Source organism: Mizuhopecten yessoensis, unplaced genomic scaffold, assembly GCF_002113885.1.
Source record: "Mizuhopecten yessoensis strain PY_sf001 unplaced genomic scaffold, ASM211388v2 scaffold10797, whole genome shotgun sequence".
In the NCBI taxonomy this organism is placed as follows: domain Eukaryota; kingdom Metazoa; phylum Mollusca; class Bivalvia; order Pectinida; family Pectinidae; genus Mizuhopecten; species Mizuhopecten yessoensis.
This window is the reverse complement of record NW_018408726.1, coordinates 657299-729387: the sequence shown is the minus strand read 5'-3', so window position 1 is coordinate 729387 and position 72089 is coordinate 657299. Positions and strand designations below refer to the sequence as shown.

The 72089-nt window shown below is 36.2% G+C and overlaps 3 protein-coding genes across 9 annotated transcripts in view; 2 read left to right on the top strand and 1 right to left on the bottom strand.

Annotated features, from left to right (window-relative positions):
• The window catches only part of LOC110462440 (sodium-coupled monocarboxylate transporter 1-like), a 13232-nt gene extending 11329 nt beyond the window's left edge, over window positions 1-1903 (top strand). For both annotated transcript variants that reach the window (XM_021516395.1, XM_021516394.1), the window contains exons 14-17: window positions 94-320; window positions 781-881; window positions 1194-1312; window positions 1685-1903. In XM_021516395.1, the coding sequence (XP_021372070.1) occupies window positions 94-320; window positions 781-881; window positions 1194-1312; window positions 1685-1819 (582 nt within the window). In that variant the 3' untranslated portion in view covers window positions 1820-1903. The remainder of the gene's footprint in view (window positions 1-93; window positions 321-780; window positions 882-1193; window positions 1313-1684) is intronic.
• Window positions 1904-1977: 74 nt separating this feature from the next.
• On the bottom strand, window positions 1978-22199 carry LOC110462441. 2 transcript variants are annotated; one of them, XM_021516397.1, is made up of 3 exons: window positions 22140-22199; window positions 9458-9613; window positions 1978-3201 (listed from the first exon to the last, which is right to left on the bottom strand). In XM_021516397.1, the coding sequence occupies exons 1-3, from the start codon at window positions 22171-22173 to the stop codon at window positions 2981-2983; spliced, it is 411 nt and encodes a 136-aa protein (XP_021372072.1). In that variant the 5' UTR covers window positions 22174-22199; the 3' UTR covers window positions 1978-2980. The 2 variants fall into 2 exon arrangements, with proteins under 2 accessions (XP_021372072.1, XP_021372071.1); XM_021516396.1 differs by lacking the exon at window positions 22140-22199 and adding an exon at window positions 16234-16602 and having other exon boundaries at window positions 1988-3201.
• A 3399-nt stretch (window positions 22200-25598) lies between these two features.
• Window positions 25599-65169, top strand: LOC110462475 (neutral cholesterol ester hydrolase 1-like). 5 transcript variants are annotated; one of them, XM_021516438.1, is made up of 7 exons: window positions 25599-25989; window positions 60990-61204; window positions 61757-61876; window positions 62578-62695; window positions 63089-63152; window positions 63579-63700; window positions 63956-65169. In XM_021516438.1, exons 2-7 carry the CDS (start codon window positions 61055-61057, stop codon window positions 64615-64617), a joined length of 1236 nt encoding a protein of 411 aa, XP_021372113.1. In that variant the 5' UTR covers window positions 25599-25989; window positions 60990-61054; the 3' UTR covers window positions 64618-65169. The 5 variants fall into 5 exon arrangements, with proteins under 5 accessions (XP_021372113.1, XP_021372109.1, XP_021372111.1 ...); XM_021516434.1 differs by lacking the exon at window positions 25599-25989 and adding an exon at window positions 34445-34675; XM_021516436.1 differs by lacking the exon at window positions 25599-25989 and adding an exon at window positions 47883-47913.
• The last annotated feature ends 6920 nt before the right edge of the window (window positions 65170-72089 follow it).

Below are 72089 nucleotides of genomic sequence, written 5' to 3'. Positions count from 1 at the left end.
TGGCATAAATGAACGATTTTATGACATGATGAAATGATGATTTAGTAAGTTAAACACGTTGATTACACCTAAATATGATTGTTTGTCCTACAGGGTGCTGTGGCCGGAGTTGTCAGTAGTATGACGTTTATATTCTGGATATCGATGGGTCAGAGTTTCTCAACGACTCTGAAGAAGACACCGTATCTGCCCGCGGGTCCGACAGATCAGTGTGCAGCTTTTGGAGAGAATAGCACAAGCTTACTAAACACCACATACCTTTACTCGTCGACCGAACCAACAATTACTCCGACATCAGTTTTCTCAGGATTCCGTGAAAAGTATTCTATTGTTGATTTAGTATTAAGTTTCTTACAAAAAAGATGTTGTCTGTAGATTGTTTACTGTTTTAATATCGAATCTGAAAATACAAACGGTTACTTTATACCTTGATACCGGTACCGATACGGTGAATACACATCATTGGGTATATTTTACATGCTTTATGCTTTCAAATTCTATGCCATTATCTGTATATCTTTTTGGTAAAACGTAAACTCGAATGCTATGTTTGCTGAGGTTTCATATTACAAAAGTCGTTTATGACTGCAGAAAAAACTCTTTTAAATTACGCAAAATGCATTTACTGCTTACGTTTGCTAATGTTTAAAATGATAGAGCTGCTTGCTTGATCAAAAGGATCAAAATTATTACCGCGGATTTACTGTCTTATGCTGCAGAATACCTGATATCGTTTTATATAATGCTTACTTCCATCAATACACACACTTTCTATTTCAGTGAAGGACTTGATAGGCTGTATGCTATTTCCTACCAATGGTTAAGTACCTTGGGTATATTCCTCTTCCTTGTCATTGGATCGCTCGTCAGTTACGTCACAGGTTTACAGATTGACATTATTTGCTTACATGAACATTGCAACATTGACAATTGAATAAACCTTTCCAAAAATAGTTTGGTTTCGTTTTCCTGTGAAACACTAACGCTTTGAGTATTTTTTTTATTTTTTTTTGAAAGCCTTTAATGACTTGGTACTTTGCGTAACTTAGCAGTGTCGCTAGCAGTGACAGCTTCAGAAACATCACATGATAAAGACTGTAGTAACAACAAATTCCTCTATCCAGTTGTTTTTAATATGTTTTCAATGATGTTTCTATTATCTCTCTCATATTAATACTTGTATTATCCCAAAGGTCGCCCAAACCCAGCAGAAGTGGATGTTCGATTTATTCTACCAATAATAGATCACCTATTTCCCTTCCTCCCAAAACGTTTCAGGAAATGGTGCTATGGCGGTGCACCATTTGAAAAGGTAAAATACCTTAACGTTTGCTTTGAGGTATGTTTTTTAGCAATTTCACAATATGTACTATGTTTGATCGTATTGCAAAAATATTGTCAAAAAGATAAATATAATTTATTTGAAATAAATAAGATAAGTTACATGTACTTGTTGGATATGTGCGTATACTCTAGTAGTTAGCGTCTGATAAGGCAGCTCCTGCGAATTCCTCGAAATTGTATTGATTAATGTATATGCTAATTGAATTGATTGTATCAACTGTATATCTATGTAATGTAAAGCCCTTTAGAGTGGCTTATTCTAGCTAGATAGTGCGTGATATCAAATGTTGTATGTTATTATTATTATAAACGTGTTGTTGTTTTTTTTGGGGTTTTTTAGCGACAACAACTCCTAGATAACATGGACAAAGGTATCATGGACCAGGAGGTAGATTTTATCAGTATCGTAGACACAGAGAAGGAAACCAATGTTAAGGCATTCAAAGAGGATGATATAAACACGGCTCACCTATAACTTGACAATTTGCGTCAAAACATTATCTTTTGACATCCCTTTCTTTGAAGAGAAGTACACGTCCTCTGATGACCTTAAGTATAATAAACGGACTTTCATTTGAAAAAAAATTTGAAATGTGTTTCCCATTTATTGACAATGTTCGGACAAAATCGGTATTATATCATCTCAAATTGGATGTCAATACAGATACTGGCATTTCTGTGGCTCTTTACATATGTATGAGTGGTTTGAAAAACTGAATTCGACAAATGAAAAAAGCAAAGAACAACAACACCATATTTGACGATAAAATGACCTGTATTTGTTGATGGATTGTGACGAATAATGATTAAGCATAATGTGCATATTCAGAAGCGCAGTGGATGTGTTGTAAAAATCAAAGCTGTTCGTTGTGGGTGTAAATAACAAAATAGAATACACTGGATATTTTTGTAGCTTAGCACTGATGAATGTTGTGTAGTTTGGACAAAGGGAGATAATTTAGATAATAGCACCAAAGTGTCGTGTGATTGAAATTTGCAAAGGCTTTTGTCATAGACATATATGGCCTGTAAGCACTTTGTCTTGTTAAGTATACATTAATAATCAATAGATTACTCAACCACGTGGTATATACAAAATGTTATTGTTGCCGTACAACATCCCGTCCAAATGATATTTTGATTTATGTATCTTTAGGTACATACATTGAGCTAATAGAAAAAAGCTTAAACAGGCTTCCATCTCGAAGTTGGTTGTCGTTTCCCTGAAGTGAAACTCTCTGATTTTCTTCAAATAATAAATACTTCTTTTTATACCATATTCTGATATTCGACGCGATAAACGTTACAAACTCAATGTAAAATTGACTTTCATATTATCACTCTGGTTGTAACGTCCATAAAAATTCGCAAACGTGTATCTTCGGCAGAACGCACTGCATTTTTTTTCTAGACATGTATTGAGAATACCATTCTTATGAAAGTTGTAAGATCTGAATTTTTGTTGTTCAACTCCACTGCCTGTGTAGACATTTTTGAAGTTGGTGAGTTATTAAAATTCCCATGTAACTCGGGGACCAAATAAAAAAAGTCTTAACTGCAATCCCTTTATCTACCCTCAAAAAATCTCGTCCTTATCCCACCGCTATGCCTGTAAATTGCATCGATGCTATACACATTAAAATTGTTGATATTTTTCCATTGGAATTCGCATAAGATATTGCACGGAAGATATCAGATAAGCAATGGCCACGCATACTGTCAAAGAGGAACCAAAACCACACAGCACCATTGAGTACGGGGTCAGCTGATGCTCCGGGCTCACCTCCAGAAAGTGAATGCGATTCTTTGCACTCATAGCAGCAGACTCCTGACCAATATGTGTCCATATAAGGGCGGCTGCGAAGACAAAGATAGTAGATTTAATAAGATAAAATAGTTCTTGTTACATCCTACCTGAAAGGTTTAAAAAGTATTATACAAAAAATTGGTTTTATCAATTGACGTACCCATCTTAAACTCGAATATCTTTATGCACGGTATTGACACATGTCCAATGTTCGGGCTTTTGTTCATTTATCAATAACGGACGTCTGGTTACTCATGTACGTATCAGGTTTTTTGCGTTTTGAAACCAGAATGGGATTAGATTTATGATTTAACAGTGTTCTATGAACATTATTATGACGCCAATTTACTGTATCTGTGCTTACTTGTGCTTTCCGGTTTTTTCCAAATTAGCCAATATATCTATAACTACATTCAACCTGGATCCTTTGAAAAATGGACATGTTAACCAAGTGCAAAACAGTCTCCTTGTTATTCTAAACAAATCAAATATGTTTCCGATGAAATAGGATGATTCCGTTTAATAAATCAGGCATAAAATACCTAAATGACTTATAAGAATTTCCTGAACAGGTAGTAGTCAGTACAATCACGAGGTAATTTCGTTATCTCTCTTATGGTATGCAGTTATGTGAATGTCGGCAGGTAATTGTCTTCGTTCGAGGATGGCTTGTCGGGATTTTGACTACGTATAATTAGCAAATTACAGGTTATTAATCACGGTTTTATATATTAATTCGCAATATTGCTAAACTGTACATGTATGTTTTTTCACTTCAATTTGATATTTTCTAAACTTTTTTAGCCTGCATTGATATTTTCTTTTTTAAATCATTTAGTTATTCCTTTCACTTTCGTAACAATTGATAAATCATTAATACAGATATTATACGGGACAAAATGTGGATGTGAACTGTTGCTACTGTTTCAAGGGTAAATCATAACGGTTCTGCATATTCCGTCTTTGCGTATTGCAGAGTTATCTTCTCTTGGGAACAGGTATTGATTGTTACTTCATTGGTTTGTGTGAGAAAATTACGTCGTTTTTTCAAAAATTGATGACGTTACTCTCACAAACAAATGACGTAACAATCAATACCTGTTCTCAAGAGAAGATAACTCTGCAATACGCAAAGACGGAATAGTAGGTTTTGAAATATTTAAGCTGTAGTCAGATCTCATGTTAACAAATTTAACGCAGACTACCTAGGAATCCATGTATCGCTACTTTGAACATATACAAAATCTGATGTGTGAACGAACACCTATTCCGTCTTTGCGTATTGCGTTATCTTCTCTTGTGAACAGGTATCGATTGTTACGTCATTGGTTTGTGTGAAAACATTACGTCGTTTTCTCAAAAATTGACGACGTTACACTCACAAACCAATGACGAAACAATCAATACCTGCTCACAATACGCAAAACCGGAATACAACGAATTGAATTAGACAACATTGGCATGTAAAAATAAATTCGTGCTCAATCTTGAGACAGGATTGTTTATTGGTGTACATATGCTTATACCGTACATACATTTGTAAACAATCTACAACTGTCGCCAGTTTGTCTTATAGGAATATATGATGGAAATTCCACATTTCTACATGTCACATTTATGGTATGTTTTGTCTAAATGTAAAGGTAAATACCGGTGAGTAAATAAAGTTAACAATGTACATCGTTGACCGCTGTCCAACTTGTCTGAAGTGTCAGTATAGCGTCTCTGTATAGTCATCACATGCCGAATGTACAGACTGGTTCGACGACGTATACGACATGAGTTGCAATGTCAAACTCTGGCATTTATGTGACATTTAATCTCGGGATAAAAAACAGGAAATAATTAATTTTGTCGTCTGGTAAACAGGAAATGCATTTAGTTCATCATCAGCTTTGCTTATACATGCACCGGCATTCCTAACTTAACATTATGAGAAAACGATAAACTGTGAATAAATTAAACATACTGGGTACGATGTATTAGTCCATAACTTTATATTGCAATATTGCGAAGAAAATTATTGGAGACTTGGCAAAGGCAACATCCTTAGAATAGAATTCAGTTAAAGAAGTACTCCCAAATTGTAATGGTCGATTGATATTATGTTTAGGCTTTGCTTTATAATACCGTCACAGTTTTTAGTTAATCCTGATAGTGTGTGACCATTATTGTTGCTCAGATCTGCTGGTATAGACTTTACCTCGATTTTATGTAAATTACATTACTGGTATTTCTCGCACACTTTATTCCTTAATTATACATTTTCCAGATAAGATTGTTTATATAAGTTGAAATATGTTTCATAATTGCTATAAACAAAGATATAAAGTTTATATATTACATTCTATATAAATAAGTGTTATTGTGATGATTTCCGAGTAGCTCCTAACTTGAATTTAAGAAAATACTATATGAGTTTGACGCATAATATAAATGATAGCAGTTTGTTTAATAATTATGTTTAAAGCTTTGCGTATTTGCAGTTCAAAACACATATCGATATATGTGGCATATATACTGAATGTTCTGTTAGCAGACACGAACTAGCATATACCGCTGTACACGAAAATGTAATTTATCACATAGTGTACTGTGTTGTCTAGTGGATATACCCATTTTTTGCGTATTAATCCATTGTAATACGACCTATCAGCCCTCTGATTGGTTGTAATTTTTAATTGTTTCAAATTGTTAAAAGTACATGACGTCACAGGCTTACGGACTGGAGTCAAAATGTCGTCTTTTTACATTTCAAGGTTGCATGAAAACAGTCGTTTTACACGAATAAACGCAACAAATATTGATTATGTGATTAAAAAGATCTTTCACTCGATCCATTTGAAACTCGTCACAAATTGTTCATGTTAGCCCGGCATAGGCTCGTTTTATAAATCTCATATGAAACGGAAACTCATGTAAGTTCCTATATATATACATGACGTCAGCATTCATTGAATAGGTTTAACGCACTGATCTACACAATATCAGACATACTTCATTTACATCAATCTTAACCAGATGACATATGATATTAATTTCGTATATGTCAGTGTGTATCTGCTTTGTATATTTCTGTATTTAGATTCCCATATCCCATTGCATCAGCTGTTATAGTGATGAGGTGTATAGAGAGGATTAAAGCCAACATTTAATATAGGGAGGCACCAACAACAGGAGACAGCAAAAACAAATGGACTAAATTAGCTCTTTTTATATCATTATATAAATAAATTAATCTGACAATTGTTTACTTGAATGCAGGCAGTGTTTGCGTGATAGCAAGGCATGCCGGAATTTATCTCTTAAAGCAACATAGTTACTAAGATAATTTACCTATCTAACATTGAAATTCAATTCTCAAACGAATACGACTATAAGTATGCATACATCTTCGATCTATAAGATAAATAGGTACTTACAAATCATATGTAAAAACAATATTACTTTAAGTTTTAAAATGGTCTTTTTATGTCTGTCCTAACTAGACATTTAAGTGGGCGTGACGTCTTATGTAGTCAACCATGTTTTGCATTTACGAATTAGTTTTATGATATTTCAAAATGTAAACACTTACATATTTGTAGCGGAACTCCATGTTAGCAGTATATTTGTGTAAATTTTAAGGCTCAAATTATGAAATGTATTATCTCAACGGTGGCATTGGTAACATTGTATTTGCGTCGGACAACAATGGCGTCGAATTCTTCTGATGACACCTCAACAACAGAATGTTAACACTTCTGTATTATCACTTCTATCACTAAGATATCAACACATGCATCACGTATAATACTAGAAAATATCAACATTATAGCAGTATTACGTCTCGAACTGGAAATTACCAACAATATAATATCATGTCTAATACTTAATATATCATTAAAATTATTGTATCATTTTTTATTCTGAAAGAATAGGCATAAAACAATAACTGCCTCTAGTGTTAATACTGGAAAATATCCAAGTCTGTTAAATACAGTGGATATATAACAGAAACTATTAACAACATAGAGCAATAAAGTCGTTGAAATGTTTATTTTTATTTTTCACATTCACGCGCATTCAGGTTGTTGTAAGTTGATTCATTGTCACTATATCTGTTAAACTGTTAAACTAAGCTTGGTTGCCTTTAAAGTGAGATAAATTAAAGCATAAATACATCATTTAGGTCCTTTGTCAATGCCTCAAGATATACATAAATTAAACGCTCGCTTGATTTGCGAAACAGACTCCAGGAAATAACTGTTAAGTTAAGTGAGAGTTAACAGATAGGTGATGTTAAAGGCCGTGTAGGTTTAACGTATGTTCAGTGACAGGTGTCGATATAGAATATACTCCTTGTTGGTTCGTATTTAAAAAGACAACACGTTTCTATAGACAGTAAGTGTCAGTAACTACACTGCTCGTTTAATTAAGAAGGAATCGGAATAAGTTTAAGACCAGACATACCTAATTAGGTTAATAGACTATCGATATGACAGATAACCCACATCACGTATGTATCGTGTTGTGCTACCATGGTAGTCACATTGAAGTGTATCGTAAGGCAACAGTGACAGCAAAGGAGGTTAACAGAATTAAGTAAAGTTTGGCTTCATTAAAGGGGAACATTGACAAAGTCTGTTGTTGACGATATGTCAATGCCTTGCTTTGAGTTTACAAAGTCAATTTTGTTTAACATAGCACTCATATTCAGTTTGGAATACAAGTCACCAGATCCCATGTTTTACACCCACGCAGTAGTGTATATTGTAATCTAAAAAACTGAGATATGAGAAATAAGTCAATGTACATGTATTGTATTTAATGTGTTTAATCTCCGCTAATAATATAATGTTGTTCTTAAAGGTTTGGTTTGGTTTCGTTTAGTATTGTTTAACGTCCTATCAACAACTATGGTCATTTAATGACCGTCTCCCCTGTGTGCTAGATGCATGCATGAAGTGTATGCGTGTGTGTTTTGGGAGGCTGCAATATGTTCGTGTTTGTCTCCTTGTGATAGCGCGGAACTGATGCCGACTTCATATTGCTACCTCACTCAAACATACTGCCGAAGACACCCAGCAGGACAGCCCACCCGGTCACATTGTACTGACAACGGGCGAACCAGTCGTCCCACTCTTAAATTGCTGAGAGTTAAGCAGGAGTAGAAACTACAAGTTTTACAGACTCGGGTATGTCTCGGCCACGGAACAGAACCCAAAGCCTTCCTCACAGGGGCGAACGCTCAACTAAAGGCAAAAAGTGAGGCATTGTCAAAGGAGACATTAAGAAGAGGAAAGTTGTTTAGAAAGAAGAGAAAAGATAATATCCCAAATAGGTCGCCTCTTACGTTCGTGTAATGATGGCAGCAGGTACAATTCCTACGCCCTACCTGCAGGGACTTTGTTCTTAAAGAATGTGTTGCATGTCAAACATAAAAGGTAACATTAAGTACCAGGAAACGGCTAAAGTAAAAAACAATGTAGTTTTCAATGTTGCTGGTATCTTCTTAAGTAATAACATGTGTTTATATAAAGAACAAAGAAACATGATTGTTAAGCGGGGAAATATTCAGGATATAGGATAATATCTCTATTCTAATGTATACAAAAAGCTACGGAATCAGGTTATACAAAGCTACCGATGAAATATGTTCAGTATATCAAATGGATGAAATCTTCTGTGTTTCTTATTTTTTTACCGTGCAATTCTTATGTCTTTCTAATAACAAGTTTAAACTATACATGTACCATATGAAACTCAATTTATTACAAATAATTTGTCATATAGGTATACTGAAAACACGCCATAACCCTATACTTCGTATAACATACATGTATTTACCGTTTAATATTTTGTATTTTTATAGTGATCAGCATATGAAGCATGTTTGTAAGTAATATTATATGTCTATAACCATAACGTAAAGAACTCCATGTATATATCAGTAAACTGTTGATATTAGTCATTAAAACGTTTGCCTGTTAGTGCAAGATTTAGGTTAGTAAGGAACAGTATTTTGATATCAATACTGGTGCATCAGTTATAAGTATGATATATCTTAAATCAGTTGTCATTGATTACATTTACATTACATGATTACTGTAATTATTTGAAATCATGACATGGTGTTATCTGAACTAGGGTATATAGGCGTTCAATGTAATTACTAATCAATCACATACCTAGAACAGTGTGTCCATACTAACCTCTCAAGTAAAGTTATTCAAACAATAAAGAACGAGAGATAATTATTTATATTTCATAGCAAGATTGGTGAACTCAGTATATATTAATTTAATTGCTAAAACTGATTCGTACCTGATGTAAAGTAGCAGGGAGCTGCTAGAAATGCTGCTATATTTGCCAGACGTTGGACTCCTGTAACGACGAGAGACATGAATAGCCCGAGGTACAGTGACAGGAGGGCGATGATGGCGAGCACCTGGTTACCTACCGCTGTACTATACTCGTACTCTGTAACAGGCAAAAACAACTGAACGTTTAACTATGTAAGGATATAGAACTTCGTTAGCCCAGCCATTAATAATTACAGTGATTACACTATACAGCACGAGACAATTTCAAGTTTTCCACTGGTAATTCACTAACATATTAATGTTGTATAATATCAAATCAAACACATTCAGCTTAAAAGTGGGTGATTATTTGGGATACATTGAATACACCAAAAGATATAATACTGGTCCGTACTTAGAGGTTCACGTGTTTCTATTGAATGTGGCCTACCGGTCAAGCTATACTCATATATTACATAATATAAAAGCATGAGTACTAAATGTAACAAAACTACTTGGCAAATCACACATATATATAGCTGACGATTTATCTGTAACAAACCTACAGTGTTACATGAAAACAAGTTAATACATTTATAAACAATCTTTCAAGATTAGAATTCACAAACATGTGGTACAATGTAGTAAAGCTACAGAATACCAAACACAAAAATATGTGATATGTAACAAAACTTCCCATTAACATGTAATACATAGGTGTATCACAAATCTGCAAGATAATGTCATAATCACGTGATACGATGTCATCAAACTACATAATTATACGCCAGGGTCGATTAGCACATGAACCTCACTCGAGGATTGAATCTTTGTTTTCTTTCACAATCATGTACTTGCTTAGTTTGTTCTACAATGTAAGATTATCCGCTCGCTAACGCATCACTAGAGCAATGCATTCATTTAAACTTTCCTAGTTCAGATAAGGTATCAATCAGTACTGGTATGGTATACGTCATAGGTTTCCTAGCTAAATTAACGCTTGCATCGATACTTCCTTGACTAGTGCATTGACAGGGTATATGTTATTAGGCAATTCTTCCAGGCCAGGATTTTTGTTTCAAAGTCATGCATTATTTTTTTAATACAAATTGTCTTTACTGAATAATCTTTCAGGCCAAGTACTGCTTTTTAGAATCTTTTGCCATGTTTTGAAAAAAACGGGTTGGTTTAGTTTTATGAAGTTTTATCCTCTTCCCCCAGCTTATACCTTTTGGAAAATCAGGAATATTGTGAGAATGAACACGGTTGCCTAGGCAACTAATAAGGTAGGGAAGTGAGACCTAGTAATTTTCATTGGGAAACAGCTGACTTTTCTTTCCTGTGTAACCCGCTGATATATCGGGGCATCGAACTACGAAACGACAATCATTTGAGTGTATGCCACCAAATATATGTCATTCCGGTGCTGGCTCCATACATTGACTTTGAATCAGTATCTTGTCATCGCAAGCAACGCAAGGCAGTGTCAGCACCGTATAACACTGTACACAGTACGATTCTGTTCAGCCGATTATAAGCGCATCATTCATCCTCCAGCTTTTGTTGCAATTTTATGGGAACATTTTAACAGCTGCAATGGAAATCTGTTTTGCCTTTAAATATGTCTGACTTGTGTATATTTATCAATATAGCTGTTATTTTTGTCTCAGTAAAATTGTTCAAATGGGCTTTGTGGTAGCTGGTATGTTTTATTCCATGTGTATTATGTCTATTGTAGTTTACTTATGTTTCGCTTCAACTGAAGTTCAGCGTTGAGCCCCGATCACAAAAAAAGGAGAATCACGAAAGCAATAATAAGTTTATAATGTGAAACATTTCAAGATAAGTTAAACGCCAGTTAAATCCCTTTACGTTTAACGACGCAATAAGTAATACCTGCCAATGGGTATAGTCTTTACAAGTCAAGCAACATAATAATACAACATACAGCTTCACGGTCGTCGGAACGGTCAAATGATATGTTAAGCCCTGTATATTCACACAGTGGTAATATTGGTCCATTAACCAATATCATCGAGAGTCATACTATGAACTTAACGGTCCATCAACACAACATCATATAGAGCCACAATGTGGTCTTAACAGCTCAATAAAACACAATGAAAGCAAACAGGCTATAAGGTAGCTTTATTGACGCATACAAACTATAAGTTCATACCGGGACAAACGGTAGAAAAAGATCACCACCAGGTGTTCCAAGGGAGACTGACCTCTCAGACAAATACGACATATATCTGTGCTATGTTGTTTTAGTAGTAGTGTTTAACATTCAAGTGATTTGTCTTGTACTTTAAGATGGATGAAGCAATACGTATAAGTGGAGCTAGCTAATTTTGTATATTACATATTGTATCCGAGGGTTATGTTAAAAACAGTATTGCCTTTTGTCCATGCTGATTCGGATTGATTTCAATGTACTGTTGCATTGATGTAAATAGTTATTTGTATCAAACTTCGTTATGTTGTCCAGCATTTTCCCCGTGCAGGTTTGCGGAAATAATACACATGCTATACACGACTGTACGTAGCAAAAACGGCTTATATGTATACAAGGCCCCTTGTAGAATCGATCATTTTCTTCAGTATCTTCCTCTGAAAGAGCACCCCTTTGATATTTCAGTGAGGTAGCACTATAAAGTCAGCATCAGAACCGCGCCATTGCATGGAGGCAGACATACCGCTTCCAGTACACATATATATACATGTAACAACACATACACAATGCAAGGAGGCACGTCATTAAATGCCCTTAGCTATTATAAGGACGGTAAATTCAATAAAACTAAAACCAAACCTTATTATTGTTTTCAACGATATTTCGTAAACTTTTTTTTAAAGTGTTGATATATGTGGTATCCCAATGGTATTTTGACTTCTATCTTTGACGTAATATAAAGATGAGAGGAAGGCACGATGAGAAATGGATTCACAGAGACAACTTGAATCTCTGATGATTAATTATGTGGTTTTACGAGCAAATAAACATGACACCAGTGTCATTAGACACTAATGACCAGTAACTGTAATCACGTCATTAGTTTAATTAACCACAACTTTAATAGCATCTTATGTGGAAATAGGAGTACTGCTGTATGCGAGCTACATATTACTTTGAATACCAAAACATACCGTCTGTGATTTCAGTTAGGCGATTGAGAGGAAGCCGGTCGTGCGCCAAGTATTTTGCCTTTTTTAACTTACCTAGACGTTGAATAGTATTGTTCACGACTTCAACATGTGTCCAACATAATCTAAATGAGACACTGAAACACTAATCTAGTCAAGTTGAATTGCTTTAACTTAAGGCCAATGGGGTAATTATCCCACAATCCGTCCCGAATTACAGGTGATTTATCAGGTGTTGACCAATCCTGAAATACACATTTAGATATACTGATGCCGATGTCAGTTAATTGTCTAGTGTCTTGCTTGGCAACACCTCGGTTTTGGGCGTTCGCCCAGGTGAGGAAGGCAATGGGTTCTGTCCATAGGCCGGGACATACCAAAGTCCTTAAAAATAGTAGTTGTTATTTCCTGCTCAACGTTCAGCATTTAAATGACTTTAGCTGTTAATAGCATGTGTCTTACGAAGGGTGGGAAGTCCTTAAGGAGTTTCCACCCTTCGTAATACACATGTTTTTCTTATCGTATTTTCGTGTCGTCATTTCCGTATTGCGTATCGGGCATTCCATTACCGTAGTGTAAATTATAGTAACACCGGGTAAACAATAGTACACGTGCGTGACGTGATATGTCAACACCCGATATCTAGACTTAACTTGGAAATGTGTAATCACACGTACTTCAGAAATAAAGCTTATGATACAAAGACATTAATTAACTCACGGGAAAACACTGACATACGATCAGACGACTTCAAGAAGGTCGTATATGAGGCGCCTGGAATGCAGACTGATGTGTTTTGTTTACCGACCTCACCTGTACGTATCACGTGCTAACAGTAGTTCACAAGCTCTTGGTCGCTACGACTTTTGTTGTCGAGCGAGTTACGCTCTGTCAGATAAATCGGTTCACAAATGCAATTACAATAACTCTGTGAAAATAGTGGTTTGTAAAATATCAAGATCCCTATAAAATGCAAGTGCATGTGCGTGCACGTAATAACGGCATACCATGCGATAGCCTATGGTTACATATGTACCTGACATGTTAATATACCATGCGTAAGCAGGCTATGGAATGATGTCCAAAGTGTACATGATTGAGAGTAATTTTGTTCCATAAAAGAACAGTAAATTGACAAATAAATATAGTAATTTAATTTATTTCCGTCGTTTATGGTATATTAAATAAAATAAGTGTCATTGTATAAATTCTATCCCTCTGCAAAAAGTTCCGATTATTTTCAAGGTAGACAACTCTCATCAGGATCAAAATAATTGTAAAATGTAAAATAAATTAATTATAAAGACTTTGTGTGTATTTGGTTCAATTTTTCACTCTTTTTGTATGTAACTATGTGTCCTGTTTGATTTTGGCTTGCATTTAATAACTTTTATCCATATAGTTTCAATAAAAAAAACGCTTTTTGTAACATGTTGTAGATATTTTATGATAAATAAAATATTTGTAGGGTTGATTAGCGATGTTTCTTTTCATTATTTTATTGTTGTAATAGTTTTGAACAATGCCACACGCTTAAAAAATGTGAAAGTGTTGAATTTGACAAAAATTTTCGGTATTTTTTACAAATAAATCCCCAGTTTATCGGAATGCTTAGATTTTCATAAAATCATCTCTACATAGTGACATAACCATCATGTGAAAATTTTATTGAATTCTGATGGCTAATTGCGAAAGGGTGGAGCCTCCTTAAACAAAATTAAACCAAACCAAAGCAAACTTACAATAACTATGTGCATCTCACTTACACTTGAATTGGAACATTTGTAGCTTCCTTGTCTGGAAAAAAAAACTAATGGTACATACGATGCGCATATTTTATTTTCAATACAGAAAATCCTGATATTTTATACAAGCTTTAGATTAATTTCTTCACTTTGGCTGAAAATCCCAAGAGGTGGAGGCTGGAGTGTTACTACAGGGCCCAGTTGATCAGACAGTGGTAAGCATAATCACTGTCTAACGGTATTTTCAGCCTTTAATAATTTCGTCAATATACAAGGTACAATCTCACAATTTTGCATGTAAATTTACACTACTAAATATTTGATAGGCTTGAAATATTCAAAAGTTGTAGCTAATTCAATGGTTGTATTTTAAAGATACACCATCAACCAAACGTTGAGCTATCTCTGATTAAGCTTATCATCTTTTGAACTACTGGGCCCCTGGTGTTAAGTTAACGGTTATAACGCAACTATGTTCACATCGTCGAAATGTTAATGAAGTCACGTGATGTGTCTTTGGTATTTCCGATAATGTGTCCCGTGTCATCTAGGTTATATGTATGAATATGCAATAGTATTAATTGTGACCTTTTATTCCGGTGTCGCTTTAATCTTTCTGTAGGTCAAACAAGTATGACCCATGTGATTCTACAAGCCAAGCCTATACATGAATGTTTTACTCTGATGAAATTTTTTAATTATCATATTCCAGCAGAAATATTTATATTTTTTCCCTATTGTGAATAATTTGTTATTCAAATTCACCGCTAGTTAAAACTCGAGAAATCACTTATGCCTATTTAGCGGAACTTCGTAATTGTTGTCTGTTCCAATATACTGCTGCTAGTTTAAGGGACTAACAGGCCTGCTTCGTATCACAGAATGTTACCGTAAGCTGCGACTAGCATGGTGCCTCTGCAGAATCGGATATAGTGGTGTGCACATAAAGGTTAAAATGCGCACAACAAACGGAGCTTGCGGTTGTCGGCGATAGATGCAGTTACTTTTATACATGGTACATGTATATATATACTATCAATGTATAAAGTTAAGAACAGTGGGGTGTCACGTGTGCTGGCAACACATATACCAGACCACGACGATGACCAGCTGTTAGGTCGTTTCGAATATTGCTTTATGAGTTTTGAAAGCGTTTTATATTAAACTTATGCAAAACACATCTTAAAATGGTTCGAGGTTTATGTGTTTTAACATGGGAGTGTTCGTAAAGTTATTGTAATGCGATGTCACTTAGATTGTAACAGATTGTTTAAGTGTGTGCAAAGACAATTGCTTAATTAAAATATTGCGAACACTAACAGGAAATGGGACGATTTTTAATTGCGATCGCTTTTAGAATACAAGTACAAGCAACGGGTGCACTGTTAGCTTTTTTAGTCATGTATCTATCAACATGTGCAGATATTTCAAAGTACGTAATAGATAACGATTCGGTATTGATATACCGTGACGTAAATAAAGTGATGGTGCACTAAGTATAAACCATATATATATATATATCACTTGGTGTTAACCACGGGTCACAATGCGGCCGACCTGGGTAAGTGATGTTAATAGTGCCACGTACCTTCTGTATATCATTAATACACGATATATGTACGATCACGTATAACTTCATATAAAATGAACTCAAATAAAGAAAACCTGTTTTCAAAATGACTGCCAGGTTAAAAACGTATACACTAGTTTACCCTTCATGCACGTGCATTCGAATATTATCAAGGTTTCATGAAGAATGTATTAAAGGGAATTCACACAATGCATCACACAACTAATGACGACACAAATTTATAAATACACACTGGTTAATTTAAATAATAACTCTGTGAATTTCTGCAATAAAAGATGAACAAGGTGAATTGTAAACGAAATAAACACTACTTACCATTTACCCAGGAGAAATGTGCACTACTTTTGTCTTGATTGTATTTTTCTAAATACGTTTGATATTCACAACTTTTAGACTGTTTCCCACATGATAGTATAAACCAAATTCCTTTTAGGGTCATCCCCTGATGTGTTATTTCCCATCCGGGTGCGAAAATTCCAATAGTAAAGAATAGTCCTCCAAGTGCTGCCGTAATGAAGAGAGCGATTCGAATCCAGGGGGTGAACATGTTTGTATAGTGTGTGGGAAAGCCCGCGTTGTATTGACGACGTCGATAGCGACTTGTATCAGTTTATAACTTTCATGTTACAGTTTTGATGTATGGCCCGTTTGGTAGGTGTACCGTAAATACTGTACATTTCATTGTTTTACCTATATAATGTATACACAAAAAAGCAGCGTCACGCATCAGGGAGCGCAGGGTTGTTTCAGGTTACGTAGACATTTAGCTCTCTCTCTCTCTCTCTCTGGCATTGTCAGCTTGAACGAATTAAAGAAAAAAATATAACCTTATCTATAATTATCAGACATCTTGCAAAAATTTGGTGTAAGAAATGAAAGGCAGTATAGAGTGTCATTATACAAAAATAGAGCGGTTTAATGGCTTAAACCCATGTAAAGTGGCTATCGTTCCTTTATGACAACACTGTGTATTCAGTTCCTAAATAAAGCTACACTGTCACACAGTGCGTAATTAGTTTAACCAGGTAAATACATTGTTTAGTTAATGGGAGTCTATTACAAAAACGATGGGCTTTTTTAATACTGAGATAAACAAAATACATGATTCGGAATTAATTTTATTTACGAAGGAAAGAAAGATCATGGCTTTTATGGCTTTTATCAGGCGCTATCTTTTACGTTTGTGTTTATAACTAGATTGGGAGCGAAGGGCGTTACACAATTATCCATGATGTATAACATGTTTGGTTTTAATTAACTTCTATACATCACTAACAAGACAACTATTTTATCTTTTATGATTTTTCATGATCAGGGAAAAAACGAGGAAATGCCTCAAGTACAATGTATGAGCGATATGCCGATTTTTAACCAGCCAACAATTGCTCTGAATTCAAACAGTGGATATGTAACTCAACAATACAAATCATTTTTCAAATATAACAAAGTAGTTTACCTGTAAGTGTACTTATCTCCTAAAGAAACGAGTATTCGTCTTTGCATATTGCAGAGTTATCCTCTCTTGGGAGCAGGTATTGTTTGTTACGTCATTGGTTTGTGTGAGAAAATTACGTCGTTTTCTCAAAAATTGATGACGTTACTCTCACAAACAAGTGACGTAACAATCAATACCTGCTCCCAATAGAAGATAACTCTGCAATACGCAAAGACGGAATTGTCTTAGGCTAAAAATAGAAATGACTTACATATGACGTGTTTGATAATCTTATATTCCCTTTTATTCATTTGTTTATTTTTCGTTCTGGCAATGTACGTTTTGACGGACATTGCTGTTTCTGTATGTTTCTGGCACATTGGACATTATAAGGACACGCAGCCTCTGTTATGACACATCAAGCTAGTGTCGTCGTCAGCTCAGACAAAATACAGTCGATACAACAGAATTTAAAAAAAAAAGATTAAAAAAAAATGCAATTGATGTAATGGAATCCAAAACGAGTATTATAAATCTAATATGAAGGGAAACGAATGACTGGTTAACTGTATAATTGTGATCTGAAGAGAAATTGCACTTGACCTTTTCTGAAACGATGACAATTGCGTCCGCTTCACAATGACGTGACGTCATATTGATTGCTCTTATAAGATTGTGACGTCATTTCCGGAGTGATATTACACGTTACATAAACAAAATCCATGATTCCTGATCAGCAGTTTCCAACCTAAAGATGGCGCCTTCATAAAACGGGGAAGAGTGTGGTGAATTTTGGGAAGAGTTATCACCCTTAGACCGTTAACCGCGCCAACAACCTCGCTGTGACGTATTGGCGCGGTCTCTTTACATCCTGACAATCAACTGAACGCACGTAAGTGATTTTCCTTCGCATATTCTGATAGATTTTGGGAGAGCAGTTCCCAACTACATGCTGTGACGGGTATGTAACCACACACCAAATGTACGACATTTGATGTCGAAGTGCGTTCGAAGTCCCCTCTCGCTCGCCACGTGCGCTGACCTACGTGAGAATTTGGGACAGTTGTATTAGTGTATTGTTATTTATTTAATTATTTTTTAGGGGTTATTCAGAGTCGGCGGTTCGCTGCCGTTCTCATATTTATATTTAATTTAATTCAGTTAGCTTTTACGGAGCTCCATTCGCCTGTACAGTGGGCCGCCCGTAATGGCGGAATACGTATGACAGGCGAGACTTCGTTAGGTTTGAATTATTAGTTTTATATTGTAGGATAATTATTATATGTATAGCTAGGTTTATATTACATCAGGTTAGGAATTAGTTATTTTAGGAATTAGAAATTATTTTGTAAACTGTTAATTGTTATATGTTTGTAGTCGTTTAAATTTTGTACGGGACAGATACATACTAATAGCAACGGTGATATACCGTCCTTGTTCATCATTTTGTAATTGTTTAATTAAGTGTAGGCCTATTGACTTGTTTCTTTATTAGAACACAGACATTTGTCCATATTTTGTAAAGGCTGCGATAAATTTAGGCCCTGCAACGACGAACAAAATCATTGAGATAAGAGGTGAGGGCGACCTCACCCTACAACAACGCATGTCTAATTCCAGGACAGGCATTGCAAAGTGGCAGAAATGGCTATGTGATGGGGTCATCGCGGGCTTAATGGTCACTGCTCCTGTAGCGGTGCAGGCACCACCCTGTCGACTTCATCACAGGCAGATAGGCTTAATAGACAAGAGGACGCAGTGATGGACATGCATCATCAATTTAAGGAGCTGCAGGTCCAGGTAAGGGACTTGGTGGTTACATTGGAGGCAGAGGCTCTGAAAAAATCAGAAGAGAGCATGGCGGCTTGTGCTGCCTCGCCTCCAAAGAAGACCTCTAATCCAGCCACTATGCTACTGACTTCACCTAAGGGTGGTCAGTATGTCAGTAGCCAAGGACAACAAACAAATAGCTGGTCACTCTGGGGGGATAGATGTGCAACTCAGTCTACCTCTATGCTACTTGAGGGTATACCATATACTGACCCTCGGGCAATGGTTCCTAAACAGAAAGAGTCCTGTTTTGACCCTATCCTACAGGCTATCCCGAAGGATGGGAGGTATGTAAGGGGTCAGGGTCAGGGGTCACATGTGTCAACATGGACTACTGGAGGTACCAGTGCTCCCATTGCACCAAATGCTTCTAAGTGGGGGTTTAAGTTAGAATCTTCCCCACATGTGGAGGAGGAAATAAATCTGCCTTTGGGACACATCAGGACATGCCTATCATCGCCCAATAAAAGGGAGACTGACTTCCTGTTGGAAGATGTCAAGCCTAGTTTGACGCTTCCCAAGCAGGGAGGGGGGAATTATCCTCGGGGATATGACCCTTCGCAGCTGTCTTTCCAACATGGGGAAGGTAACTTACCCCTAAGCCATACGCTGCCATACGCCAATGGCGGGTTAAATAATTATCCCCTATCGGGGTACATAGACGCTCAGTTAGGGCAAAAGCAGGTTAAATTAGAGCACCATACTACTCCTGTTCGTGATCTGCCTTCGGCCGTTGCGGGTGCTCACGCAAAAGAACCCTTAGCAAGCGCAGTAAATCTTGGCGTAGCTACAACAGCGCGTGCTACCCGCGATGAAGGAAGAAATAGACGGACTTGTGACAGGTCGGACAACAAACGTCCTGTACGGCGCACGCATCGCATAATACGCGCCAATCACAGGGAACGCGCCGTGCTCCTGTAAGGCGTAGACGTAATGATTCGCCGGAGAGTGACAAATCTGACCCCAACTTCTCCAGTGAGGAAGAGGGGGACAGCGATACGTATTCAGAGGACTCATCCGATGACTAACAGAGGCATCGCTAAAAGAGTAGGAGTCCTCCGCGACACAATATGACCACTTATTCAAGGAGCGGTGGGAGCCCTTTGCTCTTAAATTCGAGAGAATTATAAAAGACAATAGATGGTCGGACTGTAAGACTGTAAATCAATCTTTAAATTATTTTCCATGAAACCGCAGTTATTCCATGCCAACAATTCGTTTGTTTACATTAAAAGTAGACACCATTAAGCAGAAGCGGCAAAATCCGGAAATTTGGGAGGGGGTGTGATATCACTTTTCTAGGGGGTGTGATATCACTCCAAGGGGGTGTGATCAACTTGTGGAAATTTTAGACTTATTACACATACAAAAAGGGTGTTATTATTAGTAAACATATGATAAACAAGTGGATATGTTCTGAATAATATTTTCTAAAATTACACTTGTTTGCAGTTTCATTTGGGTTTACTGCAAACGGGTCCAAATTTCAGAGTTTCTTTTTGACTCCTTTGGGTCTACACTTTTGCAGACCCATCATTGAATATAACAACATTCATTTCCTATCCCATGCACAACGAGGCCATAAATAATTTCACAGATTACCAACAGCTTCACGAGTTGTTTCCCTTTGGACAGTTCGCCCCAGAACGTGCATATGTACCTTTCCTTAGTTAGTTGCGTGAAGTATGCCCAACACTCGATATCACGATTTTTCAAATTTTCGACATACTGTACAATATTCAGCTTCTGAATCTTATGAGGCTCGACATAAGGCATCGTTGAATTTTGAATGTTTTAGCGGCACGACATCTGACATTCAGAAATACCTGTGGAAATGGTGGGGGAGTTTTTCGAGAGTGTTGGGGGAGTGTGTTTGAAGGACGAATCGGTTTTCTTCCTTCTCAGTGCTATGGTTTAGCCATTTGAATGCCGCGTGGCTCGACATACGACATTTTTATTTTATTTTCCTTTCTATTGATGACCACTACTTGATCAATGGTTAACCACAACTGACCTGTACTGACCACTATACTCAATTACTACTGACCACTTCTAAACCACCATTTGACCACTATATAATTTTATACGGACTCTTATATACTACTGCAGACAACCACATGAGGAAACGACATTTTGATGTAGCAACTACATGTATCTCACTATCTTCATTAAGATTCATCAGCAAATATATAATATCAAACTTTTGCTGTATACAAAGGCACCAGTCGGCCCACAAACCAGGTACTGACCGTAGGTTGGTGGTTTTTCTTCCGGGAACTCCGGCTTTCCTCTACCGCCAAAACCTGGCACGTCCTTAAAATGACCATAGCTGTTAATAGGACGTAAAACACACACACACAAACGTTGAGACAAGTCTAACACGTAGATTGTTAGTGCATGAAGTAAAAGGTTGTTATAACTACCTCATTCATTTTGAAGTGATCGATAATTTCACAGAATGTATGAATGTATGGTTAACTTTTTTGTTTCTTAGATGATACATTTACAATGATCACCGTTTCACTCGATAACGTTTTTATTGAATTGTCGGCTTATTTGTCGATAACTTAAGTAGAAAATGTGACAAAATTCGTTGAAGAAAAATACTTTTTTCACAAATGTTGTAAAAAGTAGATAAAGTGCAATATCTTTGTTTACGTTTTAAGAAGCTCGTTAATATATGGCCTCATAAAATAATTATTTTCCCTTATGTTCCCTATATAGCTAAAGTATGCTCCTTCCATTTAACTTTAGAATCGAAAAGTACCTCATAAATCTTCATCTATGGTAAAATTTAACATTCCGCCGAAAAACTAGTTCTCTCGAATAAGAGATAAAAAAAACCTGAAATCAACTATACCAATTTAACGTCCACTTGTTAAGGGAGAAAAAGAAATTGTTTCAATAATGATTCGATTTTATTAGGTTTAGCGTCCCCTTAAGTAAAGCAACAAACCTGCACTAAATGGATGAGAGGGTTCAAATTCCATCTTATACGTAATCCAAGGTAGGTTATAAAACTGGACGACAGGTCAAGTGAAGGTCACGGTGTCTGATCCAGCATTGTTTATAAGTACAGACTATTCTCGTCAAATACGACATGTCTGCCGGAAATACCCACTAACATGTAATTTATGTCTGAGTTAATGTGACACACCTAACTACGTTTCGTTTAAATAGTTAATTCATTCACCCCTGAAATTTCATAATGAACTATTCCAACCTTTGATTTGGAAGAGTTCAAATGACTATTCTCGTCAAATACGACATGTCTGCCGGAAATACCCACTAACATGTAATTTATGTCTGAGTTAATGTGACATACTTAACTACGTTTCGTTTAAATAGTTAATTCATTCACCCCTGAAATTTCATAATGAACTATTCCAACCTTTGATTTGGAAGAGTTCAAATGTATCTTCAGGGGTGAATGAGTTAAAGCCTTGTATCACAATATATCCGAGTTATAGGGACCTGATAATTCGTTACAGCTATATTTAGACCTAAACTAAGGTGATCAGAGTAATCTTACACGTTTTAGATGTTAAATCCCTAAACCTCTAAAACGTGTAAAAATACCACCAATAATCATATTACACTCTTTGGGGTGATATTTATACATTAAACGTGTAAATTACTCTGAACACCATAGTTTAGGTCCAAATTTAGCTGCAACAAATCATCAGGTCCCTGTGATGCGAGTATGCTTATTTGGACATGGCATACGTTGCACACGTGGTAATTTACTTGAAAGTTGCTGAATTTTAAATTACCCTCCATGTTCACACACACACACACACACACACACACACACATTTACATATATACTGTATATAATTTAATTCTGTTTGAAACGAGCATTTCTATTGGTGTTTTTTTTATGTTATCAGCTTATAACATAAAAACACTGATGAAAGGACTACTTTCGGTTTGTCCGGATGTACCGCTGTTGGCCCGGAAGTAAAATAATAAAATATTGTCGTCAGCAAAGTGTCATGGCTAGCTTCAACATTGGAAACGCTGTCGAAATATTAAGTCTAAATGAAAGAGATGAAATCCCTGAGCGATTGATGCTGGAGTCAGCTGATTTGTCACCAGAGACCACGCAGTCTTTAACGACCTTATTTGAAGATGAAATGGAAGATGTTGGGGGTTTCGATAACACACCTACAGCCTCAAGTACTGCATGTCTAAAAGATGTTCAGAAAATGGAGAAAGATTTGAAAGTATCAAAATTCGCGGTTTATTCAGAGTACACTCCTTTTTAATGTTATGTCTCAATAACGTAAAAAAATCATTAAAGTTAATGCTTGAATATGAACCATATAGCAGCAATAAGACAAATTCACACCTTATTATGCCAAGATGGGAACATTGTATTTAGATTGTACAGGCAATATAGTATGGTGGCAGCAGACAAGGATTGGCGTTAGTTCCCTTCATCTTCACAGCAGTGCTTTAAGGTAAAACATCAACGAAACTGGAATGTATGTTTTTGTACATGGAAAATATTTTCTTAACAAATGATTTACTGAAATTATTTCGTTTCACTAAATCAATAAAATAGAATACTCATACGGTTATCAAATACGTATGGATGTTCAAGTGACATGCTGTAGCCTATTTGTTGTTTTTGTTAAGAATGCGACGAGTAAGTAAATTGATGCCGCGATGTGCCTACCTATACTGATTAACTGCTATTGGCAATGCTGTCACGGAAAGTCGAATAGACTATTCCTGATACATGTTATTATATATATTCACCCCAATCGCGTCAAGAATTTGCGATAAAAATGTATAGCCGTATCACTTTTATTGTTATTTATTTTGTCTGCAAGGTTGGCCTTGTGAAATAGGCTTTGATGGTTTTGGATCAATGACCCACGAATACGAACACGTTTATCACCATATATGCATGTATATTTCCGTCTATTTCCGTCTATTTCCGGCTATTTCACCAAAGTACCTGGCTTTCATTTAGTTTTAGCTTGATTCTTCTTTCTTTCCCGTTGTAAAAATCAATGAACTAGCGGCATCAAAGATTTGGATATGCTTGTGTTAGAACACTGGCTAGTGCGTGGAACTCCACACATCAGATTCCTAAATTTCAATTGTTGGGATGAATTCAAATCACACACACACACACATAGTGCAGAAGGCAAATAATATCAATGCCTCTTTCTCCTACGAAACATCGGCACTTGCCCAAGGAAGAGCAAAGAGCAGCACTACAGGACCTAGTCAGACCAGTTATGGAATATGCCTGTGGTATTTGGGATCATCTAACACAGAAGGATACCAATACTATAAACATGGCCCAGAGTAGAGCCGCACGTTTTGTCTATGGATATTACGTACTAGTGGCTATACCATCACAGCCACACTTGATACCTAAGGGCGCCTCAACAACATCCATTGGTCACAGCCTACGGTTCCATGTCCCATACTATCGTATGCAAGACCGTCAGCAGTCCTTTTCCCTTCTTCGTTACGCTTGTGGAACAACCTCACAGACAGTATTGCCACAGCCACCACTATAGAGGGGTTCAAGAGACGCATGCACCAGTGTCAGACCACCAACTTGTAGCTCCGGCTGTTTTTAATTGTATATACGGGGTTTTTTTAACGACACAATCTCCCAATGGCATGTGAAATAAGGAATCAGCATAAAGCCTCCCGAGGGGGTATTGCAGAGTATTTGAAGAAGAAGAAGTACTGCTTTAGTTTGGAAACAAAACACAAATAAGTATAGAACTTACAGTACCGGAACGACGGACGTGTCGCCAGAACAACGAGCAAATTTCGAGATTGTAATTCTAAACGACCCATTATCACCGCTGGACAAAGAAACAGAGGATATCCTTTCTCCCGTCATACACATACCAGCGCAGTCCTTGTTCTATGAGGTTACATGGTTATCCCGGAACCTGAAACTAGTCGTGTAGTCGTTTGGGTTTTATAAAGCATTTAAAACTTTGCGATCTATGTGAACGTTTTGTTTTGTTTTCTGTTATTCTGTCAGCAGTCTACTCCCAATGTTAATATACATACTGCAGACAATAACAGTACTAATTAATGAAACAAAACCAGCACGGTGTACCCGGATAAACAGACTGGCCCTTGTTTAAGGTGCTCGCTAATCAGCCTTGTCACACAGGGAATAACAACGCCTTATTACCGGTGCATAATTGATATTATCACAAAATGTAAATATTATGTACCACTATACAGTACAAAAAGATACAAACACTTTATGGCATCACATTTCTCCGGGTAGTAAAGGTTATCTTGAACTTTTATCCCTGGATCATGCTAATCATGAACATAAGAAGTATCCTTCTATGATTTTAACCTAGCAACATATACAGGGAAGTAAACATAGAACGTCGCTCCAGTACATGTAAACGCCCATTATGTCAAAGGTATAGTTAAGCTGTTCGCTGTGTGCGGAAATACAGCTCATCTGGCGTACGTAGATGTACCTTACCATGGACATCAGCAATTGTCTTGGGTAGTCAGCTCCCCGGCCTTTCTCGGTACCATTTAACACCGATTTTAACAGGAACAATCATTGAAAACGTTTAACGTGAACAGAAATGAGCATAACACGTGCATCAGGGAAAGGGATGTACGTATGTTAACATCTACCGGACTTTTCCTGGGAATATATTTCCGTATACATTTCCGTGTGTTGAGATAAACACTTATCAATTAAAAATCTTCCCAAAGATGATGACTTAAGGAAAACGGTGAATGGAGCTCCAAATTACGAAACACGTTTCCTGCAATCTACAGGTAGTTTCAAGGTAAGTAGAACTGTGCTTTCTCTCTCATATTCGAAAAAGCGTGCTTGATTCATTTGAAAAAACGCCATCATAATATTATCAATAAAATCTTAGTTAGAATACTTTAAGAATTCTTTAAAGAGTGGTTTTACATATTTAAAAAGGGGCTGTAAGCTTTGAAGTTGACAGAGAAGGAAACTAGATCGGAACTTCAAGTCGTGAAAAAGTACTGTGTATAAATATCGTTAGGATGAAAAGCCATACAAATATGGCTTAATATGGCATATTTTTATTACATGTAATAGAAATGCGTCAATGTCGTTGATGCCATGATTGCTATAGTATTCAAAAGATATAAAACTCAGTAATAAGATAGGAGAAGACCTCAATGTAAGATATAATTCAAATTAAAGCTTTAGTTTATGACATTGCCTATGCACGAATAACATGCACACAGTAGCACGTGATATACAGATGTAGATTCACCAATGATTGCTGCGCAGTCGGCCATGTTGTTTATCCGATCAGTCTCAAAAGTTGCACTGCACAGCTAAGGACCAAGGGGAACCTACATATAAAATTTGAGAAAGATCCCTCTAGTTATTCTTGAGAAACAGCGATAACAAACTTTCACTATCAAAATCCAAGATGGCTGCCTGTCGGCCATGTTGTTTATCCGATCAGTCTCAAAAGAATGCCCTGCACAGCTAAGGACCAAGTGGAACCTACATATAAAATTTGAGAAAGATCCCTCTGGTATTTCTTGAGAAATAGCGATAACAAACTTTCAATATCAAAATCCAAGATGGCTGCCTGTCGGCCATGTTGTTTATCCGATCAGTCTCAAAAGTTGCCCTGCACAGCTCAGGACCAGGGGGAACCTACATATTAAATTTGAGAAAGATCCCTCTTGTACTTCTTGAGAAATATCGATAACAAGAATTGTTTACGGACGGACGACGGACCACGGACGCAGGGTGATTTGAATAGCCCACCATCATCTCACCATCAGATGATGGTGGGCTAAAAAGTCTAAAACCACCTTTGACCCGACACGTAAAAAACTTGGCCGTTTTTATATGAGTTTTAAGTAGGTTTTGTAGTTCAAATCACTTCAAAAAACGTGGACAGGCTGTACTATAATGCTATAAATATGTTTATTTGTATCAACAATTAGATAAACCAATCGAGGGCAATACACACACATCCGCATGTTGGCTTAACTCCAATCGAGGTCGCCCACTCTTTCCCATATTCCAAGTGAAATATACAAACATCGGATGGGCAGCTTCGTGATAACTTCCTGAAATGCACATTGTAAATATACTTATACGTGTACAATTTAAACTTAATACGGCACTTCCTTTTGGGCCACTTCACCTAGTAATGCAAGGTTTCCATCATCACGTTTTAACCGTGGACTTATCGTGGTGATCCTATCAGATCTTGAGGTCAGTCATGGCAATCGTGTTGATCGTAGATTTTGAACGGTTCAATTTTTTTCTACGATCAACCCGATCAATTGTAAATAATAAAGACTTATAATTAGTATTTACTCTAGCATGTCCATATTTAAAGATAGTATGCTATAGCACAACGTGTTTAGATACTGACACAATACAAAACTACATACGTAATCACTATTTCGTAATCTTTAATGGACGAAATATTTAATTGCGTGTAAGGTTGATTATCATGTTCCATACAGTCAGTGTATACGCTATTGAGTGAAGGATGAATAGCACGCCTCTTGACCAAGGAGCCGGATAGTGATTTTGTTTTGCTTGGTACAATCTGTTTGATTGGTTTAGCTTATTTTAGCTGGTGAAATAGTTGTAACCCGGACATCTTATTCCAATCGATGATTGGAATCGTCTGACACCGCTTGTAACAGGAGAGGAAAATGAACGGCCAGGCCGGGGTTCGAATCGTCAAATGTGGACAGGGAAAGTAAATACTGAAATCGTCTGTTCCTTTTTCAAACATATATCGTGTATTGTAAAACTGAGATAAACGTTTTATGCAGGTAGCATATCCCCTTAACACCGAAAACTATTGATAGTTTCTAACGTGTACTCATCTCTGCCCTGTTGAATACGTGTAATTTCATGGTACGTTAATTCCTCTAAATTCGAGTCCTCTAAATGCATGTTGTATAGTGAAAACCTGCCTATACCAAACACCACTGTTGCTAGTAATTATGATAGGAATTAATAAACTTTTCGTGAATAGACATATTGTGATATACCCCAATTTAAAAAAAGTAGAGTAAATATTTAGATTTCCTACATCGAAGCCAAGAAACGCACGTGCTGTTTATAAGTTGTCTGTAGTTTTAATGTGGTGTAAATACAGACTAACGTAAACGCTTTAAAGTGAGCGGATGATAATTGCCATACATTCGACACGCACGTTAAACTCTAAGGAAACTTAAAACAACTGTTGTTTCTCCAACTGGCAGCACTTTTGAGGTCGTACTTGTAAAGTAAATTGCCGGAACCTATTATACGCTGATCGTTTGCGGCCTTATCGACAGAAACCACAAGGCTGATCAGGTAAACAGGTACACCATTACGACCTGGGTCTGTTTTAATTCGTACACTGACCCAAGGTACGTAATAAATTACCAAACCATTCACTTCATCATAACACTAGGTATATTCTAACACATACAAAATGACAATTCGTTTAACATCACATCGATAAATGAATAACATCACATCGACTCATTTAATTAAATAAGTATAACATAATTTTATTAAAATGATGTTACGGTATAACAACATCAATATAAAATAACAATGCAACACCACGTGGAGGCGTGCCAATATGTTGAAGTATAATCAGGAGACAGCATAATCTACAATGTTATTCACGACCCCTGTAGGTCGGTGATTGAGGAAGAATACACCTTAACCATTTTACATCGTAAGAGGCGACTTATGTGGAAACCCATTGCAACATTTGAGACCCCTCTTCTCTACAGCCTTTTCGTTTCATAACGCCTTCAATTTCAATTACGATACATTTAATTGTCAAAGGACAAATGGATTGGGCAGCAGGCATAGCCTATTTAAGCCCTCTCCAAACACAGTAATAAACAGTGGTACAAGCATAGACATGGACATTAGAACACATACAAACACATGTAAACAAGCTGGTATTATCAAATTAATATTTAAATTAGGGGAAATAACTACTTATACCCATTGTATTATAATTGAATCTGATGGTTTAAATTCTAACCTTTTATTTTGATACCGAAAAGACATATAAAAAATATATATAACTGAAAAATAATTTGTTGAAGGAGCTGCATGTACATGTATAAACATTTGATGGGATTAAATTACCGCACCCAACAGATACAGGCCAAAATGTCCATTCATAACGCCTTACTTGGCAATACCTTTTTTGTTGGCCTTAGTTTTGAAAGAACGTCTTACTGAGCAAGGCAATGTGTTCAAGCCGGGGCATATCACAGTCGTTAAAATGGTAGATGTTGTTCCATGCTAAACGTTCAGAATCAAGCGTCATTACAATAACTGCTTAACTCGTTATTGATATTATGTGCCCAGGTGTAATACTTTGCCTGGTGCCTTAGGCTTGGTATTTCGGTGAGAGAGCACTCTTATGTCGGTATCAGATCCGCGCTATCGCAATGAGGCAAATGCACCAACATACCCTGTCTCCACCACACATACGCACACACACGCATACATTGCACACTTGGAGGCACAACCTTAAATGACATCAGCTGCATAAGGAGATTAAACAAAAGATAACTAAAAATCAAACCAAACTATTATTCTCTCACCAAAGGATTTAATATATAATTATTATGCAAATGGAAATTTGGCCATAAAACTATATGGGCAGTCCAATCAGTGAGGAATCTATGTGTATAACTTCAACAGATAGATAAGCTTGTAGAAACAGGTAAACACTTCACAAAGCCATTCTATTACCCAATCCAAAATATTGCATTATGTTCCATCGCAATTGTAAAATCGCCTGGCGTATGGACAACGGCAATGCACTCTTGTATGGTATTACTTATACAATAATTCGCTACTTTCAAATAGTTTAAAAATACCCAAGCTCTAAAGCGAGAACACATTACACCATTTTAGCAATTCCTCTGTCTTTAACATTCTCTTTAGTGTGCGTTAATCCTCCCAAATGTACGGTAATCCTCTCAAGTGTACGTTAATCCTCCTAAGTGTACGATAATCCTCATAAGTGTGCGGTAATCCTCCTAAGTGTGCGGTAACCCTCCTAAGTGTGCGGTAACCCTCCTATGTGTACAGTAATCCTCCTAAATATGCGGTAATCCTCCTAAATATACGATAATCCTCCTAAATGTGCGGTAATCATCGTTAGTGTAAGGTAATCCTTCTAAGTTAACGGTAATCCTCCTTAGTGTTCGTAAATTATCATAAGTGTACGGTATTCCTCCTAAGTTAACGGTTATCCTCGTAAATGTACGATAATCCTCCTAGATGTACGGTAATCCTTCTAAGTGTACGGTAATCCTTCTAAGTTAACGGTAATCCTCCTTAGTGTACGTAAATTATCTTAAGTGTACGATAATCCTCCTAGGTGTACGATAATTCTTATAAGTGTACGGTTATCCTTATAAGTGTACGATAATTCTTATAAGTGTACGGTAATACCCTCATCGCACGATAATTCTCCTAAGGGCACGGTAATCCTTCTAAGTCTACGGTTGTCCTCCTAAATGTACGGCAATTCTCGTTAGTGTAAGGTAATCCTTCTAAATTAACGGTAATCCTCCTTAGTGAACGGTTATCCTCGTAAATGTACGATAATCCTCCTAGGTGTACGATAATCCTTCTAAGTGTACGGTAATCCTCCCTAGCGTACGTAAATTATCTTAAGTGTACGATAATCCTCCTAGGTGTACGATAATCCTTATAAGTGTACGGTTATCATTATAAGTGTACGGTTATCCTTCTAAGTGTACGGTAATACCCTTATCGTACGGTAATCCTTCTAAGTGTACGGTTGTCCTCCTAAATGTACGGCAATCATCGTTAGTGTAAGGTAATCCTTCTAAGTTAACGGTAATTCTCCTAAGTGAACGATAATCCTCATAAGTGTACGGTAATCCTTCAAAGTGTGCGGTAATCTCGTATTGTGAATACAGGAGCAGGTGTTCCGGGAATATTAGAGACCTCTCAGAAAGATCATTTACTAGGCTGTCTTAAAAAAAATATGAATAAAGTATACATGCTATTTCATCAGGAAAAACATTTGGTTTTTGATGCTATCAATCACCACACATTCGTATTTTGAACTGTATGGCTGACTTTTGAACAGTTCATGCATCAAGTATATTGTCAAGTGGCTTGTAGTAATTTCATGAATTATATTTGTGTTGTATATCATTATTGCAAAGAAACAATTGTTTTATGTATCTGCGTACAACACCCAAAATATATAGCTATTATAGTTGGACACTTGTTTATCGGCATAGCTTTGATAGATTATTTCTGAAACACAACCTTATACATTGCAAAACTTAAACAAAACCAAAAAAATCACAACTGTGTTCTGAGAGTAAAAATACAGTAGGGTCACACCGGGATACAAACCCAATAACTACCTGTCTAATCATTTATTGTCTCTTGGTTCAGCCAATATAACATTAAGGGGAGGTAATTGTTTGAATGAAAAACTGAAGTGGAGTTCTCTAGTGTTTTGCCAGAAGTGGGACAAGAATCCTAAAAATAACTAGCATTTACAAAACATGGGGAAAAACTGACGTTTTGGAATTATTCACCGGCAATTTCCATTCCACAAGCATGACTGCTCAGAAACTTCCAACACTAGACCACCCTCACATTAAATCATTGTCTGTATACAAACCTGTCGAACTCTATACACCTCTTAGGTCCACTACTCAATCATCCACGTTCATGCAAGAGCTTTAACAGGAATGTCTAAACAAATTTTGCTACCTTTCCTCTAACTTAACAAAGTAAACAAATATATTCAGTGGGAGAGCGAATCTCACATAACTTAGATGCTGTGCACAATACACTGCATGGCTCGTATAGAAACGTATCTGTCCGATCAAACAGACGGATAAATCAGTTAAATTTATTCAAAGAAACTTTGTTTAAAGCCTATTTACTGTAATATAGACGAACATAATATTGTGCCAGCACAGCAGCTGTTCTGTGTTCATCATAAATCATAAGAAATGTACTGCATGCTTTACTATCTAAACTTAAAATGAAATGTATGTGATCATAGTGTGATATCTCCTGCTTTCCAATATAGTATCCCACGTTCTACCTATAAATAGCAATGTAAAGCTACACAAATTCATAACATTCTGATAAAATACGAATTAATTAAACTGCATTAGAAATACTTAGGTTTGACGTATCAGATATGATGCATTAATTATATGCGACAAAGGGAGTAATCACCATGTGATCGTGTTTATTATATGCGAGAAAAGGAGTAATTGCCATGTATGTGATCGTGTTTATTATATGCGACAAAGGGAGTAATCACCATGTGATCGTGTTTATTATATGCGACAAAGGGAGTAATCAGCTTGTATGTGATCGTGTTTATTATATGCGACAAAGGGAGTAATCACCATGTGATCGTGTTTATTATATGCGACAAATGAAGTAATCACCATGTGATCGTATTCATTATATGCGACAAAGGGAGTAATCACCATGTGACCGTGTTTATTTTATGCGACAAAGGGAGTAATCACCATGTGGTTGTGTTTATTATATGCGACAACGGGACTAATCACCATGTGATCGTGTTTATTATATGCGACAAAGGGAGTAATAAGCTTGTATGTGATCGTGTTTATTATATGCGACAAAGTGAGTAATCAGCTTGTATGTGATCGTGTTTATTATATGCGACAAAGGGAGTAATCACCTTGTATGTGATCGTGTTTATTATATGCGACAAAGGTGGTAATCACCATGTGATCGTATTTATTATATACGACAAAGGGAGTAATCACCATGTATGTGATCGTGTTTATTATACGGATTTGAAATGTTGGAATCAAAATCCATTTTGGCTGCAGTTAATTATTTGTTTAATAATTTGTAAAAAGAAATACCATTATCCTGTTATCTTGTAATCGGCGAACCCTTGGTTATTATTAATGCATATGCTATAGAGAACAAAATAAGAAAATTAATTGGACAACCATTTATAACACATATTGTATAGATTGTATTAGATATAAATTTTCTCTGGAAGGAGATACAGTTTATATATATATATATGTTACAGGTTGGATGATCGAGTGGTGCAGTGGATAGCACACTTCCCTTTCCCCAAGGCGGTCGGGGTTCGATTCCCCGATAGGAGTTGAACAGTTAGGGGCCACCTGCCCGAACACGTGGGTTTTCTCCGGGTAGGCCGGTTTGCTCCCACACTAAGACCCCCCACGCGCTAACATCTGGGCGAAAGATATCCCCGCTTTTGAATGGTCGCATTTTTAAAATGTCATACATTCAATAACACTTCCGTTTCTGTTGGATAGATTCTTATTATATTCAGGCCAACACAGCATTATGTTGTGATTACACAAGTACATGAATAAGGCTACACATTGAAATAATTTTATATCTTTAAAAGTCATACTTGAATTTCAGAACATATTCGTACAGAAACAATTTTTATTTTATTTTTTTAATTAAAATGTCCTGTATGTATTTGTCATACACTCGTATAACAATGACATGTATCACCAAACTTTCGGTCCCTTTATCAGTACGTACAATATAATTATTTGAGTCCGTGTGATCTGACATAAAAGTTACAATATGTAACAATGTGCAATGAACTATCAAATATAACGTTACCATCACCAATACATCCTTAACGAACAACACCACACTCTGCATAACATAAATAGTTGTCAGATATAGTCACAATATTGGGTATAATTATACCTGATCGAAAAAGGACCAAACCTTTTCCGACAAGTAAGGAAAGGGTGAAGAAGGAGATACAAAGTTATGACGTCAACACCCTGTGTTTGTATAAGATTACCCCAGAAACACGCCCCGTCAAAATATTCCTAAGTATTTACTTAGTCAGAAAATTATGTTTAATCAATACCGTCATAGTGCACGTATTTCCGTTACACATAACTCTGGCATGGCAATAATATATATGCATTAATTTACATCATTTGTGAATTCCTTTCTTTGGATTAAAATTGTTAGTGCACCACCTGTGATATTGATCGTTTGTTATATTGATTCTACTTTTTCATGAAGAATAATATAACACTTTTCTAAACCTGGAACACCTAGATATGTACCTGTATGACGTGTACCTGTACTTGTTCCAGTGAAAGACTTCTAGATCTATTAAACAACACCCACTGGCTACACATGTGAAGTTCTGTATTCCATCTCAAGCACCCCGGGACCCAACATAACGTCACTATATACACATCTCTCAACAAGTTGTGGGGTGTAGCTTCGAGTGGGTCCGGAAGGTGACACTTTCGGTTCAACGGTTAAACAGATAAACAATATCGTCTTCATGTATGTAATGCTAATACATGTAGTGTATAGCTAAGTAGTGACACGTACATGTGCACGTGCTGATCTTCATATTTACATGTGGGTCGGAGTCCAAGATTGTGTGGACATGTATCAACAAAGTTTCCCTATGAAAGGTACGTATTTTTTGGTATATCAAGATTAATTATGCCTTTTTCACAATTGCACTAGTAACAAACATACGACCATCACTAATTTATTACATTTATGCATATACAAGATACACATATGCATACATGCATATCACTGTGCGGATATTAGCTGTATAATGAACAAGTATATATATGAATATATATATATGGGTCAAAGAAGTAATTCCAACAGTGTGGACAAGTTTAGGTTGTCAAATTTTCGGTGCGTTCCGCTCCTTTATCAAGACACAGTGAAACAGAACAGTTCCATGTACATATACATCATATTACTAGAAGATAGAATTGATATACTATAATTGAAAATATAGCTATTATATAAAACCAATAGTCTCCTCGGCTAAAGACAGCCGAAGGCAGCAATTACGCTGAGAGCATCGCGGCAAAGGAACGCTGATTTAGAGGACCTATTCTTGCGCAAGATGCACTGTCATATAAAGTGAGTCAACGAGAGATATCAAAAACGTAGAACATGTGCATTTGGAAATCTGGCCCGGTAAATGTGAAAAATCTCCAATCTGCAACGGAATGTCTCATTAGTCGCCTCTCAATACTGCGATGGATTAATACTGCGATGGATACTCAATACGTTAGGATCCAGTGTTATATGGGATTTTACCGTCTATATTACTTCTTTGACCCATATATATATTAAACCATATGTGGTGTTGATGTCTGCCACCTTACTCTGTTTCCTACATTCCCCATTTTACACAAATACGTAATATACTTAATGGATAAAACCATGTACTTGTTTACATTCAAAACATATGTATTTGGTGATAGGGGAACATATTCTGGTGGGATACCTGCATTTGATATAGATATAGCTTTTAGTGATATAGGACAAATATTTTGGATACATGTACATAGATACGTGTTGCTTTTAATAAATGTATACTTGTGATTTTATAATTCGCCTTTCAAAATAACTAAACAACATTGCAGTGCCTTTAGAAAATGTTCACACTTAAAATAATTAATGCATAATATATAATCTATGTACACACTAATCTGTATTACCTATCATCTAAATGATCTACACTCTGTGTCATCTATAATATTATCTATAATCTGTATAATCTATGATTCATGTGATCTTTAATCTGTGTGATCTATAATTTGTAAGATTTGTTCGATCCATTTGTATGATTTGTTCGATCAATTTGTATGTGATCGCTGATCTGTAATATGTTCAACCTTAGATCTTTAGGATCTGTAATGTGTGCGATCTTTGATCTTTATGATCTGTAATATGTGCGATCTTTGATCTATATGATCTGCTATATTTGCCATCTTTGATTTATATGATCTATACTCTGTGTGATCTACCTGGGTATAAGTGATGTGATCGTTAATTGGTGTGATATATAATCTGATTCATCTTAAATAGGCACGATCGGTAATCTGTTTGATCTTTATGGGTGTAATCTATACTTTTTGTGATCATTAGTTGATGTGGTCAACAATTTATGTTATCTATAATACGTATGATAAGTTTTTGGGGGATTTGTATGGTACTAAGAGGCAAGTGATCTGTACATGGACGAATTGGTTTATCAATGTAACACACAGGTGGTCTTTTAGGCCTCTATTAATGTATTTTGATGATCATCATTATACTTATGTGATCCCTGAAATAGTTTTCTTTGTTTTCTGTCTTATGTTGCGGTTTAGCTTCACTGTCTGAGTCATATAATTGACATAGTATACTATGCACACAAGGCTAAGAGACTGCGGTCGTGTCATATTACGAAAAAAAGAGTCGCTGCAAATGTGTCATAGCAATCTAACTATCTGATGCATGAAACGTTTCATACCTTTGTTTATAACCGCAGAGACTAACAGACTATTGTCAATATTTTTACCCAATACACGCCATGTAGGTCCAACAAATAAGTCTGAAAAAAATCAATTTATAGCACATTGTAAAATAAGATGATATATGAGCGGGCATATTTAGAATCAAACGGGTTGCGTGCGGGCACATTTATCGTGTGGGCTCATTTATAGTAAGATGCATCAAACATTTTGGGCTTCCGACTCACTCATCTACATACTTAAAACATCAATCATAAAGACATAGCAACCTTATCAAAATATATCGATGACATTACAGTTATGACAACAAAGGGAAATAAAAAGGACAACGCAACGTCGCATGCGATACCGTTGCTTTAATCATCTGGTAAATATGGGAATCATGCAGTACACACTTCTCATGGTAATTATCATAATATGTTGACATGGACCTTATTGAGAGAGCCCGCTATTATCAGGGACAAAATGTCACCTTACTTTGTATGATGACAAAGCGTTATAAAGATGAATCGATGCTTCCAAAGATTATTTGAGGTCAGGAGTGTAAAATCATTGATGGATAAACTCTGCTTGTAATATCATCATTTATTCAATAAGACAGTTCTGGTTCAATGCGTAGTCAATGTGATGCAAACCATGTTTTATTTTACATTCCGATTTAATGGCAAAAAAAAAAAATACTTATTCCTTCAAGATGCAGAAACACATGGAATAGCTCTTATTGAACTCTCATGTCGACATTTAAATACTTATAACAAAATAAATATACAGAAATGGCAAGTTTGATTTTTCAATCTATTTGATGCGATTACCAGTATATAAGTACAAAATATAATCAAACCTTAATTAAACAGTGTAAAAAAACACCTGTTATCATCAATTTGTATAACATATTTTATGGTGCTCAGTATCAGGTAGTTTAGATTACCAGAACTAGTGCACAGACTCTGAATACTTAAGCTGCTAGCTAGAGTATAACGACTTATGAATTGAGTGTGATTACTAAGTTACCGTCTTGGCTACAGCTTTACGAATATTTATAAGCCATTCGTGAGTCTATAGTTCAAGTGTTACCTTTGCATTTTATCTTTCCCTTATTTTTTCGCTTTATAACAGGTCAAGTCAGACGATCTTTTAAGATTTGTTTCTATTATATGCCTATGCGGGAATTCAATATAAATTGTATATTGTATTGTTTCCAGTTCAGGAAATTATGATGCAATCACTGAATAAGTGACTTCCATATCAAGCTAACAAAACCTGGTATAACTGATGCTATTCTACAACATAATACATCAAGCTCAATGCCATGTACATTTAGCATACAGGACGGGTTTATAAGCGTAACAATAACATAATGATATATTATTTTTGCTTACATTTGTGTAAAAAGTGTCCACAATAAATTGTTATTTCACAAACGATGATCTAGTTATATTAACACGAGGAATTGCGCGGTATTTCTGCTACTTATTATTTTAACGAGATAAGTTATTTTAAGACTAGTCAGCTTACAGACAAGGTAAAATAATTAGGGCATCGTAGTTTTAAATGTCAGATATGCCGAATGACAACCTGTAGCGGTAAAAAAAGGGCTATAGCGTAAGTCATTAGGCATAAAACTTGTCCAAGCGATTTTGTAAGCAATCAAATAACGAATACACAGCTTAACTTATATATAGCTTCCATTAATAACACATTCAATGTTGTTACAAACAGTCATTATCCCTCAGTCATTTGAGAGAGTAGGTAGAGGTATATCTAAAGCTGTTACACAAGGAAATAGTATGTCATCATTTACTACGCCCTTTCCCTCCTACTCCTTATCAAACATTCCAATGACTTTATTCATTTACGTTATATTTTAACGGAAGTTATGTTACGTTATATATAACGAAATGAGCTCTACCCAATAGTTAATTTAATGAATTAATGGGGTTAATTCATGCTAGATTCATACATATCTCAGGAATTTATGTCGTGTGCTAGTCGGGGTCAGTAATAAGTCGGGTAACAGTAGCCACAAGGGTACATGTAATATTAAGAGTAATTAGTCACGTTAGATACTAACAGGGGATGAGACGAACCGTGTATCCATGTACCAAGTGGTCGTGTATGTATGTACCAAATGTTTATCATGACAGTTTTATAGGTATAAGGACAGAACTGATGATGGCTGAAGGCAATTTGTAATATTTGTACTGGAAAACGGGGTACAACTCTATATTCAGGGAGTCGGGAATTGGCCATGAGAGGGGCAGGTCAATTTGGACCCAGGTTCAGAGAGCCAGAGTATGGTGAGTGTGGCCATGGTTTGGCACATGCCTAGTTACTTAGCTCGAAATCAGAGACACAACGTGAAGTACTACCATACCTAGATGTGATGTTGTAACCACCTGTACCTGTAATGCGATTGTCGATTACCGCTATGAATAGACATTACTATTATCAACTGTTACGTGTATTTACGGCTGGTGTGTTACACGGTATCGGGCAATCGGTCTATCAAATTAGCACGTATTAACAGCTACGTCCCCGGTACTATGTACTTACCCTGTCTGTAAGCTGATTGGTCAAGTTTACAATTTCATAGACAAATGATATAAGGATGCATTACATGTTCCTGGATGTTTATAAATGTCGTTCGTGTATATGCCAATCCCTTCATAAGACTAGAATTAACCCGACAGCAGTTTCCCAATATTGAACTTGCGCAACAATATTTCAAGATACACATGAACACACTACTGTTATTTTTTAACATTCTTTTCGTTGTGTTTTTTTAACTGGGATTGGACCAATAATGACTCTGGAAATTTTTATTTTATCTCTGTCAAAACATCCCCTCTCTGGATTGTGCTCAGTGAACTATAATTAATTACAAATCACAGTGTAACCATCCACCAGGCAGTGTCTGTGCGGTATATGGTGCGTTACTGACCCTATGCGGTGTCTGTGCGGTATTTGGGGCGTTACTGACCCTATGCGGTGTCTGTACGGTATCTGGTGAGTTACTGACCCTATGTGGTGTCTGTGCGGTATCTGGTGCATTACTGACCCTATGCGGTGTCTGAGCGGTATCTGGTGCGGTACTGACCCGATGTGGTGTCAGTACGGTATCTGGTGAGTTACTGACATTGTGCGGTACTTGGTGCGTTACTAATCCTATGTGGTGTCTGTGCGGTATCTGGTGAGTTACTGACCCTATGCGGTGTCTGAGCGGTATCTGGTGCGGTACTGACCCGATGTGGTGTCTGTACGGTATCTGGTGAGTTACTGACATTGTGCGGTATTTGGTGCGTTACTAATCCTATGTGGTGTCTGTGCGGTATCTGGTGCATTACTGACCCTATGCGGTGTCTGTGCGGTATTTGGTGCGTTACTGACCCTATGCGCTGTATGTACGATATCTGATGAGTTACTGACCCGATGTGGTGTCTGTGCGGTATCTGGTGCGTTACTGACCCTGTGTGGTGTCTGTGCGGTATGTTGTGCGTTACTGTCCCTATGTGGTGTCTTTGTGGTATCTGGTGAGTTACTGACCCTATGTGGTGTGTGTGCGGTATCTGGTGAGTGACTGACCCTGTGTGGTGTCTGTGCGGTATATGGTGAGTTACTGTCCCTATGTGATGTCTGTGCGGTATCTGGTGCATTACTGACCCTATGCGGTGTCTGTGCGGTATATGGTGCGTTACTGACCCTTATGCGGTGTCTGTACGGTATCTGGTGCGTTACTGATCCTATGCGGTGTGTGTGCGGTATTTGGTGCGTTACTAATCCTATGTGGTGTCTGTGCGGTATCTGGTGCGTTACGGACCCTATGCGGTGTCTGTGCGGTATCTGGTGCGGTACTGACCCTTTGTGGTGTCTGTACGGTATCTGGTGCGTTACTGATCCTATGCGGTGTGTGTGCGGTATTTGGTGCGTTACTAATCCTATGTGGTGTCTGTGCGGTATCTGGTGCGTTACGGACCCTATGCGGTGTCTGTGCGGTATCTGGTGCGTTACTGACCCTATTTGGGGTCTGTGCGGTATCTGGTGAGTTACTGACATTGTGCGGTATATGGTGCGTTACTGACCCTGTGTGGTGTCTGTACGGTATCTGGTGAGTTACTGACCTTGTGCGGTGTCTGTACGGTATCTGGTGCGTTACTGACCCTATTTGGGGTCTGTGCGGTATCTGGTGAGTTACTGACATTGTGCGGTATATGGTGCGTTACTGACCCTGTGTGGTGTCTGTACGGTATCTGGTGAGTTACTGATCTTGTGCGGTGTCTGTACGGTATCTGGTGCGTTACTGACCCTATTTGGTGTCTGTGCGGTATCTGGTGCGGTACTGACCCTTTGTGGTGTCTGTACGGTATCTTGTGCGTTACTGACCCTATGCGGTGTCTGTGCGGGATTTGGTGCGTTACTGACCCTATGTTGTGTCTGTGCGGTATCTGGTGAGTTACTGTCCCTATGCGGTGTCTGTGCCGTATCTGGTGCGTTCCTGATCCTATGCGGTGTGTGTGCGGTATTTGGTGCGTTACTAATCCTATGTGGTGTATGTGCGGTATCTGGTGCATTACTGACCCTATGCGGTGTCTGTGCGGTATTTGGGGCGTTACTGACCCTATGTTGTGTCTGTGCGGTATCTGGTGAGTTACTGTCCCTATGCGGTGTCTGTGCCGTATCTGGTGCGTTCCTGATCCTATGCGGTGTGTGTGCGGTATTTGGTGCGTTACTAATCCTATGTGGTGTATGTGCGGTATCTGGTGCATTACTGACCCTATGCGGTGTCTGTGCGGGATTTGGTGCGTTACTGACCCTATGTTGTGTCTGTGCGGTATCTGGTGCGTTACTGACCCTGTGTGGTGTCTGTACGGTATCTGGTGAGTTACTGATCTTGTGCGGTGTCTGTACGGTATCTGGTGCGTTACTGACCCTATGCGGTGTCTGTACGGTATCTGGTGAGTTACTGACCTTGTGCGGTGTCTGTGCGGTATCTGGTGCGTTACTGCCCCTGTGTGGTGTCTGTGCGGTATATGGTGAGTTTCTGACCCTATGTGATGTCTGTGCGGTATCTGGTGCGTTACTGACCCGGTGTGGTGTCTGTGCGGTATCTGGTGAGTGACTGACCCTGTGTGGTGTCTGTGCGGTATATGGTGAGTTTCTGACCCTATGTGATGTCTGTGCGGTATCTGGTGCATTACTGACCCTATGCGGTGTCTGTGCGGGATTTGGTGCGTTACTGACCCTATGTTGTGTCTGTGCGGTATCTGGTGAGTTACTGTCCCTATGCGGTGTCTGTGCCGTATCTGGTGCGTTCCTGATCCTATGCGGTGTGTGTGCGGTATTTGGTGCGTTACTAATCCTATGTGGTGTATGTGCGGTATCTGGTGCATTACTGACCCTATGCGGTGTCTGTGCGGTATCTGGTGAGTTACTGACATTGTGCGGTATATGGTGCGTTACTGACCCTGTGTGGTGTCTGTGCGGTATGTTGTGCGTTACTGTCCCTATGTGGTGTCTTTGCGGTATCTGGTGAGTTACTGACCCTATGTGATGTCTGTGCGGTATCTGGTGCATTACTGACCCTATGCGGTGTCTGTGCGGTATATGGTGCGTTACTGACCCTATGCGGTGTCTGTGCGGTATTTGGTGCGTTACTGACCCTATGTTGTGTCTGTGCGGTATCTGGTGCGGTACTGACCCTATGCGGTGTCTGTACGGTATCTGGTGAGTTACTGACCTTGTGCGGTGTCTGTACGGTATCTGGTGCGTTACTGACCCTATTTGGTGTCTGTGCGGTATCTGGTGAGTTACTGACATTGTGCGGTATATGGTGCGTTACTGACCCTGTGTGGTGTCTGTACGGTATCTGGTGAGTTACTGACCTTGTGCGGTGTCTGTGCGGTATATGGTGCGGTACTGACCCTATTTGGTGTCTGTACGGTATCTGGTGCGTTACTGACCCTATGCGGTGTCTGTGCGGTATCTGGTGCGTTACTGACCCTATGCGGTGTCTGTGCGGTATCTGGTGCGTTACTGACCCTATGNATGACATACAATGGAAAATACAAAGCAAACATAAGAAAAAAATTACATACATATAATTCCCAAGTTATTTAACTATTAACAATTATACATATGCATCATTCACAAAAGATGCGCCATTTTGGTTAGGAACATAGATAAACCTGTCAGAACTCGTTGATTGCATTCTGATAAAAGACCTTTAAACTTGTAAATATTTTGGTTTGTACAATAATAACGAGGAATATATTTGTTATGTAAGGTGGATATAGTTATATTATTGCATTCAAATAGATAATGAAATTCATCCCCGACACTTTCCGCGCACAAATTACATAGTCGATTATCTTGGGGTATGTTATACCATCTACCTGTTTCAAATGGAAACTTCAAATTCGAAGTGTGCAGTTTTGTTATTGGTGTTCTGATATGTTCTGGCAGATTTAATAAATATTATTCTAGACCAATTTCAGTTTTACATAGAGTGTAGTACTGCCCACGAGATGATCTAGTAATGTCATCGAACCATTGCTGTACAAAGTGATCAATAAGCCGTTGTTTTAAAATGCATTTGTAAAAGCCATCAGGCATCTGTAATTTATTATCAAATATGTAAGAAAATCCCGTTTCATTGAAAATACCTTTTATATAGTTAATCCAATTGAACGAAAGAGAATCATCGTTTTGCATATGTAAAGCCAGTCGTAGTAATATGCTGCTGAGTTTGTTTTCATTACAGTACTAATTATTCTATTCCAAAAACCTAACATTCTTAGTTTAACATTTATTTCCAATGGCACACGGCCTAGCTCGCCATAAATCATAAAATAAGGCGTTGTAGATCTCACTTTAAGAATCCTTTCACAAAACTTAAGATGAATCTGTTCGATCATTTTCAGATTTTCGAATCCCCATACATCCGATCCAAACAATAGAATCGGTTCCACTAAAGTATCAAATAGTTTTAATTGTAAATCTAAAGGAAGAGAAACCATGTATATACGTGTAACCATTTGCGACTATGAGGTAAACACAACAATTGATAAACATTAATTGGACGGTTTATTTAGGCGTGGCTATCTCGAGCGTGCTATCTAGAGCGTGGTTTAAAACCTCTATAAACCTGTCAGGTCTATTTACCAAGATATTTCAGCTTAACGGGTGTTCCCTTAACCATGCAATTTTAAAACGATAAAAATTACTTCCTCTTCAAACTGACTTGGTGTAGTATGATAAATTGTCGACAGCTTCATGTAGTAAACTATCTAAATAACTTACGCTACCATACACATTATACTTCTTATTTACTTTGTCTAAGAGTTATATTTACCTTACCTTACTTAAGAAAAGTTTAATAGCATTATCCAATGCCACGACGTGAAGGTTTACTGATAGTTGATTAATGTATGAAGTATGATAACAGGGACATGGTAACTATAGACTCTTTGATGTGTAACCAACTACAAACCTTCTTATTGGTGACCTCTCGGATACTTTTCATTAGTGAAATTGCGATTCCTATATTTCCTCAATTTACACAAATGAAAAGTATTCCGTAGTGAAATAATAAATGTTCTGTTCGAATTATGATTTTGTTGACACTTCAGTTATACTCTTGCTGTTTTTGATATACAAAATGTACCTGTGTTTAATACATTTTATCATGTAATAATTTAATCTTGCTTGTAACAAGCATTTGCATTGGCTTATAATATCATCCCATAACGTAAAAGAATGACGTCGCCGTTTGTAACGTCGCTTTTGCTTTGCTGATACAGCGGAGTAATAATGTCTAAGAGAAAAGAGTCCATCGATAAAAGTGGATTTACACAGGGATTTTGTATAGTAGACTAAATTTGAAGGATTGACTTGAATATATTTTTGATGTTATGGAGCTATAACACAAAAAAAAGCGGAGTGTACTCTCATCATAAACCGTTCCGCGGCTTATTTAGAGTACACTCCCTTTTTATAGCTCCATAACATAAAAAATATATTCAAGTTAATCCTTAATTATTTCGATAACAATTCTATGGAAAATTGATTCTTCGACTCATTTTGGTTGGTTATAATCTTAAGTCTCACAATATTGTGTTAATTTTGAACCATATGTACATGTGTATACACTGATAACAGACCATTACCTGTATAGGTACACAACTGTATGTAGGTATGTTTTGATGGGTGTGGGAATGTACGTCTGGGTGTGTGAACGGTGCTTCAGAGGAAGGTTTGGTTTAATTTAGGTTATTGTATATTCAATGAATGTTTCAGTGTCAATTTCTATTTCAATTTTCAATAGAAGATATTTTCTTCATTCATTTTATACAAGTATAATTCATCAAAGGAATGTTGGAGCTGTCATCTTGAATTCGGGTTAAACTGTGCTTGTGAAAGAATGTTTAAAGTGAATTGCCAAAAAAGACGTTTGCATAAGATGTATTCAATAACGTTACAAAAAAACGGCAATATTTAAAGATAATCATTTTAAAAAAAACCACTTTCATATGAACGGCGCGTGGGCAAGTTATAAATGATTTGATATGCTCCTGCTGTGGGCGATATTAACCAACACAAAGTGTTGAGATGATAGAGCAATGCTCATTTACAAAACAAAGTTATTATAAAGACGGTCTGTTCTCCCACGGAATTAGATTATTATCTAAGTCCGTGGTTCTCCTGTAATTGAGCCAGTATGTGACTTTCCTCGTCAAATTGATATAACATTGTATTATATTATTGCTGTTTTGGATGACATATATATTCATATTAAAACCTTGTGTAGCAATGCCCTTCAAAAAACCCAGTGATATATGACCTAGAGCAGGTTCGTCTTAACACCTTTTATCAGAATTTGCTGTTTGCCGAGCGGGTGCATGACAAAGCTTGACCAATGTGAACATAAATGAATGTGTGCATAAATAAAGGAATACAGATCTTGCTAAAATTAAAAATGCCTTTTTAACGTTCAAAGAATCTACAATCGTTAACCTCAAATCTACAGTACGGCTTGACGGCACATGACCAAGTGTCACATGATCAGACGATAATTATAATGCAGTAAAGTGTTCAACCGTTGATAGAGGTGTAGGTGTGTGTAAGGACGGATAACTCTGATAAGAGGCTGTTCTAGCGTCTGCAATTACCCAATGACTGCATAAGGACAGACTGGGATCCTGAGAGATCATCTAAGTATTGAAAAATATTGTGTACATTTAGTGAAATTGTGTGGATGGACTATTGTGCATTTTAAAGAATAACGTTAAACTTCTAGCGGTTTTTAAAACGTCACTGAATAAATAATTATCCTTCAGAATTAAAAAAACCAAAAACAACTCGTAGGTAGACCGTAGTGGGTCTTTATGAGTAAATTATAGCGATCAAACTAGCAAAACACGTGTGCTAGCGTATGTACCCTTTACCTTTGCACGTCCGATCGAGGAATCTAACACTGGCGTCTTCGTGAATGACCAGTGTCCTAGCCACTGTTCCACACGATAACGTGTTTTTTGTTTCCCGACCCTATTCTGACCTATAATGAAACTTTAGTGAATATATGTCATACAGACCGTGAAGTTGAATCTCTGTATAACAATACACTGCCAAGGCAAATGTATAAAGTATTCATTAACTCGGTACACTTTGTGACACGGAGAAAGGGTGTCAGATTCTCACGCTGTGAATAGAACGGGTGGAAAGCAATCCTGCGTGTATAAAAATGCTGGGCAAGATATATATGAAGTCTGATCCTATTGTTGTTTAACATAACAAATGCAGTCATGTGAAAGACAAAGTTATAGAGTTGGGAAAAACAGGTATAGTATAATGAATATTAAGTATCACTTTAGAAAAGATCGGGTCAACGTCGGCCGAACATATATGGAGCCATGTAAAGGCAATGTAAATCAGTTTATGTCGTAATAGTTTGTCGTAATTACGTTTTACAGATATACTATCGTCCTTACGGTATAGTAATCGCTAAATATTTATAATACAAAAAATATAATGGGGTAGGGGGTTGTGTACTCTATACATGTTTAGTAGGTAGCTTGTGTAATAAGGAATTAATCAAAGTATGTGCATGTATTATGGTGGAATATATAACAAGGATGGGAAGTTGTTGGACAAAATAATGACCATGGCCGCTTGCGGCCTAGGTTTATTGTTGTTCCAATTTTTTCGACTCCCGAGTTATATTTTCCACCAATATATACACAAAAAATGTTGATTATAATTATTCTCCCAAGTAAAATGTAATGAAACTGTTTTTCGCGTTCACATCTGTGCGCATACCCCCATTATAAGCAAGGTGACGTAGATAGAATAATATTTTAAATAAGGCTGTTCTTTTGCACGCGCTAACATTTATCACGTGATGCCTATGTGCTGCGTGTTTTGTTATGTTTTCTGAGCCGGTTGGGTGTTACCATTCCTTGTCTATTTAACCCGGGTATATTTTGGAAGGACTTTTTATTCTTCAGTGGCTATTTGGTTGACAGTTGATAAATACTGACGTCATGCTTTATACCAGATGTTGATTTCAATCAATCAAATCCACCAATCTGTCGACATCGTTCATCATCACATGAAATCAGCATTTGACCGATTTGCAAACCCTATTTAAAGTAATATTCGCAGTGTGTTCAGTAGACTGGCCCAGTCTCTAGAATATTATATAGATAAAAAATCATTTAGAACAAAAATTAACTCTAATCATTTTGATCACTTGGATATCCGATTCTCAGTTCTAAAGTAGGGGAGATAAGCTTGTAGTAAAATGCAGTTGAGAAATTCTTCATATGTTCAGCAGAACATCTGCCCGTGAGCTTGACAGGTTATAGGCAGATTTAGAAGTCTGCAAGCAAATCTTCAAATACATACAGAGTTAAATGCGTGTACCCTCATTCGACCAAGGAAACCAGTCCAGCGCCTCAATTGTTTACAATCGCGCGGGGGGAAGGGTGTTTGGAAATGCGTTGTTCTGTTAGAAAATATTTCATGCACGCGCAGAGTCTATCGTCCAATAATACATGGCTATTAACCAATGAAAATGGTCGTTACATTGAAGACGTGGTAGAATATTGAGTAAATAATGGAGCTATATGGCTGATGGAACATAACCTATAACCATTATTATCATTATAAATATGTATGTCGTTATTGCGACAAACTAAGTAGTAACTACAGGATAACTATGATATAACGACAAACAAAACATTGCAGTATCCGGCTGCCGTATATTAATATCACCTACCGAGACTGTAATACGTGTTTGGATATAGCATACTAAACGACCACTTACCAGTTTAATCCCGCATATTTATCCGGGATAGTATGCGCATCTGAGGGAATGGCACAGAATGAAGGTAAACATGAAATGTATTTATCTACGAAATAGTCCCCCCCTTATTAGCGATTACATGGGAGAGTTTAGATTATCATTGATACATTAATATGAATTCAAGTTTACTTCAAAGTTTGCATAATTTGCACTACGTTCTATGTATATTAATATAATTATTGCAAAACAACCAGTAAGGCTTGACCAGCGACTTAACGAGGTTTTGTAGAATAGGCCTAACAGTCAACCTTCTTTAAGTGATTTTACGTAATAATTTGGAGACTTTATCCTGTATGTACTCGGAAGAACAAAAACACCAATTATGTTTCTATAAATGCATTGAAGATAATATTGTATCGCCTAACCAAGTTGCTTTTGTTGCGTTGTATACAACGGCCATGTACAAGTAACAAGGATCACTTTTGGCTGCAAATGCACAGCAGTTCCTACTGCCGTCGGCATGGGATGACAGTGACATCGTCGTCATATGTGTGACGTCAGAAACAAACAAGGAATGTTGACACTCTCGTATTCCGTCTTTGCGTATTGCAGAGTTATCTTCTCTTGAGAGCNTCGATTATCATTGGTACATTAATATGAATTCAAGTTTACTATTGGAGACTTTATCCTTTATGATCTCGGAAGAACAAAACAAAAAAAATGTTTCTATAAATACATTGAAGATAATATTGTATCGCCTAACCACACTTTTGTTGCGTTGTATACAATGGCCATGTACAAGTAACAAGGATCACGTTTGGCTGCAAATACACAGCAGTTCCTACTGCCGTCGGCATGGGATGACAGTGACATCATCGTCATATGTGTGACGTCAGAAACAAACCAGGAATGTTGACACTCTCGTATATGTTGTTGCTTGCACTAGAACAACATCAACAATATAGAGCAGCTTTCTTCGGCGAAACCTTTTTTGAGTATTGTTAGAACAACCATCGCAATTACATATACTATCGTTTCCAGTGCAGATCCTATCTCAAATTGTTTGCCTGCAGGACTTCATATTTCAGAGAGCGTATTTTCTCAAAATGCGTGAAAGTAACATTCAACTGTTTTTGAACATGGTATATTTATTCACACATTCTCGTTTAGTTAAAAAAGTTTTGATACATTTATTTCATGCAACATTTCAAATGACAAAATATAATTTGATTTGCGTTTAAAATGAACCATTATGAGTTTGTTCTAATAAATGTGGCTAAAAATAAGGAGTTGCAAGTTAACTCTTTCTATACGTTTAAGGACCAGACCGTAATTGCGATCGCGATTTAAACTGAACATCATCCTGACTGTTATTTCCAATTATTTCGGATGATCTTTTGACTTAAAAACAACAATGACTTCCTTAAATGTTAAGTCCTCTTGGAAACCCGAGATGTACACTTTGATTACCAAAGGTTATGTTTACTGCTACTAAAACCATGATGAAGCAGACGTTCCGACCTGACTCACGTCACCAATTCTGCACGTTTTGTGTGTTTTAATAATGTATATATTGCTCAGCATACCCTACTAATCAACCCTCAATAGTACATTTTGTAGCTCTGTTTCAGTGCAAGGCATATACAGTGTTCAACGGGTATGACTAAACTGTTGAAATATTGAGGTGCATTCGTTATCATTATTTAGTGTGAAGTTGTAACATCTTTAACATCGACATCAGTTATAAATTGTCAAACCCTTGATATTAAGTACCACTGGTGAGGTCGAAATTGTTCTGCAGGCCCGATAGTTTACCAGGGAAGTTGTGGGTAAGGTGAGGATACTAAATTAACTCGGTCCATCAGAAAAGTTCTGCTCATATAAAGATTAAAAAAACAAAACAGATTGTATGAGTGGGTTTAGCACCAATCAAAAATGCTTTCGATATTCTTGTAACAGACTAGTGCCTATTCGACAAAGTGTTTGTTTAATTGTACATTTCCGATTTTGTAACACCAAATTCCTGTGTGCCAGTAAGATATTTTGAAAGACAGTGCAGGAAGTGAGACCATTTAAACCAGTCTCTGTTGGGTTATAAAAAAGTATTCAGGTATTATTTATCGCCAAAAGGCACGAGTAGAATGTTGTTCATAATGTTGAATAGTAAATAATCACGGTGATTCTGCAATAATGCATATAAAGATAAACATACGTAACTCATATCACACAGAATATACCTCATATACTACCAAGTAAAACTGCAACAAAGACATGATACCTGTAATAGAACTACCCACATAGTGCTCGCTGTCTTATTAAAAAGTGTATATTAAGTTGTTTTAACTTCGATATTCCTTTTTCTTTCTATTAAGTTTTTAAAAGTATCTCCCATAAATGGCCTTTACAGAAACAGGTTTAACTGTAATTATTTCCACACGTAATAGAAGATGATTCAGGTAAAAATATGAATAGCTGAAATACGCATACAACAAACTGTTATTAAAGGATAAACACTTAATGATGATATAAACAGAATTTGAACTCTCCCCGGTGGCTTTATACACCTTTATAATCAATCAATACAAACTATGCTATCCACTTACTTAGACGGTTATGTACAGGATAAGGGACATCACGGAGATAATTGGCGGCTGTATGAATTAAATACCGACAATAGTTGTTCCTTTTATTTGAACAGGTTATCGCATGTTAACCAAACTTGTTGCTTGAATCGGTTTAAGCGTGGTGTCAAACTAAATATTGATTTTCTAAATTAGAAGGGTATTTCAAATTTAAACAAATATAACTTAGTACTGAGGTAAAATATCAGTTTGTTCTTTGATACCAAACATATCAAATAAAGATAAATTCACGACTGCCGTATACATCTAATGTCACGATATAACTTGTAGGACAATATAAGGGTGAAGGTTTTAACCGATTAAGTAGATCAGTACCCGTCTGCTGTCCACTGATAGCAGCTTTGTAACCGTTATCTCTGGTCTAAATAACAACTGATGACATACTTAGGTCGCTATCAGAGGAGGGCGGTTGACGAACAGAGCGGAAACCAAGTTATTTAACAGGTATGTCAGGATATATGGTATAATTTAGTCATTGTTTGTTTGTCCTTTCCTGTAACTGAATAGAATTGCAATGATGACAGTGCTAGTCTTTTTAACGTTTGTCTGGCAAGGGACAGTACAAACCACCCACATTTCAACAAGACCATGCATTTTATTATATATTACTTTGTTTACCAAATTTGCAGTGACAAGTCGTGGGTTATACATTTCTTCACTATGTAAAGTTCATTGTGTTTGACTAGGAACCATGACCATATAATCTGAATTAAAGATTAGGGATTACTTTGGGAAACTTCGGGGAGTGTTATCGAAGTAAACAATGTGTAAGTCTTTATGAAGGCAGCAAATACTTCACGCACTTGTGATATGATAACGTTTTGTATGTTGGCTTTGCAAGTAAGAGCATCCTTTATGTATTTTAATAATCTCGATATATCATATATCAAAATATCCTATGAACAAAATCATCTGTGAACAGCTTTGTCAATATTTTGTTCACAGAAGTGTCGTAAATTGAAACACTACCGGGGTCATGTATCAGAATGCCAAAAAAACATTGACAAATTTATATGAGAGTGGTATACTTTATTACAGAATATAACCGTCATTTAAAATGTATCAATCGTTTTCTAACAAATAGCATATTTATGCTGTAGCCATATGATACATAGTTATACTATGTATAATTACATGATGTACATGTATAATGTTTTTTCGATAATATTGTCTAACAAACAAGGGCTTTGTGTGAAGTCAATTGTTCATGAAACAAAAAATTAAAACCTTCAGTAAGCAGAGATTAAGATTTGAATAGATGGTTGACTTGAAACGAGAAACATGCTGAATGTTCACATGTTATTATGTTGACCTATATGTAATACATGTAGCTGGTTTAAAGATGATGAATGGCAGACTACTTTTGCCGGCACCCGGCTTTTAATGAGAACACTGGTAGGAATAGCAAAACATATGTCTTTGGTACATTTTTGTTTTGTTTATACCTATAAATCATCGCATGTTGCATCACTCCCTTGAATTTTTGATTGTGTGAATGATTGATCCTACCATATATTGTATCAGTTTATACTAACCGTACGCAGTTCTGTATGACTATTAACATTGTAAGTTTATGCAATGAACTGTAAAACCGTGACGAACAGATTAGCAAACAGTTGTTTAGTTTAAATATTTTTTTACTGGTTATTGGTTTACTGTGAAAAATAACTATTTTAGAGAAACGAGGGCCGTGAGCATGTGTTTCATTTAACGTATTTGTGAACTAGTTTAAGGACCCGGTACTGACATCACTGGTAATTATAGCGAGATGTCGAGCATGACCAGAACCCTAACGGTCAATGCACACGAGTACTATTAGATGTACACACCTAGTATATATATACGAACATTTACTTCTAATTGATAGCTTTTCGCTATATTACAGGTAATGAAGCTGTGATGTGGGTCACTAGACCAAATTTGTACTAGATTACGTACACACTTGAATTGCGATCACGTGCACATGTAAAATGTCAGTTTCACAATGAAGTTTTTACACGATGTGTATAGTAACAGGTTAAGTCAAGGTATGGAGACAGTTTGGCCGTTATTCTGCTATTTTAAGAGTTTTTTTACCATACAAAGAGAAGCAGACTTTAAAGGTATTTATCAAACAAGTGTTGATTAGGCAAATGTTTGTTGAGTCCACAGGCTGGGGCAACAGTCTAAATCTAAGTCTCTTTGTAGGCTAGGGGAATATGCCTTAACGTAGCGTGAAGCAGAATGCGTTTTCTTAACCGGGGATAGCATGCTGTCGGGTAAGAATTAGAGTTAGAATGCTCAGACTAGGATTAAGTAGCGTGCTTTAACATGGCCAAATCGGGCTGTTGTATTTATTCCTGGAGTAGCGTGATGTATGTTGACCAGGAGTAGCGATGTGTATGTAGACCGGAAGTAGCGTGGTGTATGAATACCGGGAGTAGCGAGGTGTATGTAGACAGAGAGCAGCGAGGTGTATGTAGACCGGGAGTAGCGTGGTGTATGTAGACAGAGAGTGGCGAGGTGTATGCAGACAGAGAGTGGCGAGGTGTATGTAGACAGAGAGTGGCGAGGTGTATGTTGACCTTTACTTTAAAAAAATGACGCATATCTAAATATAGCTAGGTTAACGTATCATTGATTGATAAAACTTAAAATAAGTTACGTTTTTTTTAATAGCTTAGCTAATAGATACGGAATGATACACAGACTAATAGAAATAGATCATATAAAAATAGATTATAGATATCATGATCCCGTTACACTCAAAGGTCTCATTAAATTAAAAAGTGATTAGCCAACACGAAAAGTTAAATTTAGTATATTCTGACAAGACATCAATACAAGATCTATTATCAAAAAATATATTATATTCTGGGTGCATTTCTACTTTATCGTGTCAGTTTACATACTAAAACTATTTCACTTTACAGACATTAATATGTATACAATATTAACCCTGATTGATGGAATATGCCTCTCATGTTTCCCTTAGTCTGGATAGAGTACTGCATTCCAAAGACGGAGAGAATATGATGATAAACTTCAAGCGGATTGACTTGATATGTAGTAGACTAATACGTGCATGTGCACTCAAAAAGGGAATTTAAAGAGTCGATGCTAATTAATAACTAATAGTTGTGTAAAATGTGATATATTTGCAAACTTTGTTGCTATGAACACTCTCTGTATAAAGACCCATATACACAGTGTGTACTAAGACCGATGTACACTCTCTGTATATAGATCAATGACCAGTCTGTATAAAGACCATTGTATACAGTCTGTATAAATACCAATGTATACAGTCTGTTTAAAGACCAATGTATACAGTCTGTATAAAGACCCATATATACAGTCTGTATAATGACCCATATAAACAGTCTGTATTAAGACCAATGTATACAGTCTGTATCTAGACCCATATATATACAGTCTGTATAAAGAACAATGTATACAGTCTGTATAAAGACCAATGTATACAGTCTGTTTAAAGACCAATGTATACAGTCTGTATACAGACCAATGTATACAGTCTGTATAAAGACCAATGTATACAGTCTGTATAAAGACCAGTGTATACAGTCTGTATAAAAACCAGTGTATACAGTCTGTATAAAGACCAATGTATACAGCCTGTATAAAGACCAGTGTATACAGTCTGTATAAAGACCAATGTATACAGTATGTATAAAGACCAATGTATACAGTATGTATAATGACCCATGTACATAATCTGTATAAAGACCCATATATAGTCTGTAAATAGACCCATGTATACAGTCTATATAATGATACATGAACACAGTCTGTATAAAGACCCATAAATACAGTCTGTATAAAGACCAATGTATACAATATACATAAAGACCAATGTATACAGTCTGTATAAAGACACATGTACATAATCTGTATAAAGACATATATACATAATATGTATAAAGACATATATACAGTCTGTATAAAGACCAAAGACCCATATGCACTGTCCCTTTAGAGATTAGATAGCACACTGATTGTCTGTATCTGTAAGAGATATCACAGCGCGTATGTAATGATGACGTATGAAATCCACGCGCATTAAATGCGATACCTAGACATGTAACGGTGGCCGAGATCTCAACGCGATAACACTAAGCAACAAAATATGAATGGTTGTTGAAACTTTGTCTTACTCCAATCCAAAGGCAAAAATATGTACAGAGTTATGCGTATTCAACACATTTACCATATATGAAGCCGTCGAACAACATTGGTCAATGTGTTGGGTTTTAATAAATTGATAAACAAAAATCTTTTTTTTTTTCAAGTATATTCATGTATACAAATATGTCATTACCTTCAATATACTCCGAATAAAGTAATAATTTTATCCATTTCTTTCCCCCTCCACGAAAACCCTGAATACCTATATAACTGTACTGTTGATATATTTCGTTCGATTTTCCACGATGAATTTCTTAATCGCTCACCTGTCAATTTGTGAAAATATTTTTTTAACTGAGGATAGCGATTCGTGTTGGTAGCAAACATATGGATCCCGTTGAATTTGTTTTCGGAAAATCTCCAATTATCCTCAATTCGAGTAAACTTCCGTTGAAAATGCAAAACAATAATCACCAGATTTTTTCTAGATAAAATGTTAAGGAACTCTGCCAGAATCGTGCGGGTTAAACATAAACAAAGAGGATTTGATTATTGAAAGTTTTATTCTAAGTTGTATTTTAAGTTCAAATGATATATTATCGCATAGCTTTACTGACAGGATATATTAATGTAAACAGTTTAAAGAAAATTTAAAATAATATTATTGAAACTAGTTCAATCATATATACATGTAACAAGGTATATCTTGTTCGTAATGACCGCGTTCCCACCGCGGAAACATGTAGTATTAACTATCCTATCTTCAGCACAGACACTATAATACGTCATAGTTATATTATAGAACACTATAATTGTACAACAGGGACGATGCAACACGTGGTAGTACAACAAACAAGGGATTAACACAGAAATGCGGATATCACAACAAAACATATTTACCACGGAATGCTTGCATAATAAAATTTGAGGTTACGTACATTTGTACGTCTAAATCCTCTACGGGGATGGATTACTGAATTTTGAACAGTCACATTTCTTGGAAAATCATGTGACATTTTTTCGCCTCAAATACTGATTTAAAAATATCCGCCATTCAATTAGGAAAAAAAGGCGAAAAAAAGCCAAAAATCTATTTCACAATTCCATAGAGTATGAATTATCAACCGGATTTACTTTTCATCGTATGGGTTTTTCCCAAGAAAAGAAAGGGCACTCTTAGATATCTTATTACCCCATGCTGAATACTACATGTATTTTATAACCAAGGACCATTATAACCTTGCACCCTAATGGAAATGGTGTACATTAAAGAAGGTATGTAACAAAAAAAGCTTACAGGATGTGATCATTGTCACAAAATACATTTACTATGATAAAATAACTTTGAGGGTGTATATGAATGGACATCAAACAAAATTATATTATAGTACGACATAAATGACCGGTCGCGTTGACCTTTCTTTTGAATATTCATACTGATCGGTTACATTTATTGTGTAGGTATGCTAACGTATCGACACACCTGTAATCAATATGATAGTCGGAGGTCAACCTTACAGATAATTGTAGTCAGGCTTAAGTATGTCCCGCATCTTGCTTGCTGGTTTGTTAGGGCTGCAGTTTGTCCATCAGGCAAACAATTAGGAAAAATTGATTGAGTAATGATAGACTGCAGGCGAAATATGATGTCACCTGCAATTTTGGCGTCGTTGTGGTTTGCAGTGAACTTGTCAAACAATGCATTTAGGGGAGTTTTCGTAAGGATTTCTTTAGTCGATCATAGACTTGCTTAGATAGTTGAACACAACCTGTACAAATCAGGTAGCACAACTCTATAAAACATGTGTCTTCCTTTGGTACTGGATTGTGTTGTTGTTGTGAACCACTCACATTTTAAACAGAATCGTAATCTGCAACCAAACTCTATGAAACTCGGGTAAGATACAAAATTCCTTGAAAAAGTTCAATGAAAATACGACGGACTCTTACGAAAATCTAAGCGTCTTCGGCATCATGGACGACAACGCCATGCAAACCAAGGTCAAATTCAAGTAATGCCAAGTTGACAAAGAAAGAAATGGGGTAGTGACATAGAAAGCACGGTTTTTGAAATGAGATGTTCCCCTGCATTTCGAAAACAATGATTTGTATTTGGCGACAACACCACTGCATAATCATGGTTTCTGTCCCTTGTTAATTATAAGACCATTGAATAATTACAATGCTGTTAATATTAAAACGTTTGAGATCTTAAGCTTTTCCTTTTCTACTATAAACACATCATAATACAAACACATAAGAAATATTTAATGAGGATAAAGTCGTACTTTAATTTAACTACAAATGTCATGAAGAAATTATGAAGTATATTATTGCCAGAGAAACAATTACCTTAAAGGAACTATGACGAAATATTTCATATTCATCTTTTTTACGTTTTTATTTTGTAAAAGATGTGACTTGTGAGTGCAGCGTGCGTCATTATGATTGTGTTGAAACAAGTTTTATATAAATTGTATCTAGGTAAAGATGTTTTCGCGTAAAATTACGTGTCAATCTAAATATGCTGCTTAATTATTGAGCCAAGGACAGAACATTCTCAAAGAGAAAAAACTAGTAAATCAATACGAGTGTTTCCGTTTATTCAATCAGGATGTATATTCGAATGTTCTCAGATATTGTGTTGAGTGTATTTATATCAGTGTGACCTTATAACAATGCATTATTGACCCGGACGTCGACCAGGAAAAAAACTGCGAATCCGTTTCTACAACTTGCTCACAAGGAAGTCGACATAATTATACAAATTTAAATCATGACAACATAACTGCATGTACTTCATGGTTCCAAAGCTTTATTTTTCAATAAATTACAGTTTAAGATTCTCTATCATTATCGGATACATTTAGAAGAAATAGGCATGACTTATGGATATTCGTAAAAAAACCCACAACATTTTGGCAATTTGACAACAAGGAAGTATCAGTCAATTAAATAAGAAATTATCTAGAAATCATCAAATTACTATTAAATTGAAACCGTGAACAGCGGTGAACACCACATCATTTAGCATGTATTACTGGATAACCCTTGACAGTTTTTGGAGTGCGACCGGTGAATAATACGATTCATGAATCGAAGGTGGCAACGAACGCATCCATGTGTGAATTTCTGATCAACATTCCCACCTTACGAGTCATATTAGCCTGTCAATTATATACATATTGCGCCCGCGACTTAAATATTAATCAAACTGTCTAGCGGTAGAGTGGGATATGGTCGACGTCTCCTTGGTGCCGTGGTGTGTTGACTGAAAGTGATTGATTTCAAATCAGCTTACATCACAATTTATAACTTGTTCGAATACAATATTAAGCACGTTTGTATTTTATACAAAGTGCATGTATTGTTCAGCAGATTTTGGAAATTAAGTTCAGTGAACTTACACCACTTGGCACTGAAGATGTCTGAAGCCGCAATAATGGAGCGGACGATAGTGACATTGGACGTCATGTCAATTAGTAAGTTAAACGTTTAAAGGCTGTATGCTTATATATTATTTACATGTCGGTATATTCTGCCGGGAAAGCATAAACACATACAGTTACCACATTAATTACTCATTTACAGCTGACAAAATTGTATTTAGTCATCCTCAAGATGACGCTTGATAATTGGAGTTTCGATTTAGTTTTTGTAATTTGACGTTATTTCATTTCCCTGTTTTGAATTGCAGTTTAATATTTCTTATGAATGATATTATATTTTTTATATTTTTTTCTTCATAATGTTTTAAGTTTTTGAATATAAACTTTATCTATTTCACAACTTTCTTACAAACTCTTGTTGACCCGCATGTTAGCGCGGGGGGGGGGGGGGGGGGGGGGGGGGGGGTCTTAATATGAGAGGAAACTGGAGTACTCGGAGAAAACCCATGCGGTAAGGCAGATGACTCATTATCTTTTCACGTCCGAACGGGAATTCGAATCCCGGCCGTCTTAGTGAATTGCGGGTGCGTTATCCACTACGCCGCCCGACTGGCCCTTTATTTTATCCGTAACTGTGGTACGGGTCAGCAATAATACGTACGTTACTACTATAACAACTGTGGTACGGGTCAGCAATAATACGTACGTCACTACTATAACAACTGTGGTGCGAATCGTCGTCTGTATAATACCGGTATTATAACTGTATTATGTGTTACCTGTAACACTTACGGCCCTTATTGTGTATGGTACCACTTTAATACCTTAATGATGTTTTATACATTCTAATCATGCTAGGTATATCCTATTTGAATTCGTATTCATTATTTATGAAGATATTTTTTGTGTTATCACAAAGACATTTTGATAAATTTAGTAATGATTATATTTCAGATGTTATTTGGACATTTTAACAGCGATAACAAATTTACCAAAGAGGCAACTTTTTCGGATATCGTTTTCATCTGTTTTTATTTTCAATTACATGTGAGATGATCCCAGTATTTCTCTGTTGTGTACACAGTAGTGTGTGTAGTAAATATGTTGCAAATGTATTTTGTAGCCAGTTAGGTCCTCGACTTTGTACTGAACACACGGATACATTTTGAAAAGTCCAGAATATTTCTCCGTTAAGTCCGAAAGTCATCCTCAATTACATTTCATAGTTAGCTTGTATCAAATCTTACGTCATTATTTAAACGACATAATACGTGTTGAAAAAACACGTGTGAGTTACCTGACAACCCTTGAGAGATAAATTCATGACCAATTTATTTTGACCTTGAGCGATCTTAAATGTACTGTTAAATTGCATATGTGTATGGAGGAAATACTTGTAAGTGCGATTTACTTCAAGGGACCATTTAACTCGCATTTATAATTACTGACGCGATGTATATACAAACGTTACGCCATGGTTGTTTACAAGCAACCACACGGTTAAAAATAAATAAACAAGATATTAAGAGTGTTCACCTGACCTTGGCGTACAAAAAGTTAATAATATCAGAGACGGTACAAAACCCATTTATAATGGTAGTTAAGGTTACGTGTGTAACCAGGTAATAGGGTGTGGTCGCCGTAGCTGTTACAGTTAGCCATCATCAAAGTGAAGGCGTCCGTGTACTAGGTATATTCAGATTACGCCTGTTTCATTATCTTTTAAGTTAATATTCCCAGCCATATCACGGTATCATCGATATGCAAATTTGTTGTTTGACCAGGACTATTGTTTTAAATTAACTTGTCCTTGTTAAATACAAAGTGTTTTATCACTTTGATAAAAATCTATATAAAAAGATCTTGTTTAAACATTCTATTTTTTTCTTCTCTTAGATGTCTATATAGACAGGCTCACTTTTGCCTCTGTGTTTTCCCTCGACGTCAATATGTACATCTTAACAACACCAAGTACCTGCTATAATCACATTTATTACCGTGTTTTCCTGTTCGGGCCTCATTTAACCTCAATTACTCCCAAGTCGATTACTCTTTGCTCTACCTCAAATTAATTTCCACAGATGACATTAAAGTTGAAAGGTTTTTGTCAGTTGCACATGTTCACGTCACAAACGGCATCTATTAATTATTTCTATTCCTTAATAAGTTTTGTTCTTGGCATACCTATCGATTAATTATCATCTATAACAATGTATGTTGATTTTAATTAGACTTCTTTCACCTCTACTTGTGACAGATACATGTGTTTAATATGGTATACCGAAAACCTAAAGTACAAAAAAAAAATCTTTTCAGTTTGAAATGCACAGTTCCTTGTTGGCTCATACCGTAAATGTTCTTTTAAAGCATATCTTGGTTAGTTTTTGTTTTATCTTCGAGTAATTACATTATCGTTTCTCAAAGTCAAAGTCGATTAAAAATATATCCCTGACATATCATGACACATAAATAGACGATGATTATACATGTTTTCGAAGCTTTGAAACCTCGATTTTGATCCAATTTCTAACGTTTGGGCAGAAATTCCATGTTTCCCTTGCCTACATATGATAGACTTTATTAATCTTTAAAACGATGACGAACTCCCCAGAGGCACAGTGTTTCCGTACAATTAGTGCAGTACATACTTACAGCTGACGGGCGTGGGATGATTAGATACACAAATTTTAGGCGGCCCCCGCTTTTGGCATACTTTATTAAAATGTAGTTACTCTCGAACAGTGCACCCACGTTGATGTTGCGTATCTCCCTGCAGTCATCACATAAACATCTTTGTACTAGAAAGAAAAAGAAAGAAGTGGGAGTATATTAAACCGGTTTAACGCCTTTTCACGCTTGCTAATAAAGATGTTATTAGATAAATAAATCTTAGCAAATTAACAGATCATTCAAGCACAACAAGGCATTGATATTGTATAATTAACTAATGTTAAGTAAAGAAACAAAATGAAATATAATGGAATAATATTCTTATGTTATACCAGGTCACGCTAGCGTGCAGCTCTTGACCAGGGCGTTGGTAGAGATCCGATTGTCCGGAGCATCCAAGATGGCCGGAATCAGCCGGAATACGTACCTGTTGTGGGGAGGCATCCTCATTACACTGGCATTCTATCTTCATACCCCATTCCCGAACGAAGCTGCGGAACCATGGAAACAAAGAATTACGTCAGCTTCTGTTAGAATTATCAACGACTTGGTAAGCGTATCTGCCATGCTTTAGTGTGGAAAAGTCTTTATTGCCTTTTTTTGTTTTTAAAATTCTTTGTGAGAAAAAAAAATTCCAAATAGGAATATTGTTTATATATATTGTGTGTGTTTGTGTTATGAACGTCAATTATTATTTTAATATGCTCATTATGCCTTGTGGTTGTGATATGAAACTATAAGTAAATATTAATACAAGGGCGCAATCGAAATTAAACGCCGATACGGAAATTGCGATGACAACAAAACAAAATAGCATAACTTACCCGCAGCAAAACCCAGAGTCGTTATCAGGTCTCATATAATTGTTCAATCCAAAACAATATTACTAAATATGGCATGCTTATATTCTTCTTATCAAATAATCCAATGTTTATAAAATAGATATGTCATCCCATAAATAATGCGATATTGAAGATCATGGTGCATTACCAATGTGGAGTTTCAGCTATCCTGTAGAAAACGCAGGCTCGTATTGATATTATTGATTGTGAACTTTTAATAGTTAACACCTGATTATATCATTTGTATTCCACGCTGACAGAGTTTTCTGGGCCAGCTCCTTGGAATAGCGTCATCTGTTAACATAACGCGTGTTCTGAGTGAAAGTATAAAACACCTCAACACTGCCTCACTGCAGTCAGACATCCGGCAAAAAGTACAGGTAAGAACATAAACCTCTTTATTGACAATGAACGCATCATTTCTTATATCAAAACATGTTCCAAACATCGTACGGATGTGAATGAAAAACAGCCTATTGACGATGTTTGTATTAAATCGTATATGCATGCTTAACTATCTTTTTCATTTCCAAATAATGTTATTGTTGCAATTAGCAATTGGATTGGGCATAAACATTGCCTATAAAAGCCCTTTCCATGTAGATAGACAAACATTCAAACATATACATGTACTGCATGTAAATTAAAGATTAATATACTAAGTTGAGGTAGATACAGTTTAGGGTAGGCCGAACCAATAAGCCAGTTATATATATATATATATATATATATATATGCATAGAGATTAGCATTGGAATATCAGAGGTTTTAACATGGTAGATCTAGTGTTTGGTTAGGGCACTGTCACTGTACACAGTGCCATATTAACCAATTATACTAGAATTGCAGGAAATCAATGATACATAATGTAATTTGTGGTACAATACAGTTAAAACCTTCAGATTTTTCTATATAATCTAAAATATCTATTAGTAATGTATAGTTAATATCTTAAAGTAAGGCGGAGAATGCCCTCGTATGGCAATTGCAGTTTTGACAACATCTACAAGACATATTCGTATTATTTATGCCATGGTTAAGTTTTAAGTTTACATTGAGATATCTGAACGCCTTGACTTAGGTAACAGATGAGACGTTTGACGGAGTACCTGTGCGGGTATATAAGCCGACAAGCACCAAGACATTACTTCCCGGTGTCGTACATATCCACGGCGGGGGGTGGGCTCTACTTAGTGTCGGTAAGTCACAATGAATATTAATACCACATCTGATATTGTTCATGGATCATCAACATACCAAAATCCAACTAATTGAAATACATAGACAGTTGTGTTTCAAGTACAGATGTAGGTACACCAAACGAAAATATATACAGTGACTCCATTCATAGATAAACCTAGACACACAAATGGAACTGAACCGTTAAAATTTGTAAACCTTCAATAACTCATTTGAAATGCAAATAGGTCTGAAATATTTCTACTTTTTGAATATCTCATATTTTGTTCTAATTTTTTATAATGAAACAGATTCAATTCCAATTTTTCATAATATGAAAACCTTATCAATCCTAAGACATATATGTCTATCGGGATTTGTATACTAATTCGAAGACTACATTTATTTGATAGATGCCTACCATGCCTTTACCATAGAGCTGGCTCTCAAGACCGAGGCGATCGTGGTTTCAGTAGAGTAAGTATATCTATTCTAATGTCCTGAGGACCTAAACTCAGTAGGCGTCGGCAGTCGTTAAAGGGGCAAATATTGAAACCTTATTTCACTTTTTGTTCTCAGAATTAGTCACGATGTAAAAATGTTCCTGCAATGTATCATTCATAATATGTGATTATGTTCTCAGATACACACTATTTTCGATGGTTTTCGGTCATAACACAGCCGCAAAGATTACCTTGCATAAGACAGGACAGAAGATGCAGATAGGTCATGATACAACCATTATCGAGTTGCTATACGATGCAGATAGGTCATGATACAACCATTATCGAGTTGCTATACGTACAGTGAAATCTACCTTAAAAAAATACCTAAAGGAGATAGTGAAAGTCTGAATATATTAGTGGGTGTGATATTTTATAGAATATTGAACTGTTCTAACAGGTACAGACTGTCCCCTGAACACCGTTTCCCTGTTCCACTTGACGACTGCGTTACTGCCACGAAATACATTATACAGAACGCGAAGAGACTTGGCGTGGACAGCTCGAGAGTGGCTGTGATGGGTAGGTAGTTAACAGTGGTTATATAATTTACACGGTATATGGTATTGTTTTTTTAATTAACAGTTATTTCATATATGTTGTTTTGCTTGATCTTGTGATAATCAATCCATAGTATGTATATTATTGATACAGGAGGTTAATAAATTTATCAAAATAAAAAGTCTTTATTTTAAAAGATATGCAAAATAGTAATAATGATAAATCCAAACACTTTCTTTTATATGCACGCACTAAAATTGCCTTCCCCCCACGTAGGTGACAGTGCAGGCGGTAATTTAGCAATGGCCGTGTCTCTGAGAATGGTGGCTGAAACTCAGCTTCCAAAACTCAAGGTCCAGGCTCTGCTTTACCCAGCCCTGCAGGCTATGGATTTCAACACACCCTCTTACCAACAGTACAGTCAAAAGCTGCGCAAGTGTCCCTCGTTTGCCACCAAGGAGATCCTTGTACGATACTGGCAGCTATACGCTTTCGGACACGAGGGATACACGTCAGATTTTTACGTGAACAACCACACAACACTGGCTCTGAAGGATTCCAAGTACGCTGAATACGTAAACCACAAGCATTTACCCTCGAAGTATCTCGTCAAAGATAAAAACCCTGCAGTATGGAATACAGAGAATGGAAACACCGCTAACGAAATTGAAAGCATCATAACAAACCCGTTTTATGCCCCGCTGATGGCCTCAGACGAAGAGTTACGGAACTTGCCAAAGACATATATCATGACGGCTGAGTACGACTGTCTACGTGATGACGGTTGGATCCTTGCTGACCGCCTCAAGTCTCTACAACTAAGTTGTAAACACGATCATTATGACGGGTACGAACACGGCTTTGCTTTAATGCTTCATTATGATGTTCATGGAAAATTAATGAATAACATTGTTCAGTATTTCCAACATAATCTATAGTTGTGCCATCAGATTATAGTATGTTCTATTTTGTTGATGTATACTTAGTCTTGTACAAATCCACCTCCAAATCAGAGTATTTAAGAAACATTCAAAACGCAGAGAGGGGAAAGAATAACTAGGGAAAGTGATCAATTATATTTTATATTATATCTATCTGTCATGTCCTAGAACATATACGACGGTTATCTCCCCTGTTCTGTAGATACATTCGCATCTTTGCAAGATATTTCGTTTAAAGTTGCAGTTACATTATAAAGCGTTATTCCGTCTTTTCGTATTGCAGAGTTATCTGCTCTTGTGAGCTGGTATTGATTGTAACGTCGTTAGTTTGTGTGAGGAAATAACGTCGTTTTATCAACGATTTATGACGTTCCTCTTATAAACACATGACGTAACAATCAATACCTGCTCACAAGAGCAGATAACTCTGCAATACGAAAAGACGGAATTATGGTGTGTATGACAATCTTGTTATAGAATACGCATGATTGTTATCAATTGTCAATGTCAAAAAGTGGCTTATACTACGCTAGTTTGAATAAACAGACAGAAATTATTACATCATCGTTTAATATACTTTCTTGAACATTGTAAATCTTTAATGTACGAAGCCCCGTTGTATGTATTGGTAATAAGGATATTCACATGAATGTAATGAGGCACTACCAGATAAAATGGCACATATAATTATTTTCCTATGACGTCATACTATTATGCAAATATTTCGGTCAGTGTGTGATAAAATGTCACGATTATGATTGACATCGTTCAGCATGTGTTCTATGCTTTTTACCTCAGATGTCTCCCGTCTGTTTGTAGCGTTATTTTGGTGTTATCATATATGTTGCTATGGGAACATGAAGATAGTAGACCGAGTTTGTATGTGTTTAAGAATGAATTAATGTTGTTGACAGTTATAATGCCGAAATATTTTCGATTTTTTTTATTTTATTTCCTATATATGTAGTGATTCACTGCGTATATGTTTAAGAGGTATTGTGCGAATTGAAATTCCACTACACAGTTGTGTAAGGTAGTACAGAAAACACCTTAGATTTAGGGTCTACGTGAACAAATACTGATTCGTGCAATTAGGTATTTCTTTTATACTAACTGAACTACTAAGTGCTTTATGCGTCTGATGATGTCGGATGAACAATCTGATACATGCTAGATTATATGATTAGCCCCTATGTGCCAAATTCATCACGTTGATACCAAAGATTTGATAAAGTGTATGTATTACTGCTATTTATATTAGACTTATTAAACTAGATAAAAAAAATATAGACTAGGAGAAGTTGTTACTATTTAAATTTGTACAGCGTATTACCAGGTATATTATTAGTCCATTTAAATACAGAAACAAACACATGTACACGCTAAATGCAAATACACGTGGTTACATAAATGTAACTGTATGAACTAGCATTTATCTTGTATTAATTTCCAAGTTCCTCTTTTAGTTACATTGTAATACGTCGTACAGATATACATTTTCCCGAAGATTGACACAGTTACCGAAGAGTACACGACATAAAAACAATCGTACTTTTAAATATTTTTAATGTTTTATTCGGGATATACTATAATGACTCATATTTCTGGCTAAATTTAGTTTTTGGTTTTATCCTCAGATATCGTGGATAGCTTGTTGTTCTAACTGCTGTAAAAGATCATAATGTTGCATTTATCAATTTGTACACATAAGAACATAACAGTGTCTGAGTAACCCGGATGTAGTGAATGCATACAAGTATTACTTAATAGTCTCACAATTTGTAGAATAATATAAGTAACATTATCTGTTATCAATAAATATGAACTTTTCATTTTGATTTGCTTCAGGGTATTTACGTGTTTGTAATATATATACACGAGATAATGCTTCAATTTTAACACAGGTAAAGGGAGACAACTTTATCTATTTCGCTTTACTTTCATTACAATAATTGACTTTTCAAAGGTACAATTGTAAACGTTTAAAAAAAATCAAAACTCGGTGCACGTGTCTGTTTCATCTGTGAATTTTTGATATGTATGCTATTGATAATCTGTTATGTTTCAGCTATTTTCTTTAAATACTATTTACTACTGTTATTTATCATAATTGATGTATGATTTTATTGTTGACATTACTAAAAATATATTATTTGGAATTGTTAAATATGAAATTAAATTAAAATGATATTGTTCGATTATGTTATGTTTTTTTCTGGTGTTTTTAAGCGCTGATGTCATCAAATGTATATATATTAATTTGATTTAGTATGCCAGCGATTGTAAAAAAACAGAATATAATATAAATTATCTCATCAGCTCTAAGACAAAGCCATATTCTTAACAAAATGTCAAACATTACCTAATTCTGAGCAAGGTATATTTTTAAAATATTATTGGGCATTTGCAGTTTTTATAAGCATTTTTCAAAACCTTTTATTTTTGTGTGTGCTCAGATATAGGCTCATTTTCCCTTTATACTTCTCTAGCTTTAATATATCATTAGTAAATATATAGTCACAATGATAATGCATTCACATCCCTTATATTTTGTAACTAAACACATTTCATCAGTCCCATTTACAACACAAGTCAGTCTCTTACACTTCTTTCTTACCTGTTCACGTTCACTGACATCTCGTGCATTACATACACACGCGTGACTTTCTAGGTCATGATTGGAAGTGAAAAATACAGGAAATTAAGATAAATATACATCAAATGCGATCATAAAGTAATAGAAAATAGTATATAATTATATCTTTAAACCATTGTGTAAATACACACAAACAAAATCATCGAAAACACCGAAATCGACAAGGGGAGAAAACAGGTATAGAAGGATTACATTAACAAAATACATGTAAAAGTCCGGACATATTTGAAGAAAACCAGAGGCTTTTGAAGGGAAAACATAAATTCAAATGCCCCTGAAGGATAAACGAACGTACAATGAAGGTCCCTTGAGGACAAACGAAAAAGCCAGACGCTTCGGAAAGATAAAAAGTACAATCAGCGGCCTCTGAAGGAAAAACATAAAATCAGCGGTCCTTGGAGGGTTAAAACCAAATGAGAGGCCTCGTAATATATGTACACACGTAAAATCAGGGAAACCATTTATTTTTTCATTAATATACAATACAGTTACAATATATACATAACATGACAAAAACAAAAATATTTATTGACACACATATTACAATTATCAGAAAGGAAAGACAGGATTGTTGAAAATTTGTATTTTAATTTAAATTTCTCTGTTAGCTGTCGGTGTGAGTGTAATCAATATTTATATTTACTCAATATAACAATTGTACATGTATGTATAAATAGATATGTTACGTATGGTCAATCGATCCAAATTTCCGGTTTGGATGATTTCGGTGTCATGTGATTTATAAAAGTTACAAGAAAGCTGTTCTGAGCACAAAATGCATACTTGAGCACAAGAACAGTTTCATGAATACGAGTCCAGGGTGACCCCGATTATTTTTATTTAAACGGAAGAAGTTTCTGAATGACAAGTGACAACAATAGAGGTACGTGAAGGATAGGCATAAAACCAGAGGTTCCCGAAAAGAAAACCAGAGCCAGGCTCCAAAAGGATTAAAGTAACACCAAAGGCTTGTGAATGTAAAAGTAAAGTAAAACCAGGGGCTTCTGAAGAATAAAAGTAAAGTAAAACCAGAGTCTTCTGAAGGATACACGTAAAGTAAAACCAGAGGCTTCTGAAGGATAAACGTAAAGTAAAACCAGAGGCTTCTGAAGGATAAACGTAAAGTAAAACCAGTGGCTCGTAAAGGATAAACGTAAAATAAAACCAGGGGCTTCTGAAGAATAAACGTAAAGTAAAACCAGAGGCGTCTGAAGGATACACGTAAAGTAAAACCAGAGGCTTCTGAAGGATAAACGTAAAGTAAAACCGGAGGCTTCTGAAGGATAAACGTACAGTAAAACCAGAGGCTTCTGAAAGGTAAACGAACAGTAAAACCAGGGGCTTCTGAAGGATAAACGTACAGTAAAACCAGAGGCTTCTGAAGGATAAACGTACAGTAAAAACAGGGGCTTCTGAAGATAAACGTAAAGTAAAACCAGAGGCTACTGAAAGATAAACGTACAGTAAAAACAGGGGCTTCTGAAGGATAAACGTACAGTAAAACCAGAGGCTTCTGAAGGATAAACGTACAGTAAAACCAGAGGTTTCTGAAGGATAAACGTAAAGAAAAACCAGAGGCTTCTGAAGGATAAACGTAAAGTAAAACCAGAGGCTTCTGAAAGATAAACGAACAGTAAAAACAAGGGCTTCTGAAGGATAAACGTAAAGTAATCAGAGAATGAGATGGAAGGAACGCCTGTTACTTCCAATTCCCACAGATAGAAAAAAACACCAATATATATCTAAGAATGGTTCGGTAAAAGTAACAGGTATACACAAAAAGAAACGTAAGGCCATCGAGCTTTTATACAGTGGCATATACAAGATAAGGTGAGCTAAAGGTTCTTTTTTTTTGGGGGGGGGGGGGGGGGGGGGGGGGNGTGTCTGTTTGTCAATTCTAACAACACTTTCTCAGTGCATTGATGATACGGTAATGGTGATAATTTCCCATATGTATATCGTTAATTTATAGATAAATATCCAATTTTAGGAAATGCCCAATAGCTTTTCCTTTTGCTATGATGATCTACCGTAAAAACTTTTTTCAAAGACACTTTAATGATAGTTCCTAAGAAGCACGTCATTAGTATCAACATGTAACAGTGTCACCAATATATCGTCATCAGAAGAAAGTCTTTAGTATCAAAATGTTACAATGTCACCGATATATCGTCATCAGAAGTACGTCTTTAGTATCAAAATGTTACAGTGTCAACGATATATCGTCCTCAGAAGCATGTCTGTAGTATCAAAATATAACAGTGTCACCAATATATCGTCATCAGAAACATGTCTGTAGTATCAAAATATAACATTGTCACCGATATATCGTCATCAGAAGCATGTCTGTAGTATCAAAATATAACAGTGTCACCGATATATCGTCATCAGAAGTACGTCTTTTGTATCAAAATGTTACAATGTCACCAATATATCGTCATCAGAAGTACGTCTTTAGTATCAAAATATAACAGTGTCACCAATATATCGTCATCAGAAGCATGTCTGTAGTATCAAAATATAACAGTGTCACCGATATATCGTCATCAGAAGTACGTCTTTAGTATCAAAATGTTACAATGTCACCAATATATCGTCATCAGAAGTACGTCTTTAGTATCAAAATATAACAGTGTCACCAATATATCGTCATCAGAAGTATGTCTGTAGTATCAAAATATAACAGTGTCACCGATATATCGTCATCAGAAGTACGTCTTTAGTATCAAAATGTTACAATGTCACCAATATATCGTCATCAGAAGTACGTCTTTAGTATCAAAATATAACAGTGTCACCAATATATCGTCATCAGAAGTACGTCTTTAGTATCAAAATGTTACAGTGTCACCGATATATCGTCATCAGATTCGTGTCTGTAGTATCAAAATATAACAGTGTCACCAATATATCGTCATCAGAAGTACGTCTGTAGTATCAAAATGTTACAGTGTCACCGATATATCGTCATTAGAAGTACGTCTTTAGTATCAAAATGTTATACTGTCACCAATATATCGTCATCAGAAGTACGTCTTTAGTATCAAAATGTTACAATGTCACCAATATATCGTCATCAGATTCATGTCTGTAGTATCAAAATATAACAGTGTCACCAATACACGTCCTCAAAAGCAAATTGCTATTATGCAATGATACAAAATGACACCAATAGTTTGGTCTCATAGTCAGCATTCTATAGCAGATAGAGACCAGCGAAATTATTCTATACTGATAATTTATAACGCTTTAATTTATTCGTAACTGTATCATATTGATGTATTTCCGTGTTATAAATGTCACTTTGAAGTTATTTTCTTAGGAATGTTCGCAGATTTCATGCATTAGACTTATAGCTTACGACTGACAGATAGTGCTATGAATGTCGTATGTGTATGTATACTTGAACTATGAGATAAATCACGTGTATGTATATTTGATAAATCTACAACCCATGCACTTTTTCTGATTTGTTATTTTATTCTAGCAAATCATAATAGGATCATTATAAATTCAATGCATTCCCCGTATCCATTATTAATTTCGTTTTTCGTACGTACATTTAAAATTGTGAATGATCGAGGGTGATCTGTTAAATATCTCTCACCGCTCAGGAAAAATGTATCAATATTATATTTGGTCATAATAATGACTACAGTTTTGGCTTTAACTAGTAGTGTTTGATCTCGCTTATTCGTGGTTTTTCTCTGCGTATGGTAAACATTTGACTTTGAACAAGAAACAGTTGCTTCCCTTCTATTAAATGTCTTAATCGTATCAAGCAAAACAGAAATTAGTCTATCTCTATTATATTTTAGATTATATAAATGAAACGATTCTCATTATGACGACCAAGGACATGTATCAGATGTAGAAAGTATAGCGTGCTGTTTTGAAATAACGTCAACTAATTATCATACGAAAAAAGATGAAAATTTCTCCATAAATAAATGTTAAACGATCATGAAAATGAAGTAAATTAAAAAGTGAAGATGAAGCAGGTATTATATTTGGGTGGTAGTCAGTGTCTGCTTTAATGGACGATTTGATAATGGACTATATTTTGTTTTTGTTCTTTCTTTCTTTATTACAAGATATAGAGTACCTAAACATTATAAACAATTGTATAGATTATGTTAAGAAACAATATTGTCTACCAGTCTACAAAATAGATAACCTGGAAAATATATTGGACTCTGATTTACAATTTACTATAAATGATCAGTTATTTTTGGAAACTTTATTGATGGAAATCAGAGGAAAAACTATTTCTTATTCCTCATATAGGAAAAAACAGCAAAATAGTAGAGAGGATATTCTTAAGAAGTCAATAGCAGAGTTAGAGGTAGAGGGAGTAAATATAGAGGAATTAGAAAATAAGAACAAAGAACTAGAAACCATTAGATTGCAAAAAGTTAAGGGGAGTATTATTCGTTCTAGAGCTAGGTGGGTGGAGGAGGGAGAAAAACCGACTAATTACTTCTTTAGTTTAGAGAACAGAAACTTTACCTCCAAAATTATACCCAAACTAAATAAGGATAATGGTGAAATTTTGACGAGACAGGAAGATATATTGGAGGAAATGAGTAACTTTTATAGGAAACTGTATAATTCTACATGTGATGGTCATGACATAAACTTAATGTTTTTTCTTAGTGACTGTGAGGTACCGAAGCTGTCTCGGCTTGATTCTGATCAATTAGAGGGGGAAATTACTTATGAGGAAGCTGGTAAAACATTAAAACACATGAAGAATAAAAAAAGTCCAGGGTCTGATGGGTTTACAACAGAATTTTTTAAATGTTTTTGGAGA

What these genes read in the sequence shown, in the direction of transcription:
- LOC110462441 (XM_021516396.1), bottom strand. Translation starts at nt 16,465, where the DNA reads ATGTTCACCCCCTGGATTCGAATCGCTCTCTTCATTACGGCAGCACTT. An exon ending in ACATTTCTCCTGGGTAAATG is followed by an intron (nt 9,614 to 16,233) that starts GTAAGTAGTGTT and finishes TGCCTGTTACAG; the next exon opens with AGTACGAGTATAGTACAGCG. An exon ending in TCCCTGCTACTTTACATCAG is followed by an intron (nt 3,202 to 9,457) that starts GTACGAATCAGT and finishes TTGTCTTCGCAG; the next exon opens with CCGCCCTTATATGGACACAT.
- LOC110462475 (XM_021516434.1), top strand. Translation starts at nt 34,618, where the DNA reads ATGTGGGTCGGAGTCCAAGATTGTGTGGACATGTATCAACAAAGTTTC. An exon ending in TTAGAATTATCAACGACTTG is followed by an intron (nt 61,205 to 61,756) that starts GTAAGCGTATCT and finishes CCACGCTGACAG; the next exon opens with AGTTTTCTGGGCCAGCTCCT. An exon ending in GTGGGCTCTACTTAGTGTCG is followed by an intron (nt 62,696 to 63,088) that starts GTAAGTCACAAT and finishes TTTATTTGATAG; the next exon opens with ATGCCTACCATGCCTTTACC.